A 70,934-nucleotide genomic window follows, 5' to 3' on the forward strand; every position below is an offset into this window, starting at 1 on the left:
TCGTGGCCTGCCATGATCTCAGGACCCACTGCCCCCTGCCACCACTTGGGGACCTGCGGCGTGGTCTCATGGCCCGCTGCCCACTGCCACTACTCAGGGGACCTGCAGCATTTTACTTAAACCATTACAGCTATTGTTTTTAGTGTTCGTGTGTTTCACGGGAACTGCAGTTCTCTGCGCTGCCCTGAGCTGGCAAGCACAAATCAGATGATGGTAGGGAGGAAAAGAAACAAAGCTTAACAGACAGAAGAGAGGGCAAAAGAAGCATCTTAGAGGAATCAGCATGTAAAGTGCCTGCTCGTCCCTGTGGTCAGGATAGTGGCCTAGCATTTGTACTGTTGGTCTTTGTGACAAGCCTGCGTCTGTTTCATCCTCAACACACCTGGCCTGGCATCTGGCATCTTCTCGGAGATGCCTCCCACTCTAGCCTTCAGTCCGTTCTGAAGGTCACTCTGCCGGGTCCCACCCGTCCGACGTAGTCGTCAGTGCTTATGGGGAAGAGCGTGGATCAAGAATGAAACCTGTCCCACGTATTCATCTGTGCTTACGGGGAAGAGCGTGGATCAAGAATGAAACCCGTCCCACGTATTCATCTGTGCTTACGGGGAAGAGCGTGGATCAAGAATGAAAAAGACAAGAGACAACAGATAGAGTCGGACGGCGTCTGGTAAATACTGCGATTCACCTTGCAGTTATTTCTAGCAGCCCTTATATACTCCACTCCAAAAAGGAGGGGGAAAGCAAAAGACTTCTTTACCTTGGTACAAGGAACAAACAAACCAACCTTCTTAATACCCAAACCACAGCCTAGGTCAAACACACACACACACACCCTACGTCAAAACAATCTGTTAGTAGCCACACCTTAAGTCAAACCTCGCAGAAGCAAGAATAGGTCTGAACTCTCTGACCTTTAGTTAAGGTGGACAGGAAGGCACAGTCCTTAGCAAGGCTCCTCCACGCGTAGCCTGGGTTTTTTGTTGTTGTTTGTTTGTTTGCATTTGGCCTTGTTTTGTATTCTGTGACTCCCTACTTGCTCCAAGTGAAGAATAGAACCAGACCTCAGTAGAATTTAAGAACAAAGCCGAACACCCTCCTCCCCCCCCCCACAAGCAACTGGCAAGATTGAAATCTCTGACCTTCCAGTTGCCAGTGAGGTCATTTGAGGTCACCCAGGCCAATCTCTACAAAGAAATGGAGGTCTGACTAGAGGCCCCACATCACCTCTCACCTTAGTGACAACCCTAAGCCCAGAACCCGCAGCCCTGGTCTCCCGACAGGCTGGGGTAATAGCTGGCATTTGAAACTTCTTTGGAATGTGTTTCCGTTTATCTCCCCACCCCTCTTTTCAGGTCCCAGAGAAAGGGACCGGCCTTCCTGTGGTTGTTGACAGTTGGTGTCTGAGCTGTAAACAGAAACCTAGGCCCTAAGTTTCCCAGAGCCTCCTTCTAACAGTAAACAGAACACTTACTATACTTTGCACAATGTCAGCACTCATTAAGGAAGTTGGTGCTTTGCCAGGTGTTGGTGGTGTTACACACAGCGGAGCTTGAAGTGAAGACCGGCCTCTGAGATCACTAAGAGCCAACAACCTTTACTGCAACAGAATGATCCAACCTAATAGTTCTCAAGATACGCATTGGCTCACCTGCTTTCGGGACTGGTGCACATACCTGTAATCCCAGTTGAAGCTGAGGCAGGAGGGCTGTAAACTGGAGGCTAGCCTGTACTACAGAGCAAGTTCAGGGCCATTATGAACCACACATAGAGACTATAAACATAAAAGACACATAAAAACAAAAGAAAAGATACTAAAAGCAAAACATGTCATCCCTCAATGGCTAATGCAAAGGGGTTAAAGAAAACATGAAAAATCACCAAGACAGGCTTCATAGAGACCAACTGGAAAGTAGGCCCAAGTCTTAGTAGTTTTCCCTAAGGTTCCAAGAAAGACCACAAACTGAACCCACCCAGGCACCACCCAGGATCAGCCCATCCAAAGGAAATTCCTAAGGTTCCAAAAGGATCACCTGACGTCCCTTAGCCCAGCAAACCCACACCCCTTCACCAAGACACTCCTAGATAGATGTCAGCCAATCAGGGGTTCTGAACCTTAGAAATCCCTCACCCCAATCTCTATTATATATATATAAAAAAAATAACCTCACCCCAACTGAGCTCAAAGCTCTCTGATCGTGCCAATGCCTTGGACACATGGAGAGTCCAAGTTTGAACATGAACAAAAATAAAAACTCTCCCTTTTACGTATAGGCCTCGGTCTCCTGGCTGGGTCTTGGAAGACTCCACGGTCTGGGTATTAGATGAGCCTGATAGCATCTGATTCTGTTTTTAATTTATGGAGAACTTTGGTCCAGTGTAATACAAGGTACTTAATGACCTTTTATTCCCCCAACCATCTCCCTTTGGATGAGAAATCTCCAATACAGGAATCCGTAGTTAGGGAGAATGTACACAGAGACCACTCAGACCCAAATAATCACACAGAAACTATATTAATTACAACCCTGTTCAGCCAACAACTCAGGCATATTTCTAGCTAGCTCTTATATCTTAAATTAACAAGGCTCATGGTTTGCTACCTCTTACTTCTTAGGCAGCTACATGGCATCTTTTTACTCCGCCTACTCTCTCTATATATCTGTATTAAGATTTCTTTTCTTTTTTTTTTTTGGTTTTTCGAGACAGGGTTTCTCTGTAGATATGGAGCCTATCCTGGAACTAGCTCTTGTAGACCAGGCAGGCCTCGAACTCACAAAGATCTGCCTGTCTCTGCCTCCCGAGTGCTGGGATTAAAGGCGTGCGCCACCACCGCCCGGCTGTATTAAGATTTCTTGCCTGGCTTTACTCTACTAAGCCATTGGCCAAAATAGCTTCTTTAATAACCAATGGTAATAAATCATATTCATAGCACACAGAGAGGAATCCGACATCAGGAGAATATATGGAGAACTCAGTGAGGAATATGGAATATCTTCAGGCCTTCTCACCTTGAGCTTGGAAATGACTAAATGAGTCCATTACCACATTAGAGAGTGAGGTGTACAGGGCTAGAGGTAGAGCTCCAGGAGGGTAAGAGGGAGGGGCGACCTGCCTCATTGAGTTTATGGGTGGCTGCCCAGTACAAAGATAGTGGGAGGTATCAGGGTACCCAGTTATTGTACACTGCTGTCTTGACTATCAAAGAAACTGCAGGATGCGTAAGGGAAGATAAGGGTGAGGAGAAAGAGTCCTAGAGGGAACTCAGCAGAGGCACTAGTAACCTGGCTCCTGACCATCCCTGCGCCCTGGTCACTTCCCAGGAGTCTCGCCTGCCCCGAGGTGCTGTCCTGGTCTCTGTGCTTCCCCATTTCGCCTGCCCCTGAGGTGCTGTCCCGGTCTCTGTGCTTCCCTGAGAAGCTATACTTTCCATGTAGGTCATTCCATAACAAGGCTGAGACACTTATTTGTGGGAGGATGTGGTACAGGTCCTTGGAGAGAGAAGCCAGCTCGACCTCAGACAGAAATATGTCCTCTGAAATTTGAGTTGCCTTCTGCTAATTCCCCTGGAGACTGGTGTCAGCTAACTGAGGACAAGATCATAAACACAGTCCCTTCTGTCCCATTCAGTGTCTGACTGATCTCTTTCCTGGGGTTTAGATGTTTGTATAGAAACCTTGATAGGAAGGAATATTTCCATTGGGTAGTCTCCATAGCAACTCCTCCTCCCTGGGTAACCTTGGTGCTTCAATGAACAACTACACAATCACAGAGGAGACTGATCAACAGAATGGGTGTGGGGGGTTGGGGGGTCACAGAACACAGACGGGGAAACCTGCACCAACAGAGGCCCTTACTGATCCAGGAGTTCTGCCCACAAGACCAGAGTGGCCTGAGTTGACTCATCCTTATCGCAGCTAGGGAAGATGTAAAAACAGGATAAGTCCTAAACAACTATTGGGTACTCCAGGTAACGTGACTGTAGTAGCTGCTCCAAGCGAATCAGGAGCCCATCCTCTATATCCATCTCCCCACACATGTAGCGCCCTAAGGGTAGCAGGAAGGTCTGTAATATGGAAAGAGAGATGTTCTCTATCCCTGCAGCCTGGAAGCTTTAAATTAGACACCCACAGGCATTATAAAAAATGCAAACGAGGGGGCTGGAGAGATGGCTCAGAGGTTAAGAGCATTGCCTGCTCTTCAAAGGTCCTGAGTTTAATTCCCAGCAACCACATGATGGCTCACAACCATCTGTGATGGGGTCTGGTGCCCTCTTCTGGCCTGCAGACATACACACAGACAGAATATTGTATACATAATAAATAAATATTTTTAAAAAATGCAAACGGATTGTGTCAAAAAGTTGAGGAAAGCCCTTTGTGGGGACAGTCCACAGAATCCTCCAGTCCTGAGGTTGGAGACCTCAAAGGGAAAGGGCAGTCCAAAAGGTCAGGCATGGATATGAGGCCCTCAGTAGCTCTAGACAGTCACAGAGGGAGACTTACCACACACACACACACACACACACACACACACACACTTATTCCTGAAGACTGGGAATGGAGTGGCAAAATGGTTACCTAACGTGTGTTTGTGTCTGTGTGTCTTTCTGTGTATGGGGCGGGGAATACTAGAGACTGAACCCCAAGCTTTTTGCAAGCCAGGCATTCTGCCACAAAGCTACATCCCCAACCCCTAATACCATACAAAATAAAAATTTAAGAAATAACTGTAAGCTGAAGGCTTTTCTGTATGCTTTGCTTTTTTTACTCTCCACGCTGGGGTGCACAACAGGTGTGCCAGGCTCTGGTCTGCAGCAGGATCCAGTAGCTGATCTGGACAGCTAGAGCAGCCTATCCCTTCACACCGATATCAATGCCCTTCACACCCTTCACATCCGATATCAATGCCATTACTTCTTCCATCCAGGAGCCTGTAGGGTGAGAACAGGAGACAGAGATTGGGCAGGGAGTTTATGGCACGCGCCTCCACAATAGTGGTGTGACTTTTGTCCTTAGCCAGAGGAATGCCAAATGTCACAAGAATTGGAGTCGAGGAGGTGGGGGGGGGGGCACTCCAGTTTCTAGTTTGGTTTTTTGTTATCTTTCTTCTTTTACACAGCTCCCTGGAAGCTGTTCATGAAGCTGTGACCAGAACTCCAGCCCAGGCACCACCATCCCTTTGATCAACAGCTTTGGGATGGATCTTGGGGCTTTCATGGTGCGAGTGGGTTATATCTATTATAATCTCAGTAAGGATATCATTGGTTTGGGGGCTTGTGTAGTCAACTGCTGTCTTAATTTGTCTCCTCTCATTACAGACATCTATACTCAGATGGTCACCTATGATCTAATGACTTACTACTGGTTCCCCTTTGTAGAGGCCCAAAAATGTGAGCCTGTTTCCACCTTGTCTGAAAGGTCAGAGACTTGAAACTCACCTCTATTCCTTCAAGGTTACTATCTGTTTCTACCTCAAACAAAGGTCCCACCTAGATTTAGATCAGAGAGTTCCGCTCTCTCAAAGTTATTGTCAACAAGTGTGGCTAATATCCAGACCTTGTATTTCAGAAACAGAGACGTAGATATGTTTCTACCTCAAACAAAAGTCTAAGGATCCTAAGTTCCTACTCCCCAAAGGAGACAACAATGGACTCCCCCCTAGGGGATGGTTTGCCTACAGAATGATTTGGTCTAGGGTGGAAGTGTGACTTGTTTTGTTCTAGCAACAGAATGTTTAACTAAGAATGTAGCCCACAACCTTCAATTGGTATGTTCATTTCCTTGTATCATGTTAATGCAGTTTTTTTATCTTACTCCTACTCTTTGGGGTTGGGGTATTTTAAGCAAATAGAAATGAAATGCAGGCAATTTCAGTATTCTCTGGAACTCCCTCCCAGTACTAGCCTATGTTTTCTGTTTTATTATTTTCACTCACATCTTCTTCGCCTTCTTTATTCATTTTCTAATTCCCATGCCCTATCCTGGTAAATGGTATTTTTGTTGAAGCTGATCTCCAACACCCTTTATTGCTCCAAAGCCTAAAAGCCAAAAAGGATGGAGACTATAAACCCCAATTTCAGTCGACCTCCTAAATGATTTAGAATCTCAGCTCTTGATTAGGGTAGTGGGTTTTACAATTATAGATTGGGATTAGTAAGAGTCTTGGAGGCCATTGTGAGCAGACCTCTACTTCATGGTCGCCTTTGGACCCCACCAACCATTCCCATAGCAACCCTGGAAAGGGAACTATCTCAGCTGTCCCTCTTCAAGGTTTAAAATATCACACGAAACCAGGCAATGGTGGCACACACCTTTAATCCCAGCAGCCAGGACTGTTACACAGAGATACCCTGTCTCAACAAAACAAAACAAAAATAAAAATAAAATATATGAAGCCAGGCAGTGGTGGTGCATGCCTTTAATCCCAGCACTCAGGAGGTAACACAGAGAAACCTTGTCTCAAAAAACAAATCAAAATAAAATATCACATGAAAAGGGGGGGGGGCATATCAGGGTTTTGCTAAAGAAAGCTGCTTCCTCCTGGACAAAAGAATGGAATTTGAGTTCAGTCTCTGGCCTTGGGTAAAGACACTGCATTCTAGTCTGCTCCCGAAAGACCCCCGTGTGGGGAGACTCTTACTCAAGTTTCGGGATAACACAACCCTCCCAGTAATTCAAGAGAGACCATCCTTGCTGCAATCACAGGAGGTTAATTGACAGGTACCAGTGCTGGGGCCGAGACTCACAACCCACACAGGGGAGGAATTCGACCTCGAGTAGCTGGGAGAAGGGGTTTTTAAGGGAAGAAACCACAATCCGGTAATCCAAAGGGGGTAGGGAGGGCATCATTAGAAAATTCCGAAAATACCAGTGATAATCACAAGGGGGTAGCTCCCTGTTTCTCAAGATTATTCTCAAGATTACAATCTAACTTTATCTTCAGCTAGTTCCTGAAACAGAGTCACTGAACCAGCTAATCCTAGATTTCTGATTCTTCTCTCCCCGCTTAGATTTTTGGCTCTATTTTTTCTGCTGGGGGGGGGAGGGAGATTCTGGATTTATCCAGGTCTTTCACTCCAAAGATTAGAGCAGTCCCTAATTAATGAAACTCAGCCTGTCAGTCACCTGACCCAAGAGATCAGCCCTTCCTAATTCATAAGAGGTCAAGCTGAGAAGATGGGAGAGTTAACTATCCTCCCTCCATGATACAGTGTACTTAGCTCTCCCAGAAGCCTTCCTCTGAAGCTACTGCTTAGAGAACTAGTACCTTGGGGTACTGGTAAGCCTGCCTACATTTCTGACTTCTGACTCAAAAGGAGTAACTTCCCTTTTTTCTCATCTCTGCTCAAGCAAGCTTTCCCTGATACATTGTATCTGTTGTGCCCAGAGTCCGGACTTCCAAAGACGACCAAGCGACCAGATTCAATACAAAAGCAAAGGGTCTTTTTAATTATGAGTTCGAAGAGGTTCTCTCGTCCATGTGACAGAGCAGTGGAACAGGAGAGACCCTGAGCCACACTGGGGCAGAGCACGTGGGGTAGAGCAAAGGGGGATCTGGAGGACTTCAAGTTGCATAGCAAGAGTCTCAGGTTTGATGTACCTCCAGACCAGGGGAAGCAGTCCTAAGTTGATTGGTCAATTACAGCAGGGATGGGGGGGGGGGAATCACTGCTTCTGGTGGTGCTTGCTGTGGTTTCTGCAGTCCATCCTTATCCAGAGCCTGCTAACCTGACCTGCTCCTTACCATTTGGAGGGTATCTGGCAGTTTCTTCCCAGTAATTAGGACAAGGTCAAGCAAGGTTGGGGGCACAGAACATCCTGCTGAGTCAGGGGCTTTCAATGTGGGAGGTCCTTCTGTACATGTGCTGTTTTTACTGGTTAATGAATAAAGAAGCTGCTTTGGCCTGTGATAGTGCTAGGCGGGGAAATTAAACTGAATGCTGGGAGAAAAAAAGGCAGAGTAAGAAGAAGTCATGTAGCTGCTGCAGGAGACAGATGCCACCCGACCGAACCTTACCAGTAAGCTACAACCACATGGCAATACACAGATTAATAAAAATGGGTTAATTTAAGATATAAGAGCTAGCCAATAAGAAGCATGAGCTAATAGGTAAAGCAGTGTTGTATGATTTTTTTTTTTCCAGTCTAAGCGGCCAGAAGTAAACAAACAGCCTCCAACAACAGGCTTACATCTTGCTGAGTCTTTTCTGAAGCCTGTCATAGCTGCCAAATTGCCAAGGGGGAGGGGAGCTACTGGGTAAGGGCCTGGGCACTCTGGGTGAGGGTCTGGGCCCTTCAGTATCCACATTTATGTAAGTCTCAGAAACAAATGTCCCAAGCTTCATAGCAGATATCTCTTGATACTAGGGACAGAGAGTAACAACAGAAAAAGGAAAAGGTTCATAATTTTCCCCATTCAGAGTTAGGTTGTTTAAGATTTAAGCAATGGACCAAGCAGTAATGGTGCATGCCTTTAATCCCAGCATTCAGAAGGCAGATCTGTGAGTTTGCAACCAGTCTGGTCTACAGAACAAGTTCCAGGATAGCCAAGGATACACAAATAAATCCTGTCTTGCAAAAGCAAAAAACAAAACAAACAAAAAAAGATTTAAGCAATGGGGCAGGAGCGATGGCCCAGCAGTAAAGAAGCATTCGCTGCTTTCCTAGAGATTCCAAATCCAGTCACCAGCATCCATGTCAGGTGGATCACAACCACCACCTATAACTCCAGCTCCAGAGGATCCAGGGCCCTCTTCTGGCCTCCACAGGCATCAACACACATGACATACTCAGAGAGAGACAGAGACAGAGACAGGTCTATCCCTCATATTAAATACCAGGATAAGTACAGAAGAATCAAAGATCTTAATGTAAAAATGAAAACATACAAACAAAAGGGACGGAAAAGGGAGATGGCTCTCAGGCTAAGAGCCCTGGTGTTCTTCCAGAGGAACAAGGTTTGATTCCCAATACCCAGGAGGGCTCACAACTCTCTGTAACTCCAGCCCCAGGGATCCAATGCCCTCTTCTGGCTCCCTTGGGCAACAGGCATGTACATGGTGCACAGACATACATGCAGGCAAAACATCCATCTACATAAAGTAAAGTAAGCTAAAAATAATTCTCTCAAAATTATTTTTTAGAAATAAAGAAAAAATCCTTAAAATGCTTTATAACACAAGAGAAACAAACTCACTCTAAATTATACCTCATAAAACTCATAACTAATAAAAGTAATAAAACATTAACGGAGATGCCTCTATAGCAATATAAAGCCTCCTAAGCTAAATAAATGGCAGATGAAAAGCTGGATGGAGTCACCTCAAACTGCATCAAATACAAAGAAGCTGTGCTACAGGAATTTCTGGGGGGAGGGGGGAACCCAATCACCTCAGAAGGGGGAAAAAAGCAATACATAAAAAAAAAAAGAAAAGCAAATGAAAATACATCCACCATTGCTCATAAGGGAATCGTAAATTTAAAGTCTGCTGAGAAACCATCTATGTTTCTGAAAGGCAGAAATCCAAACGTTTAATAATAGACCCTAGAACTGAGGCTGGGGAGTGGAGCTGCTCTTAAAATGGGATGAGAATTCACAATGGTCTAGTCTCGGTGCACGGCGACGTTTGCAATGCCTAGGAAACGCACGTGTGATTTTCCCTTGGACCCCACAGCCACGGCTGAAAGCATTTAGTCCCAAATATAGCCACCGGAATTGCGAACTCACACGTGCCCACGTTATCCTCGGTAGCCCTGTTTGTGATGACAAAGACCAGAAGCCAGCCAAATGTCCTCCGGTGAGGCTGAAGAAACTATGGAGGAACGCATGATGGATTGCTCTGAAGCTGATCAAAGGAGTAAGCATGGGGGTTGGAAAGGTGGCTCAACAATTAAGAGAACTGGGGCTGGAGAGATGGCTCAGAGGTTAAGAGCATTGCCTGTTCTTCCAAAGGTCCTGAGTTCAATTCCCAGCAACCACATGGTGGCTCACAACCATCAGTAATGGGGTCTGGTGCCCTCTTCTGGCCTGCAGGCATACACACCGACAGAATATTGTATGCATAATAAATAAATAAATGTTTAAAAAAAAAACCAATTAAGAGAACTGACTGCTCTTCCAGAGGACTCAGGTTCCATTCCAGAACCCACATGGCAGCTCACAACTGTTCAAGAGGATCTGATTCCCTCTTCTGGCCTTCCTGGGCACCAAGCACCCAAGTGGTACACAGACATACATGCAAGCAAATCACCCATATACATTAGTAGTAGTAGTAGTAGTAATAACAACAACAACATAGTTCCCAGGGTACCCTGGTAAATGAGAACTAGATCAGAAGAATAACTATAGCTGCGGCCTGTCTCTGTCAGGAGGGAGAGTTGTAGTTTATGTTCACAAACAATAAACAAAGGATAGGAAACAATGGACTAAAAACCATTATCTCTAAGATGAGGAGGAGGCCTGGCGGGAGCTGAATGGGGAGAGAGAGAGAGAGAGAGAGAGAGAGAGAGAGAGAGAGAGAGAGAGGAAGCTAGCCCTCTTTCTTATGCTAACACTTTCTTAGCATTTTTGCTTTCAATCATTAGAGCTTTGAAAGGCAAACTTGTGTTTGGCAAAGGGAGACACACCTCCTCCATCAAAATCCAACTGAGACAAATGGAGCTAAGGATACATCAAGTCGATTTCACAACCACATAGGGAAGAATTTTGTCACATGACTCTAGCCATGTTAAGCATCCTTAGGGGTCGAGCCTAGGGACAAAGAGAATGCCAAAAGAATCTGAAGCTAATTACCCTGCAGGACAAATGACCCAGTTTCTTCAGCAAATAAGAAATACAGAAAGGAAAAGGAAGACATTGTCTTGTGGCTTAAAAAAGATTTATGCACCAGGAGTGGTGGCACACATCTTTAATCCCAGCACTCCAGAGGCCGAGACAAGCAGATTCCTGAGTTTGAAGTCAACCTGGTCTGTCTAAAGAGTGAGTTCCAGGACAGCCAGGGCTACACAGAGAAACTAAAACAAAAATGTAATGGCATTTCATTTTTATCTTAATAAATAAACCTTGTTTGAGGATCAGAAAGTAAAAAAGCCCCATTGGTCAGCCTTACCAAACAACAGTGGTAATACACACCTTTTATCCCAGTAGCCACACTAGTTGCTATGGAAACCAGGCGGTGCCTGCCTTTAATCCTAGTAATGCATGGCTTTAATCCCAGTCCTAGAGAGGGTTATAAAACAGGAGAAGACAGCTATCAGTCACAGTCTTATTCTGAGATTCTTGGAGGCAGGATCGTCATTTCAGACTGAGGTTGAGGTAAGAATCAGTGGTTGATTGTTTTGCTTTTCCAGGTTAAACCCCAATTTCTCTCTCTGGAGTTTTTATTAATCATGCTTCACAAAAAGAAATGAAAGGGGGATAGAGAAAGAGAGAGAGAGGGAGAGGGAGAGAGAAAGAAAGAGAAATAAAGAAAGAAAGAAAGAAAGAAAGAAAGAAAGAAAGAAAGAAAGAAAGAGAAAGAGAGGAAGGAAGTGAGGGAGAGGAAGGAAGTGAGGGAGAGGAAGGAAGTAAGGGAGGAAGAAAGAGAGGGAGGGAGGGAGGGGGGAGGGAGGACATACATGTAGACAAAACACCCTACTGATAAAATTATATGATCATCTTCAGTACATAGTCCTTGCTTCCTTTCATAACCATTACTGAGAATCTTTCTCCCCAAAACCCTTGATATTGGTTAAAAAGATAAATCTCATCATAGGCACACTCACAATCAATTGGAAAGGCAACCTATGGAATGAGAGAAGATATTCTAACTCATATACCCATTAAAAGTTCAATATTGGAGTTTGAGAGGTGGCTCAGAAGTTAGCAGCACAGGCTGCTCTTCCAGAGGTCTTGAGTTCGATTCCCAGCAACCACATGGTGGCTCCCAACCATCTATAATGAGATCTGGGGCCCTCTTCTGGCATGCAGGCATACATGCAGGAAGAATCCTGCATACATAATTAAGAAAAAAATTTAAAAAGGTTTAATATTTATAACACATATAAAGAATTTTGACAATTGAACAACAAAGGAAAAACAGCTCCAGAACTTGAACAGACAGTTTGCTAATGAGGACATACACGTGGCCTAGGGGCTGTGAAAAGGTGCTAACCATTACTAAGAATTGGGGAAAAGCACAGTGAGAGACTACCTCTCCCCATCAGGGTAACCACTACCAAATAAAACCCAGAAGATAGTTAGTGCTGGTAACGATGTAGAGAAATAAGAACCTTTGATGGGAATGTAAAATGGTACAGCTGGGAATTTTTCTTTCCTTTTTTTTTTTTTAGGGGCCATGCTAATCTTCTCTGTATTGTTCCAATTTTAGTATATGTGCTGCCTAAGCAAGCACAAAAGGGAAATTGGGCTTGGGGGGGGGGGGTTGGGGGTTGAGACAGAGTTTCTCAGTAACTATGGAGCCTGTCCTGGAACTAGCTCTTGTAGACCAGGCTGGCCTCAAACTCAGAGATCCATCTGCCTCTGCCTCCCAAGTGCTGGGATTAAAGGTGTGCACCACCACTGAACTGCCCGGCTGAAAGCAGGATTTTAAAGAGATATTCGCACACATGTTGTTAGCAGGGTTATGCACTATATCCGAGAGATGGAACCCAACCAACGCTCTGTCAACAGGTGAATAATTTTCATATATTTTGTATTCCCATAAGGGAATTATTCTGCCTTAAAGAAGAAAAAATTATTTATTTTTATTTAGTATACAGTGTTCTGCTTGCATATATGCCTATACACCAGAAGAGGGCACCAGATCTCATTATAGATGGTTGTGAGCCACCGTGTGGTTGCTAGAAATTGAATTGAACTCAGGACCTCTGGAAGAGCAGCCAGTGCTCTTAACCTCTGAGCCATCTCTCCAGCCCCAAGAAGAAAATTCTGATGAATACTGTGACACAGACGAAACTTGAGGACATTTTACTAAAAGTCAAATGCCAGCCCCCAAAGGACATTGATTCCACTTATCCAAAGTCCTATTATAGGGCTGGAGAGATGGCTCAGCGGTTAGGAGCATTGCCTGCTCTTCCAAAGGTCCTGAGTTCAATTCCCAGCAACCACATGGTGGCTCACAACCATCTGTAATGAGGTCTGGTGCCCTCTTCTGGCCTGCAGGCATACACACACAGACGGAATATTGTATACATAATAAATAAATAAATATTTTTTTAAAAAGTCCTATTATAGAATTAGGAAGTAGGTGCTGCCCCTGAGGACTGCGAGAAAGGGGAAATGAAAGATCCATCATCCCTAAACTCGGGAGCCAAGACCTCCAGGCAGCGGTGCCAACCTCCTTTCCCCGGGCCGGACACTCCCTTCCTCCTTTTTAAAAATTTTTTATTTACATGTATGTAGAAATACATATATGTGTGTGCATATATATTGTGTGCGTGTGTGTGTGTATATATATATATATAATGTCTGTGTGTGTGTTTTGTTTACATGTATATCTGCAGACCAAAAAGGGGCATTGGATCCCTTGGGACTCCAGTTATCCGGAACAGCTGTTGGTGCTCTTAACCACTAAACCACCTCTCCAGCCCTCTTCTCTCTTCCTTTTAAGCCTACTCTGTATCCCAGAGCAGATCAGCAGCTCCAGGGACCAAGCGAACAATCACTGGGGAGCACGGTGTCCCTTCTTGCAACACCTCTGATTTTTTTTCTCCTGAAAACCAGTCATTTGTCCATCTTCATATTCTGGTTGGGAGATTCCGAGATTCCTGAACTGGTGGTCACGGGTCCAATTCTGGTTCCTTCCATAAAGGAAAGAGGGTTTGACCGACTCCAGCTTCCAGATCTTGGAGGAGCAGGCAACATTTGATCTGACCCGCCAAGGATAGGTCGGATTTGGTAAAAGTAAAGATTAGCGCTCAGGTGAAAGGGACAGGGACACGGAGGTCAGACGGGAAGTTGCTGGAGCTGTAAGGGTGCCATTTAGCTACGTCAGACAAGCGTGAAGGAGCTCCGCATAGACCAGTAAACGCCCAGGGTTCTGCTTCCAGTTGCAGAAACATAACTGGCTCGGTCTGCGCTCAGTCCCCTCCATGCTGCCTTGAGTAAGACGAAAACAGCTGAACAGCCGTTCTCGGGGGCTGGTGTTTGGGTTGGCTCAGGCAGGCTGGTGCCAGTGAGGGGTTGTTTAGGAGAGCTGCCAGTCCAGAAAGAGGCATTCCTCCGTGGCTTGTGTTACAAAATTAGAATCAACATCCTCTTCTGCCCTCTAAGGGCGGGCACACACACACACAACACACACACACACACACACACACACACGGGGAAGGGGTATTTGTTTTGTTTTGTTTTTGTTTTTTCAAGACAGGGTTTCTCTGTGTATCTTTGGCTGTCCTGGAACTCACTCTGTAACCTGCATTACAAAATTAGGGGAAAAAAAATCAGACCCTGTACTTCCCACGGGCTGCATGCAGATGTGCCAGCTAAACTTGGGGCACCCGGATCACTTTACAAAGCCCATTCCTACCTGAGGTACAATGCCTCCAATGCACTGGGTGTTTGTGGAGCCACCTGTATTGGAATTCCTGCCTCTGACTGAAGAGTGCTGGGATTAAAGGTGTGGACCACCGCTGCCTGGCTGCATTTTATTTATTTTTTTATTTTTGCTGTATATAGCCCAAGCTGTCCCGGGACTTAAGCTCTTCTGGTCTTAGCCCTTTTTATCCCCCCCCCCCCCCGCCACCTCAAGATAGGATTTCTCTGTGTAACGTCCTGGAACTTGCTCTGTAGGCCAGACGAGTTTCCAACTCACAGAGATCCACCTGCCTCTGCCTGGGATTAAAGGTGTGAACCACCACATCCAGCTGCATTCTCTCTTTCATTGGTTTTTCTTTTGGCTTCTAGGACCCAGCCAGGACAAGCTCTGTAGAGGCCTGAGTCTCTCACTAGTTTCCCCTAAGACAATACCTGGTGCTAAGACAGCCCACAAACTGAGACTATCCAGGTATCATCCAGGAATAGCCCACGCAAAGGAATCTTAACATTCCAACTATTGTAGATAGGATCACCTGATGTCCCTTAGCCCAGCACACCCACCCCCCTTTACCAAGACGCTCCTAGACAGATGTTAGCCAATCAGGGGTTCTAAACCTTAGAAATCCCTCACCCCAACCTCTGCTATTATAAAAACCTCACCCAACTGATTTGGAAGCTCTCTGATCCTGCCAATGCATTGGACACATGGAGAGTCCCAGTTCAAACTTGAATAAGGATAAAGGCTCTTTGCTTTTATATATGGGACTTGGTCTCCTTATTGGTTTTGGAGGGAATCTGCCTGTGATCTGGGCACAACGAGCTCACATTGAAACTATGGATTACAATAAAAAACTTTTCTACAAAAAACTAAAGTTTACAATCATGTGACGTGTCAATCCCATGATGCGATCATCTTGACTGACTGGGACTTAGACAAACAAGGGGCATTTCTGTGACAGTGTTTCCAGAGAGGTTTGTCTGAGTGGGAGGAGCCAGAGTAGAGCATCAGCATTCATTGCTCTCCACTTCCTGACTGAGCACAAAGTGACCAGCTGCATCTACCACAGCTCCAAACAACCCTTGCCTTCCTCTAAGTTGATCTTGGGTATTTTCTCACAGCAACGAGGAAAGTAACTAACACATATCAGAAGAAGTCCAGAAGGGAAGGGATTTGTTGTACCCCCAGTGTGATCCCTAGCCTTTGGGTCCTGCCAGCTCAGTCCCTTCCCCCAGACCCCAGAGGCTACAGCAATTATACCGCTGTTGCCCTATGCTTAGCCTGTCCATGCTTAGATGACAAAAATATCACAGCTTGGGTGACTAACCCCTCACTCTAAGGCTGCACAAATATTCCTTATTACGGTTTAAGTAAAATGCTGCAGGTCCCCGAAGTGGCGGCAGGTCCCTGAAGGCAGCAGGTCCCCGGAGTGGCAGCAGGGAGCTGGCAGCAGGTCCCCAGAACAGCCAGTCCCAGGCAGGGATGGTGCAGTTTCCCAGTAGCTGCAGTGGGTCACAGGTCCCAGGCAGAGAGCCACATGGTAGATGAGAGACCTCAATGGGGCAGCGAGTCCCACGAAGAGAGACTGGTCCCTGCAGGGGGCCATGTGGTGGGCAAGAGATGAGACATGGATAGGCCCGCCATGCAGAGTGAGGTCGGATGTTTATTTAGTGGGTTATGGAGGGGGAAAGGGAGAAGAGCAGAGAGAGAAAGAGAGAGAAACAGAGGGGAGAAGGGAGAGACAGAGCTGCCTCTTCGAGAGAGAGAGACAGAGAGAGAAAGACGGAGAGACAGAGAGACAGAGACAGAGAGAGAGACAGAGACAGAGAGAGACAAGAAAGGACTCGGGCTGGAAGCTGAAGACGGACAGGGGAGGGAGTGGGCATGGCTTGTTACATTCCTGCTCAGACACATATTTGCCAAATCTCTTCAATTGGACTGGCACTGTGGTTTTTCCCCTCAGACAGAACCTGGATTCTACACAGGACACACAGTTCGTTCACAAAGTAAACCCATCTAGCCCTTGGGCATAGAGGCCTCCAGGGACTTTTACCTGTTTTTCTCCAGACAGATCTCCGTGAGGGATCTTGTCTTGCCCTGGATGGGGCTGCCCTTCCTCTAGGGCATCCAGAACCTGCCTCATGTGGCAGAAGGCACTGCGGAGCCTGTGACCTCTGACCTGCCCACTGAAGAATTTCCCAGCAAAGCTCTTCCTTCAGAATTGGCTTAGCCCTAAGGCCAACTACATACTGCAGAGTGGCCTTCTCTCCAGGTAGCCATTGAAGTTCTGTGGATTCTCCTTGCACAGCAGAGAGGTCTCCTGACCTTGCTCATCTTCTTGGTGTGTTGTAGAAAGGGAGTGGATACCTATCCTCTGGTGGGGCTGCCTCTCCCAGAGCACCTGCACGCAGCATCCCTGCCACTGCCCCAAGTCTTCCATCTCTACATTTGGGCCGTCTCCCTCCAGCATCAGGGAGTAGGACTTATCTGCCTGCTTTAGGCTGGTGACAAAGTGCAAAAGACCCTGAGTGAAAAATGTCCAGCTAATTTGGCTGGACTAGGATCTGGGGCTATTAACCTGTCACGTGCTGCTGTAAAAGGGGAGGGGTGTATAAAGTGATTCCAACTTTCAAAGCCTTTCTGGTAAGAAACAAGGTTACAAAGGAATACACAGAGGCCCATTACATTATCACATTGATTTCAAGTACTTGGAGACTTTAAGGAGCCCAGGAGGCAAAAGGCAAGCACGACCTTCCCAACTGAGCTTGCCCTGGCCAGTGTAGACGACTTGGTTCAGGGGCAGCCTCCAGCTGCTCCCTGCACCGCCCTATGCCCTGCAGCCCTGCCTGGCGTCCTTGTAACAGAGAGGCCTCTGAGAGTTTCGTCCCCAAAGGACCTCAGACGGATGACCTGAGTGTCTTAGGGACGTGCAGGAGTGCCCGGGATCCTTAAGCCTTCCTGAACAGTAAGTCACTGACGACTGCTCACGCTCCGGCTCTGCGCTCCCTGCCACCAGGTGGCGCCACGTGACCTCCAGCATAGCATCTAGACAAGTTCTCCTGAGTCCATCCTCCACGCTGGCTTCAGGAGGCTCACCGGCCTGGTAAGGCAAATGCAGAAGGCAGTTGTTTTAAAAAAGAATAAAGAAAGAACAAGAAAAAGGGAAAGAAAGGAATCCCATTCGGCAGTCTCAGATCAATTAAAAGATTAAAAAGAGCCGGGTGGTGGTGATGCACGCCGTTAATCCCACCACTCGGGAGGCAGAGGCAGGCAGATCTCTGAGTTTGAGGCCAGCCTGGTCTGCAGAGCTAGTTACAAGACTGGCTCCAAAGTTACACAGAGAAACCCTGTCTCGAAAAACAAAACAACAATTTAAAAATATAAAAAATTAAAAAGAGGGAGCTTGAGAGATGGCTCACAGGTTAAGAGAACTTGCTGCTCTTGCAGAGAACTCAGGTTCAATTCCCAGCACACACAAATGACGGCTCACAACCATCCGTAATTCCTGTCCCGGAAGATACCCCTTTCTGATGTCCATGGGCACCAGGCACACACCATGTGCGTGGACACGCATGCAGGAAAAACATTCAGATATATAAAATGATTTTTTTTTTTTTGGTTTTTCGAGACAGGGTTTCTCCTTGGCTTTGGAGCCTGTCCTGGAACTAGTTCTTGTAGACCAGGCTGGCCTTGAACTCACAAAGATCTACCTGCCTCTGCCTCCCAAGTGCTGGGATTAAAGGCATGCACCACCACAGCCTGGCAATATATTTTCTTATCTCTCATTTTAATAAAAATTTAAAACGAACTGGCAGAAAAGTTGTTGGAGACAATGGCATTGAGCATACAGGTAGCAACAGCAATTGCTGTTTAAGAAGACAGGATTGAAGTCCCGACATGTTGTGCCTGTAGCTGTAATCCAGACTGAGGTTTAGGCAGAACACCCATGCTCCAAATTCCAGACCAGCAGCAGCCTGGGATACATAGGAGACCCTGTCTCAAACAGTGCAGAGATGCCCATGGCCCTAGACCTCAGTTGGCCCAGAGATCTTAGCACAACTGACTCCATCATGGAAGGCTGTGCAACTCAGCACATAGACAGCACCACCTACCAAAACTGAAACAATGACCTAGTCCATCAAAGTCCACAGTTCAGTGGCACACGCCTTTAATCCCAGCACTCGGAGGCAGAGGCAGGCAGATCTATGAGTTATAGGACAGAGTCAGTTCCAGGACAGCCTCTACATAGAGAAACTCTGTACACCAAAATAAACAGACAAATAAAGTCCGTAGTTCTGGGAAAGTCTCTAAATGTCCTAACCTTGCTTTTTTGGCTTTTATACTTTCACTCTGGCAAACTGTTCTTGTTAACTGAAGCATGTCAACCCAGGATATGGTTTTTGTACTTAAAAGCTCACCCTAAGAAAGGTTCAGGGCTACACTGGGATCCCAAACACCCAGGGTAGTCGCCAGCCGACTAATAAAGACTTTCTATTGGCTCATGTCTGAGCAGTCTTCTCTGGTGGATACCCACAACAGAGAGGGGAGAAGGAAGTGTGTGTGTGTGTGTGTGTGTGTGTTAAACACACATTTAATATATGTATATCTTACATGTATATGTTATGCACATGTTATACTATACTAAATTTAAGTATAAAACTAAATAAATGTCCTAGTACATAGTAAGTAACAATTAGATAGATCGTAGAAGATAGATGATGGATGGCTTTTTTGAAGAAGGATCTTATGTAGCTCAGGCTGGCCCCAAATCACTATGTTGGGGTTATTGTTGCTATGATGAAACACCACGACCAAAAGCAAGTTGGTGAGGGAAAGGTTAATTCAGTTTACACTTCCACATCACAGTCCATCACTGAAGGAAGTCAGGGCAGGAACCTGGAGGCCAGTAAGCCAGGAAGCAGCACTCCTCCATGACCTCTGTTCCTGCCTCCACCTCCCAGTGCTGAGGGCTTATGTGTGTGGTATATATTTTATATTTAATTATGCAATTTCTGTGACTTCTTACATCTTCTTTTTTAGATTTATGTATTTTATGTGTATATTTTGCCCGCGTGTATGCATGTGCACCGCCACGGGTGTGCGAAATACCCTGAGAAATCAGAAGAGGCTGTCAGATTCCCTGGAAGTGGAGTTCCAACCAATGCTTGCACCATCACCTGGGCCCTAGGAACCGAACTCAGCAGCTCAATGACAAGAACAACAAATGCTCTTAATTGCTAAGCCGTCTCTCCAGATCCAACTATGCATTATGGGACTGGAGAAACTGCTCAGTGGTCAAGAGTGCTTACATCTCTTACAGAGGGCATAGCCCCCTCGCCAGGCAACTCCAGCTCTAGGGTATCTTACATCCTCTTCTGGCTTCCCTGAGTACCTGGACAAGAGGCGTAGGGGGTGCCAGGGGGTAAGAACATATTATAGCAAGTCTTGGTGGAGCACACCTTTAATCCCAGCACTTGGGAGGCAGAGGCAGGCAGATCTCTAATTTCAAGGGCAGTCTGGTCTAGAGAGCAAATTCCAGGACAACCAGGAGTACATATAGAAACCCTGGAGAGAGAGAGAGAGAGAGAGAGAGAGAGAGAGAGAGAGAGAGAGAGAGAGAGAGAGAGAGAGAGAGAGAGATTTGGAGGGTTAATTTTTATGTGGAAATTTTAGACATTTACAAAAGTTGAGGAAATAATATATTGAGTCCCCCTAGTCAGATTTACTAAGTATCAACACCTGGCCAACTCCATTCCAGCTGTATCCCAGGCTCCCCTCCACCAGCCAGCTGAATTACTTTAAAGCAAATCCCTGAGCTTGCATAGTTTCACCCATGAATACTTTCCTCTTTTACGGTATTTTTAAGCTCAGTATTTATTGCATAGAGTCTATGTTGCAATCTGTCCTACACATCATTCTGGAGATTTCCCACGACACCGAAAACCCTACCCACAGCAGCATTTGACTCAGAGACTGGAACTAAACACTGAATCGGTTATGGGAACTTGGAGTAACGACTTCTTTAGCTGGAAAAGTATTTCTATTTCTTTTTTTTTAATATTTATTTATTATGTATACAATGTTCCGTCTGTGTGTATGCCTGAAGGCCAGAAGAGGGCACCAGACCTCATTACAGAGAGTTGTGAGCCACCAATGTGGTGTGGTCCCTGGGAACCGAACTCAGAACCTTTAGAAGAGCAGGCAATGCTCTTAACCTCTGAGCCATCTCTCCAGCCCCCAGTATTTCTATTTCTTGAGGCCTGTGTTCTAAAGGACAGGATGTGATGCTTGGTGGCTTGCTAAGTCATTTTGTTTTCTTTCTTTCTCTTTTTTTCTTTTGATTTTTTTAAATTTGTTTTCAAGACAGGGTTTCTTGTGTAGCTTTGGAGCCTGTCCTGGCACTCGCTCTGATGACCAGGCTGGCCTTGAATTCAGAGATCCACCTGCCTCTGCCTCACAAGTGCTAGGATTAAAGGTGTGTGCCACCACTGCCCAGTGTTGCTTCATTTTCTACACACCTGCTTGTTTGGCTAATGGCTGGAATCTCTTTGGGTGGCTAGCTCAAGTCTCCTTCAACTCCTTTTTTTTCTCTGTATTCAGTTTGGCTTTCCTGCTTAGTCTGCCTTACTATATAGGTCAAAGCAGTTTTTATTATCAACCAATGAGAGCAATATTCACATCATCCAGAAGCGTTATCCCACAGAAACACCTGTACTTGGAAAGGAAGTGACAGTCTCCATTACCACGGTAGGGATGTTCTGGTAGTCATTGGTGTAGTTGAGACAATATTTTTAGCTTGGATTATGCTTCTATATATTTAGAGAGAGAGTGTAGTCTTTTGTTTTTTCTTACCCCATAAGATTCCAAAGTAGCTTTGTTTAACATATCATACATTTTGTGAAATTATCTTTAACAAAAGAATCTCACAGGGGCTGGAGAGATGGCTCAGCAGTTCAAAGAATGGCTGTTCTCTTAGGGGACTGGAATTTAATTCCCAGCACCCACATGGCAGCTCACAACTGTTCGTAACTCCAAGATCTGACACCCTCACAGAGACATACATGCACACTAATGCATAAAAAAAGTAATTTAAAAAAATACAAAAGAATCTCACAAAACAGGACCATATTCTTGACATTATTGCTTATTTTCACTCAACAGTGTCTTCCTTTCCAAGTTCATGTGTATAAATGTCACTTGTTCTATTTGATGAACGCAAAGTATTCCATAGAACTAAAAGGCTGCTGGGCGGTGGTGGCGCACGCCTTTAATCCCAGCACTCGGGAGGCAGAGGCAGGCGGATCTCTGAGTTTGAGACCAGCCTGGTCTACAAGAGCTAGTTCCAGCACAGGCTCCAAAGCCACAGAGAAACCCTGTCTCGAAAAACAAACAAACAAAAGGAACCAAAAGGCTTTATTGTATCCACCCCGCCGTCATTTGTAAGCGGAGACTGCTCGTTTGTTCCCTGGTCACCCATACCCAAATAATTACACAGAAACTATAATAATTACAACATTGTTTGGCCAATGTCTCAAGCATATTTTTAGCTAGCTCTAAAATGTTAACCCATTTCTATTTATCTATGTATCATCATGAGGCTGTGACCTACTGGTAAGATTCTGGCTTCTGTCTCCTTCAGCAGCTACATGGCATCTCTTTGACTCTGCCTACACTCTTATCTTCCAACGAGACTACATTGCCATACGCCAAAACAGCTTTATTCATTAACCAATAATAGCAATACATACACAAAAGGACATCCCATATCATCCACTAATTAGGAGCTATGCTGATATCATAGGAGTTGTGTTTTGCTAATTATTTCTTCATGATTTGTGTTTTACTAATCTCCTAAATAACAAGGACCATAATTTGTCTTTTTTTTGGTGGGGTAGTTGCGGTTTTGTTTTTTGCTTTTTTTTTTTTTCCGAGACAAGGTTTCTTTTTTCTTTTTCTTTCTTTCTTTTTTTTTTTTTTTTTGGTTTTTCGAGACAGGGTTTCTCTGTGGCTTTGGAGCCTGTGCTGGAACTAGCTCTTGCAGACCAGGCTGGCCTTGAACTCACAGAGATCCGCCTGCCTCTGCCTCCCGAGTGCTGGGATTAAAGGCGTGCGCCACCACCGCCCGGCCTTGAGACAAGGTTTCTGTGTCTCACTAGCTGCTTGGAACTCACTCTGTAGACCAGAATGGCCTCGAACTCAAAGATCCTCCTGCCTCTGCCTCCTGAGTGCTGGGATTAAAGCCATCGCTGCCTGACTTTAATAATTTGTCTTTAATACAAATTTTCTTTGTAGAGCCCAGCACATTGCTGCTTACTTATACCACATATACCACATATTTATCACATGAGTATTTTGTTTTAACTTTGGGAGTATTTATACTGTTTTCTCATTTGCTAAAAAGAATATAGTTCTTTTTTTTAATATTTTATTTATTTATTTATTATGTATACAGTGTTCTCTCTGTGCGTGTGCCTACAGGCCAGAAGAGGGCACCAGACCTCATTACAGGTGGTTGTGAGCCAAAATGTGGTTGCTGGGAATTGAACTCAGGACCTTTGGAAGAGCAGGCAATGCTCTTAACCACTGAGCCATATCTCCAGCCGCCAAGAATATAGTTCTTGAGATGAAAGGCTTGTCACATTCACTGAGCAAAAGAAGATAAATTTCTTAAATTTCCTTAATCCCATATGGCCCAGTTTTTCTTCATAAGTCAATCTCCCTCCCAAAAATGGATCTTATTTTCCCACCGATATCCTGTAGGAAGATAAGGCCTAGGAGGTAACACCTACCCTGAGGGAGCTGTTAGGACCCAGCAACAACCACCTAAATAATTTAAATTCTACCTCTGTGCCATATAATTAAGTTTCAAAGCAAGACTGACTAACCCAATATTCTTGGTGAAAAATTTTAATTACATTTATTTATTACTGTGTCTGCAGGAGCAGAGCTTGTGTAAGTGGGAACATATAGTCGATACTCTCCTCCACCATGTGGATCCTGGGGTCAAACTCAAGGTGATCAGGCTTGGCAACAGCACTTCAGCCTCCTGAGCCATCTCACCACCTCCAACCATTTCATTTTAAAGATGATCGAAGTGAGGTTTGGAAGAATAAATAATGTGGCCAAAGTGTACAGTATGTAGCAGAGTTGCTGGAGCTGGAACCACAGCAGGGTGCTCTCCTCTGTATGACACACCTCCTGGGGCAAGGTGTGCCATACAGTGTGTGAGCAATGGCATTTTTCTTTGACGAGGATTAAGCCTTCTCAAAGACACCGAAATGAGTAACCAGCTACTTGCTTCTCAGCACTCTGAGAGAACTTTCTGTTGGGCCGGGTTATGGGTTATGCCTCCTTTTCCTCGGAGCTCTGTTCTTGCCCCAGCTTGCAGTGTGCTCTCCATCCAGCCGTTGTAAAGAGCTCCTCTTTCCCTGTGTTCCTACACAGCTCTTGGCACTCCAGTTTGCCCTGGCATGGAATCCAGGCTGCTGACTAACGGTTATATAAGGTGAAGAAATCCATCAGGCATGGCCTTGTCAGAAGTGGATCTGGGTTTACAGACCTAAAGACCATAAATACTTTGAGACACAAAACAGAAAAGCCTGTTTCTGCCATTTATGTGACACTATCCAAACACACTGCCCTGCCCTTTGCCTTGTGTCTGACCAGTGAGAAGCACTGAAATCTTAATTTCCTCCCACTTCAGAAATAAATTACAAGAAGCCATTCATACTGAACAGAGCTGTTTGGACCTCTCTGTGTGTCTGTGAAGTTCCGAAATTTTCAGGACAGTCCTTCTTTGGATCATGTATGAAATGATATACCTTGACACTTCAAAACATGTCAAAGACTGAAAGTAAAAAGAAGGGAAAGACAGAGGAATAGTAAACCAACCTGGGGTTAGAGAAATGGCACTGTTCTTACAGAGGTTCTCAGTACCCTCATAAGACAGTTCGTGACTGCCGATGCCTCCAGGGCATCCCAAACCCACTTCTATCCTCTGCACACAGACACACACTTTAAAAACAACTCTGGAAGGCATGTAACTAGGGATTGAACTACCAGTTGTTTTGCTCTCTCAGAATGAGAAGAGTCGTGGCATCCAGCAGGTGCACAGCACTGAGAAAAGCAGAAGGCTCTTTAGAAGGAAAATATTTTCTTTACTGGGTAGCAATCATGCTGCCAGGCAATTCTCACCACCCAAGACTTAACAATGGAAAAGAAAATTTAATTGGCAATTCTTCAGATTTTAAAATGTGAATTTTTTGGCACTTCAGCTCAAGGACTAGCAGGAGCCTATAACAGACGTCTGGAGGAGTGGCTAAGAAAAAGAAGTAAAGGGCTGGAGAGATGGCTCAGGGGTTAAGAGCATTGCCTGCTCTTCCAAAGGTCCTGAGTTCAATTCCCAGCAACCACATGGTGGCTCACAACCATCTGTAATGAGGCCTGGTGCCCTCTTTTGGCCAGCAGGCATACACACAGACAGAATATTGTATACATAATAAATATTTGAAAATAAATAAATAAGAAATTAACACTTGTTTGCCCTCCCAGCACTATCCTATGTCTCTGTATTTCTTTTGTCTCTCTATTCTGCCTAATGCCCCTACCCTGGAATATATGAACCCACTGAGGCTGGACCCCAAAAGATGGTTTCCCAATGCAGGACACGACAGATGTCACTCCAACATGTGGCTATGAAGCTGAGATGGAAAAGAATGGCTTCAAGGCTAAGAAGGGGAAACAGCCACAAAACCATTCAAACAGCGGGGCAAGGATGCTCAAGCAACATTAGTGACAAGAACACATGACTTTATACAACCGAGCATCTGTCAGAGATCCTAGCTCACTCATGAAGACTCTATTGTCATGTTTGTGGGAAGGAACCTACTAAGGACGAGATGAGTCAATTCCACTTCATGACACTCTAAATTTTGCCTTTAGCTATGTTTATTTCCTGAAACCTTAGGTGCGCGCACACAAACACACAAAATCCAATACTAAAAGCACACATTAGTTTTCAAAGGAAAAAAATAAGATCACCACATAGGTTTACAAATTACTTTTTTGTTGTTGTTTTTACTTTTCGAGACAGAGCTTCTCTGTAGTTTAGAAGCCTGTCCTGGAACTAGCTCTTGTAGACCAGGCTAGCTATAAACTCACTGAGATCTGCCTGCCTCTGCCTCCCAAGTGCTAGGATTAAAGGCGTGCGCCACCACCGCCTGGCTTGTAGCCAAAGGTTAAAATTTTCTGTTATGGTCAGGCAGTAGTGGCACACGCCTTTAAACCCAGAACCCAGTACTTGGGAGGCAGAGGCAGGAGGATCGCTGTGAACTGAGGCCAGTAAGAACTAGAGCTCTAGGACAGAGCTGCTACCCAGAGAAAACCTCTCAAGATAAATAAATTTGTTTGTGGTGCCATAGGGTATAGTTAGGTATTCTTTTTTTCTTTTCTTCTTTCGTCTATTTTTTTTTTTTTTTGGTTTTTCGAGACAGGGTTTCTCTGTAACTAGCTCTTGTAGACCAGGCTGGTCCCGAACTCAGAAATCCACAGGACTCTGCCTCCTGAGTGCTGGGATTAAATGTGTGTGCCACCACCGCCCAGCTTATAGTTAGGTATTCAACTGACAATGAATGAATGAATGAATATATAACCTAGTACCCTACACTTCCTAGCTCCTACATTGGGTGGCCCACGGCTACCTATAACTCCAATCTCAGGAGATCAACGCCTTCATCTGGCCTGCTGGTATTGTGCACACATACATACACTCTGCTACACACATACACTATAAATTAAAAACAAAGCCCACAGATTTGTAAGTCTTTGATTCAATTCTGAAAGAACTAAGAAATAACAAATGTGGTAGGACATGCCATTAATCCCAGGAATCGGGAGGTAGTGGCAGGCGGATCTCTGAGTTTGATGCCAACCTGGTACAGATCAAGTTCTAAGAAAAGTTCCAGGACAGCCAGAGCTATAAAAAAGATGACTTTCAAAACAAAGTCTTTTGCTGGGTGGTGGTGGTGCACGCCTTTAATACCAGCACCTGGGAGGCAGGCACATCTCTGTGAGTTTGAGGTCAGCTTTGGTCTACAGAGCGAGTTCCAGGACAGGGAGGAAGGAAGGGAGGGAGGGGGAAGAATCTTTTTTTTTAAATATTTATTTATTTATTTATTTGTTATGTATACAATATTCTGTCTGTGTATATGTCTGCAGGCCAGAAGAGGGCACCAGACCTCATTACATAGAGATGGTCGTGAGCCACCATGTGGTTGCCGGGAATTGAGCTCAGGACCTCTGGAAGAGCAGGCAATGCTCTTAACCACTGAGCCATTTCTCCAGCCCCGGGAAGAATCTTTTATAAGACTTAAATGAAACTTGAAATTTTTCTTCACTAATCTAAAGGTTACAAAACTGTTTCTGCTAACTATGGACTACCTGGATGAAAAGTAGTCTTTTAAAATGAAAACCAAAAGGCTATATCCATTTTCTAATTATTAAAAAGGTGCAAACTTTTTAACAGCCTTAGTATAAGATTACTTAAAAAGAGAAAGAAACCAATCTAGAGGGAGAATGTTTAATAAATGGTGTTGAGACAAATAGCTGTTTTGATCAAAAATAAAATTCTTAAATCTTACGCCATATAGAAAAATACATTTTATGATGGATCAAAGATTAAGAAATAAAAATGCAAATATCCCAAAGTCTACACACAATTTTGGGAAGGCTGACAAGTTCTCTGAAACCCATCTATGGAACCCAGATAATATAGGAGAATTATTAATTTTAACTTCTATAGTTTTAAAATATCAATGTCAAATACTATATGTACCTTAAGATTAGGTCACATGCAAAATAATGAAGATGAACACATTAACTTATTATTATAACTTTATAAAATCTCCAAAATGGAACTAGGAACAAAAACATGTCAATACAAACAGATGATGACTTCTGAAAAGAAACACACCAATCTGATTTGAGTGCACACCATACTAGTGTGTTCATGTATATTAAGCCTTTTAGAAATTGAAATTGGCTAAATCTGTAGGTTCTTGAAATCAACAAATGCAATGTTATTGTCAAATTTGATTAAAATAATAAATACAAATTATGCTTAATGAGTAACTATAACATTCAATCAGCTATTGTAGGAATTCTGTAATAAAATGCAATATTTTCACCTGCATTAATCTCAAATACAATGGAAAAACATTTACAGATAATTAGCACTAAGAATGAAAATATATTTTACCATGGAACAAAACTTGTAATAATGTTAGAAATCATACGTTGTATAAATCCACAATGAAGCTGTAGACAGTCTACATTATGGTATTCTATCTTAAGGTGAAAACAATATTTAAGCTAACAACAAATTTACTTGAGGCAAAATATGTTTATTACAGAACAGGATCTTATAGTAAGCAAGGCAACATTAGATCAACCATTTTAGATTATTTTTTATGAAGTATAGCTTTAAAACTGTAATAAAGATAAACATAAATTCTAACATGCTCTTCTCTTCTTATAAATGGGATGATGTAGAAAAGCAAAGCTTCAGTGTATAGGGGTTGGAACCATCTGTAAAAATTGAAAACAGTGAAGTTAACATTCCATCAAAATTTTGAGATCAGCTTGAATTAGTAAATTATTCTACCATTTTATAGTACTGCAAACAGGAATACAAAGAAGGAAATTCTTTTTTTTTTTTTTTTTTTTTTTTGGTTTTTCGAGAGAGGGTTTCTCTGTGGTTTTGGAGCCTGTCCTGGAACTAGCTCTTGTAGACCAGGCTGGTCTCGAACTCACAGAGATCCGCCTGCCTCTGCCTCCCGAGTGCTGGCATTAAAGGCGTGCGCCACCACTGCTGGGCAAAGAAGGAAATTCTTAAATATTTGTTTACATGTATGAGTGCTTTATCTGTGTGTGTATGTGTGTGTGCACGCGCGCATATACATATATTTATACACACACACACCATGTGCATCTCTGGTGCCGATCTCCTACACTAGAGTTAGTGAGCTACCGTGTGGGTGCCAGATAAGCCACCTCTCAAAGATTAACCAGCCTGACCTAATAGACATTAAGCTCCATTAAACAGTTACTACACTCCTACTGTTCCAAGCTTAAGGACAGTCAATTTTTCAAGTAAATTAATTCATCATTAAAGATCAATAATATCAGGGTTAAACAGTTGTCCCAGCAGAGTTTGCATTCATAAAGCATATTGCCAATGGTACAGTTTATCAATATTAACTTTAAAAGTTTAAAACTTTCCATTAAACTAAACCACTTTATGTTTACTCCTGTATAATTTATTTCAAGTAGGTATTTCTCTTTGTTTTTTAGATAATTTTCAAAATCAAAATACAGATTCATGAATTCCACTCATTTACTTCTATACTTTTTCCATATCTGGCAGTATAATTTTTTGCCTGGCCCTTCACAAACATTTTGGGTGTTATAAAAATATTTAAAACATGTTTCCACACACGAATACAAGTAACTTAAAAAATTTTACCCCTTCCTTTTTAATGGAATGAGGTCATGCAGTTTACCCTTGGCACTCAACAGCTCAAATGACATTTCCACCTTAGCTCAGTCTCCTGAGCATCTTGATCTACAGGCAAGTATCACCACCCCTGCAGGGTGTTATCTTGTTTCCTTTTTTCCCTATCACCATTCTAAATAATATTAATTTTCCCCATACTTTTTTTTGTTTGTTTTTTTTTGAGACTTCTCTGTGGAAGTCTTGGTTGTCCTGGAATTCACTCTGTAGACTAGGCCAGAGATAAACTCACAGAGATCCACCTGTCTCTGTGTCCCCAGTACTGACATTAAAGGCATGCGCCACCATCACCTGTCCCATACAATTTTTATTATTTATTTTTTGAAACAGGGTTTCATAAAGTCTAGGCTAGCCTCAAATTCTTTTTTTTTTTATTTATTATGTATACAGTATTCTCGGTACTCTGCCTGCAGGCCAGAAGAGGGCACTAGATCTCATTACAGATGGTTGTGAGCCACCATGTGGTTGCTGGGAATTGAACTCAGGACCTTTGGAAGAGCAGGCAGTGCTCTTAACCACTGAGCCATCTCTCCAGCCCCCATAGCCTCAAATTCTTGATCATGGAAAATGCTAAAATACAAGTGTGCCACCTAGTACTTTTTTTTTTTTCAAGATAGGGTTTCTCTGTAGCTTTGGAGCCTGTCCTGGAACTAGCTCTTATAGACCAGGCTGGCCTCAAACTCACCGAGATTCACCTGCCTCTTCCTCCCAAGTGCTGGGATTAAAGGCATGCACCACTACCAGCATGCTAGTACTTTTTTAAAAGATGAAATTTTATGGGGCTGGAAAGATAGCTCAGTGGCACTGGCTGCTCTTCCAGAGGTCCTGAGTTCAATTTCCAGCAACCACATGGTGGCTCACAACCATCTGTAATGAGATCTGGCGCCCTCTTCTGGCGTGCGGGCATACATAGAGGCAGAATGTTGTGTACATAATAAGTAAAAAAATAAAATTAAAAAAAAAGATGAAATTTTATACCCTTGAGATCCAGGATTAAAGCAAATTATACAACATAAAGTTTCAAAACTTAAAAGTTTTTCATAGCATATTGAAAAAAAACAAAAAACCAAACAACGACAAAAAAAAAAAAAAAAACAAGGCCATTTTTACCTTTCTGGAGGCAAATCAAAACAACAGAATACTATTTTTCAGCTATCATACTGGTAAAGACTGAAGGTGTGATTCAATATTCTAATGCTGGGCAATGGGCATTTTAATAGATCACAGGTAAGCACAACCTTCCTAAAGGACAATCATTTTGCCAAAATACACACCTTAATGTCCTGTGCTACGGAAACTGACCTATAAATACAAAGTACAGGTTGAGAAGGACTCTATTTTTAATGTGCTGGCTACTGGGAGTTTGACCATGCTCCGATTAGTCTACGGGCAACAAAAATTAAATTAGACTTGAGGGTTCATTAATGAGGAGATTGGCCTCAAACTCCTCAGTGCTGGAATTAAGGCATGCAATTCCATGCCTTGTTAATATATATGTGTGTGTGTGTGTGTGTGTGTGTGTGTGTGTGTGTGTGTGTGTGTGTGTTTGTTTTTCAAGACAGGGTTTCTCTAGCTTTTAGACCAAGCTGGCCTCAAACTCAGAGATCTGCCTGTCTCTGTCTCCCAAATGCTAGGATTAAAGGCATGTGCCACTACAGCCTGGCCTAAATTTTTTTTTATGTTTATTTTCTTAAGGTAGCTGGGAGAATTTCAGAACTCACCACCCTATGACTTTATATAGGTTCCTGAACAATCCTTTAGAGATAAATTGCTTCAAACCCCACCAAAATTCCATGTGACTAGGGTCAAGCCACTGTAGCGTGGAATCTCTGAAGCCCGTTCCTGCCTTCCTGAGCACCTCCTCCACTCCACCTGTCACACACTCAGCACTAAAAACCATCTGTTTCACAGATGTGTGGCCAGTATTTCTGAAGGCAATGCCCACTGCATCACTCACTTGGGACTCGTATCTGGTAGTGATTGAGTGCAGTAAGAGCTTCCACAGCATCAGTTTTACATTTCCACTCCAACAGCCCAGAAAGTGTTTTAGCAGAAGCTAAAAAAAAAAAAACAAATGCAAATCCAGTTGTTACTTTATCTGTCAGCAACCTTCTTGTAAAACTTGAAGACTTTTCAAGGGACTTTCACTTACCTTTCGCATCGAACACTTTATATTTGATGAATGGAAGAACTTCATGGTCATTACACAACTGCCAAGGAAAGGCAAAACATCAGAAATACAGCTAAATAAAATTTAAATAAAAAAATAAAATTTAAATAAAATAAAAAACCCTTGTTATAGTAGCATTTAAACCTATAGTATAACATAAATTAATGTATGTTCAGGTTATTATCAAGTTCTAAGAGAAACAAACTGGAAAAAAACAGTGAAATTCTAAACTATGAAAATAATTTCACATATAATAAAACAGATTCCTTTTAGGTCATAATACATTTTCTTAGATTTTATAAAGAGCTAAGTAAACACCAAAGAAAGGAAGTACAACTCCAAAAAAGTGCACTGTTCCTGAACTGCTCCTACAGTTATACAAGTTACAGGGGGAAGGAATACAAAATTTTATTATTAGTGAGATTTAAAGTAAAACAACTTTACTGTTGCTTTTTACTTTATTTTTTGGGCCAGGCTCCTGCTATGTAACCCAAGACAGCCTTAAACTCGGCAATTCTCCTGCCTCTTAGCCTTCCAAGTGCTAGGACTATACACCACACTTAGCAGAGAAGATCCTAAAAGCATCTGGTTAACCAGTCTGGCCAAGGGGCAAACTTTAGGTTCAGTAAGAGACCCTGTCTTTAAAAAAGGGGTGTGAGTGTCATTTTGGCAATGCATATACTAAGGTTGGAAACAAAGAATATGAACATGGCGGACCTTTCCAAAGATGCCAAATTCAGAAATTGTCTATGAATTTAAAAAACAAGTTTAGTTGGGTGGTGGTAGTGCATGCCTTTAATCCCAGCAGTCAGGAGGCAGAGGCAGGCGGATCTTTGAGTTCGAGGCCAGCCTGGTCTACTACAAGAGCTAGTTCCAGGACAGCTAGGACTGTTACACAGAGAAACTCTGTCTTGAAGAGAAAAAATACAAACAACAACAGCAACAACAACAAACAACAACAAAAAAAAACAAAAAAGTTTAATTTTCAAAGCAAATTTCAATAATAGAAATATTACAGGGGCTGGAGAGATGGCTCAGTGGTTAAGAACATTGCCTGCTCTTCCAAAGGTCCTGAATTCAATTCCCAGCAACCACATGGTGGCTCACAACCATCCGTAATGGGGTCTGGTGCCCTCTTCTGGCCTGCAGGCATACACACAGATAGAACACTGTATACATAATAAATAAATAAATAAATAAATAAATAAATAAATAAATAAAAAAAATATTTTTTAGAAAAAGAAATATTACATAAACTCCAAACACAAAGAGCAACATTCTATATACTTTTCTTTAGTGCCTACCTTTATGAAGGTCTCTTCTGTGACACACAGTGGAACATTGTAATAATGCAGCACACATGAGGGTGGCTGGATTATATTCTTAGATGCTTGGCCAGCACTTGTGAAGCGATTATTTTTACTCATTGCAAAATCTTTGTAGCTACTTGTACCATCCTCCAGCTCAAATATTTGACTTGGAACAACTGAATGTTGTTTAGATACACTGAGGATTAGAAAATAAAAACACAATTTATCCTGTTAGATAAGCAGCAGCAGTCACAAAACACTTTTATGAGTAAACAAAAGAAAGTATATATAAGTACAGAACAAAAGTATCCATTGGTATACAAGGGAATATAAAATTGGTATCCAGGAACCACCGACCTCCATCCCCCAAGGAGGGGGGGAACATGCTTTTTTATACTTTCATAGTATTTACATGTAACCCATGCATAACCTGATCTATTTACTCTTTTGTTTTCTGTCTTTCTCTTTTTCTTGAGACAGGATTTCTCTGTGTAACAGTCCTAGCTGTCCTGGAACTAGCTCTTGTAGACCAGGCTGGCCTTGAACTCAAGATTCCTCTACCTCTGTCTTCCTAGTGCTGGGATTAATTAAAGGCGTGCACCACCACTGCCCAGGTCATTCTTATATTTTAGATATTAGAAAGAAAATGAATCAAATCCCACGTTAGAAAAAAATTTAAGAACTTATCTGTTTTAACATTGTTTTATGATAATAAAACTAAAAACTAGGAGGTCTGGATTAAGAGATGGCTCGGTGGTTTAGAGTTCTTACTGCTATTGCAGAGGACCCCTTCCCAGCACCAAGGCTGGTTGGCTGACAACCACCAGCTCCAGGGGATATAATGTCCTCTTCTAGATTCTTTGGACACTTGCGAACTCACGTATACATACGTAATTTCAGAAAAGTAGAACAATTATATAACTCCTACCACTTGTCAACAGTAATAATACTAATGTTTCTACCTTCAGATTTATGCTCAGTTACTACAAAATATTCTGAAATTAACAAGGATTTCAAAACATTGTTAACATTTATAACTTAAGTAATTACCAAACATTAAGTCTTTTCCCAAAGAGTTTGACATTATTAAGGTGCGTGACAGCTCTTTCCACAGCATACTCATCGCCCATTTCTACCAGTGCTGTGCCAGGAATGGTCTTCATAAATTTCACCTGAAATTACAAAAATCCCAACATCATTTCTTAGAATCTTAACCTTATTCTGTCTTACAGGACAGCCTTAACTTTTACCAAAACTGACTGAAATTAAAGGGGAAGACTGTAATTGTACTCTACAGCACATGGAGGGCAGGTTTATCCCAAGGCTATTATCTGTGTGATCTAGAGCTAATCTACTTAATTCCTCTATACCAAACTGTTGTTATAAAATGAAGATAATGATTACATCCCTAGGTACTCAGGCTAGACTCAGCAATATTCATCAAACAAATATCTGAGTATCTAGTATGTTTTGATAAGCACTGTGCTAGGTACTAGAGATTGAATGGTAAACATAACCGTCTTCATCTTTATATGGTAGTAAGCAATTCAGAAATGTCAAGGTGATAAATAATACAAGATAGCCTAGAGGTAGCATGGTAGCAGGAAGGACAATGTTGGACACTTAGAACTACTAAACCACACCGTAAGTGTGACAACTTGAACACTTTTCTTCTTATCTGTTCACCTCAAGGAAACAGAGAATGTGTAAATCGCTAAGTTCAATCATTATCTCCACCGCTGCCAATTTTAAAAGGATACCCTAGCACTCTTTACCATACCTGTACAAATTAGTAATACCAGAAATTTTCAGCTTTACTTGAAATCAGCTGATTTAGTCCAGCGATATTCTAAAAACCTAGTAAGTTTATATACATAGTATGTTTATATAAGTTGCCCTTTTCTGACCTCCATAGTCAACAGGCACACACATCATACATACACACACACACACAGGCAAAACATTCATACACATTTATAAATCCTTAAAAAATCATATCATTGGAAAAGTTTAAATAAGTATCTTTAAATTTAAAGGACTATAACGGCTTGAGTTTTATGCACCACAATCCATCATTTATTTATTTAACACTATTAAAAACTTGGGGGCTGAAGAGCTAGATGGCTCAGTAGTTAAGAGCACTCACTCCCTAGCTGCTCTTCCAGAGGATACAGGCTTAATTCCCAGCACCCACATGGTGGCTTACAACTTTCTTTAACTCTAGCTCCAGATCTAAAGCTCTCTTCTGGCCTTAGAGATCAGACATGTAAGTGGTGCATAAACACACAAACACACGAAATGTAACAGTAGAATTAGCTAAACAATATACCAAAAACTGAATTATGAGAAAATTCGTAAACACAAAGGACATAGATTAAACTTACTGAGTTTAGCTGTCTACCTACCCTCAGACAAAATACAAATTTTTTTCTTTCTTCCTCTTCTTAATACAATGAAATAATGGAAATATATTAGTTTTTTAGAATTAATGAACCAAGAACTAGGAATATCAAGTTTTTAGGCCATTCTCCCACTCCCACACCAATGACTCACATGTGTATCCTTTCTTATCACTATCTATAGAAAGAGTATTAAAATCACAAGAGGAAAATTAACATTATTACAGTATTGGAACATTCTGTCAAAGTGGGTCAATTTCAAATATTAACTGAGCTCAAATAAAAACACATTGTTTCTTGCAAGATGATTGAAGCTGGCTCAGCCATTAAGACTTTAGTTCTAGCACCCACATGGTGCTAACTCTCTCAGGGAATCTAAAATCCTCTTCTGACTTTCATGGGCCCAGGTACACATGCGGTGCACTGACATACATGCAGGCAAAACACTCATACACATAAAATAAATATAAACACACATAAAATAAAAAATGGAAAATAAGATATTCATACCATGGCACTTAAAAAGTATATAACAACCTTCCCAAAGCACGTCAAATAGCTCCATGAGTATAACTGCTCTTTGAAATTCTACAGTTTAAACTGGAAAATAGTCTACCCAACATCATAATTTGGTTGATAGTACACCGTAGAACATCAGTATCAGTTTCTTGTTCATGTGATCACATAAGAGACACACATAAGGAAGCCTGGCGTGTTGCTGCTTCTCAGGATTACAGAACAAATGGTATATATATTGCTAGTATGTCAAATCAGGAGTCAAACAACTGATAACACAGGCTTCACATCTTTAGTATACTAGTAGGTGACTAAGCCTTTTGGTTTCAGTCACCTTTGGAAATACTCATAATACTAGTAATTTAAAACATAATTTATTGTTTTAATACTAACAATCTATACTAATCATTTGCCAGTAAAAAATTAATCATTTCTGTAATACAAACATAACAGATTTTAAGCTTATGAGTTCAGTATTCAAAGAACTTCAGATGTTTCTGACAGAAATGTGTAGCATTTTCTGAATTAACTACTATATATTCAATCAAATAAACTAACAAAATGAAATTCACCTTTTCGATATTTCCATACAAGCAGAATAGGTTGAAGACTCTTGAACAATTCATTTTGAGCTGATGTAATCCACTAACCATTACAACGGAACCAGAGGGACTTCCTCCATGCATGTAAGAGGAAGAAGCTTGTGGTAATGGATAAGCAACAAGTTCAGGTGTATCTCTAGAGCCCATTCTATAACGACTTGGTAAAGGCAATAATGGACCATGTGATCCTGCAAAAATAACCAAAATAATAAGTAAGTAACACTTATATGCATTTCCATTTACAAAAATTAGTAGATGCACTTTACCATATAAAAATCCAGCACGCACCCTGCCAAAGTTATAACCTCATTCTCCCAAATTAAACTCTCAAAATTTGTTTTATGTACATCAAAAAACCAAAAATATGAATAATTAAATATAAATACAGAAATCAAAATCAGCATTTATATGTACCACACCCAATGGACAGCTATATCTACATATACAAAATTTCTATTTTCAAAAGGTTTAAGACTAGGCTAGACTAGAACTGAAGGAGCCAGTGTAAAACTCTGGGATATGGATGTATGCACGTATGACGCTATAATTCAGCTAGGCATGGTGATACACACTTATAACTACCCATGTCATTTAGAGGAATGACACAATACAATGTAAGAAACTACCTTTATAATAAATATAAGAAAAAATATTTTCCTAGTTCCAGGACAGGAACCAAAAGCTACAGAGAAACCCTGTCTCGAAAAATCAAAAAAAAAAAAAAAAAAAAAAAAAAAGAAAAAATATTTTCAAGCCAGTATAATGGTCCATGCTTTTAATCCCAGCACTAGGGCCAAGTGGATCTCTGTTAAGGTTGAAGCCAGCAAAGATACAAAGTGACACCTTGTTTCATACAACTCCCCCACAAAAGAAAAACCATTTTCAGTTCTACAAAACGTTGTCTCCTTGAATATATTATACTATAATGTACTTTTCAGGAAAATGAATACTAGATTCATTAGTTAGCACCTCATCAATATGTAGTTCTTCTATCGTCCTCCATTGATTATTTCATGTGTGTGTGATGCATGTGTCATGGTAGAAGGACAGCTTGCAGGAGTCTGTTCTCTCCTTCTACCATTGTGTGTTCCAAGAATCAAACTCAGGCAGTCAGGCTTAGCAGTAAATGCCTTTACCCACCAAGCTATCTCACAGGTCTGCAACCCTCCCCTACCCACAATAAATAAAAGCAAAACAAAACAAGAACCCATCAGAAAATATCTAAAATTCTATGAAAACTGTCTGCTCATTACACCTATAAACCAAAAAAATCTTAATGTCAGAATCAACTTACTAAATTTAAAAGTTGTAAACCTTACCCCCACCCCCAGACAGGGTTTCACTGTGTAACAGCCCTAGCTGTCCTGGAACTAGCTCTGTAGACTAGTTGAGCCTGGAACTCAGGAGATCCATCTGCCTCTGGTCCTGAGTGCTCAGGATTAAAGACATGCACCCACCATTGCCTGGCAACCTAGTGGTTTTTTGTATCTACAACTTCACTTTCAAGCTTTTTTTGAGTGTGTAACAGAACAGAACAACAGTAAAGAAACAGGTACAAAAATAGGTAGAGAGCTGGGCAGTGGCCGCACACGCCTTTAATCCCAACACCCAGGAGGCAAAGGCAGGCCAGGCAGATCCCTAAATTTGAGGTCAGTCCAGTCTACAGAGTGAGTTCCAGGATAGCCAGGGCTATACAGAGAAATCCTGTCTCAAAAAACCAAAGGAGACAGGGAGTATGTTAACAGCAATTAAGGACCCAGAGGCAGCAACTAAGATGGAGACCTATAATTCAAAAACATAAACCCAGGGGGCTAAAGAGCTTACTGCTCTTCCAGGAGGCCTGGTTTTGGTTCCCAGGACCCATGTGAGGCAACTGCCTACAACCTCCGTTACAGGGGATGATAACTTCTAGCCTCCTCAGGAATCTGCACAGTGATGTACATAAATGCACACAAGCACACTTGTTAAACATAACATAAATGTTAATATACATAAAAATTCCACCGGGCGGTGGTGGCACATGCCTTGAATCCCAGCACTCAGGAGGCAGAGGCAGGCAGATCTCTGTGAGTTCGAGGCCAGCCTGGTCTACAAGATCTAGTTCCAGGACAGGCTCCAAAGCTACAGAAAAACCCCTGTCTCGGGGTGGGGGTGAGGGAACAGAAGCATAATCTACTCCGTATGTACAATAAACACCAAAATCTCAAGCTATTTTTCCCCATTTTAAGAAGAAACTGTAGCATCAACTTTTTTGTAGGACACAAAGACTCTGATCACCACACTGCAACGTCATTTTTCATATTACACTGCCTTCCTGCCACTACCACTTGCTTATGCAACAATACTTAACTAAAGTCACTATTCCTTTCCCCATGGGAAGTGAAAAGACCTGAAGCAGATAGGCAATACAAGCTTCCACTGAGCTCAAGTGGGACAAACTTCCTTACTGTTGAGATACAGGTTAAGTAACAGCCAAAGCCAGTACAAGAGGATAAAAATGCTGTGATGTTTTTAACTACGACCATAAGTCAACAGAATTAAATTATCTAAATGATTTAGACTCTACTGTATAGCCATCAGTCCTAAATAGCAGATTCAAGTCTTGATGCTTTTTAGAAAACTAATGCTTCACATTTTTTTTAAAAAAATCCATTTATATGGGAAAATGTTAAATAAATGGCATCATTAACATTTTGAAGTCATATACTGTCTTTCAAAATTTAAAATCTTTGATCCAGGAAATCCAAAAATGCTAATCATCAACTTGTGATTTCTTAAAGCTCACAGTTTAAGTATGATGAATTCAAAACCAGCCTACTTGACACCTCGAGTTCCAGATCAGCAGGGAATACATAGCAAGACCACATCTTTTAAACAAAAAAAAACTTTAAAAGCCTAAAATTTATCCTATGATAACAATGAATAAATTTAATCTAATTGAAAATATGCACTTGACTCATATTTTTCTTGATTTCCTCTTTATTTCCGATCATTACGTAGGAACACCTATGATGTAACACAAAAGGCAAATAAAGCTGTTCTGTTTAACTGCTGCTCTGAAGATACAGTTGTGATCTGCACATTTGTAAACTATCTCAGCACCCTAGGACACACGCCTATCTTCTTCCCACTTCATCTCACTTCACTTTTTTATTTACAGTATGTCCTTTTAAAGTCCATCTGCTTAACCTCTCTCTATCTCTTAAAGGTTTGTTTCTGCCTGCACTTATTACAGCAGGCCAGAAGAGGGCACCAGATCTCATTATAAATGGTTGTGAGCCACCACGTAGTTGCTGGGAATTGAACTTAGGACCTCCGGAAAAGCAGCCAGCAGCAAGCACTTAACTTCTCTCTTAGGAAGCAGAACAAATTAATCTACAAGTTCAATATCTTAAATGATGTAGCTGAGAATAGATGTACCCACACATCCCTGAGACAACTATCCCCTGAAAGCAAGACTTCACCATCTCAATGATCCCTATTTAGCACCTATCACTCAAAATTACGTACCCCCCCCTCTCTTTTTAGTTCTTTGAGACAGGGTTTCTCTGTCCTGGAACTCACTCTATAGACCAGGCTCACCTCGAACTCACTGAGATCCGTCTGCCTCTGCCTCCCAAGTGCTGGGATTAAAGGTGTGCACCACCACTGCCCGACTGCCATTGACACATTTAACTCCACAAATAACACAACACTTTCTGTGATACATAGCACAATAGGCTTCTACTCAGCATTTCTTTACTGCACAAACAAAACTACACATACACTCTTGTGTTACAGAAACAAAGAAAAATGATCAAGGATAATACAAATTAATAACCATGCCAGGCCAGCAAGATGGTTTTTCAAGTAAAAGGTACCTGCCTCCAAGCCTAATAACCTGAATTCAATTCCTGGGTCCACATGGAAGAGAACTAAGTCCTCTGACCTCCACTGGCACACACACACAAAATGAAAACGTAATTAAAAAAAAAATGTAAAAACAAAACAAAAAAACCCAGCTGAATGATGAAGGCACATGCCTTTAATCCCAGCCTTGGGAGGTAGAAGCAGCTGAACTCTGGGTGTTTAAAGCTGCATGGTCTACAAAGCAAATTCCAGGACAGTCAGGCTACACAGAGAAACCCTGTCTCATTAAAAAAACAAACAAACAAAAACACAAAACAACAGCAAAAAACAAACAAAACAACAAAAAGACACCCCCCCGTGTACAACATTTACTGGTTTAACAAAAAACTCTGCAATATAGGTTACTAGAAAACTTGAAACCAATTTTATCACAGACATAAGAAATAAATTTTTCAAGTTTAAAAATAGACATTAGAGAGGTGACTAAGATGGTTAAGAACACTGATTGCTCTTCCAGAGGACCTGAGTTCAATTCCTAGCAACTACATGAAGACTCAAAACAGTCTAACTCCAGCTCCAGAAGATCCAATGCATTTTTATGGTTTCCAAGCACATACACTGTGCATAGATATGCATGCAGGCTAAATACACACAACACAGAAAGTTAAGTAATTTTTAATTTAAAAAAAGATACTAATCAGTAAGCCAAAACTCCATGAATAGACTTAATGATAAATCTAAACACTACATAAAACATATTAAGTTCAACTTTGAAGCAAAAACTAGGTAGAAGTCAACAACTACCCTCTAAAAGTTTAAAAAAATATTTTAAAACTATGTAGTCAGTCAGTTAACACACTAGTCTAATAATAATTGTCAACTTCTATTTTCAAGAATCTAAAGCCTAGCCTTTTCAAAAAAATTATTATTCTGAGTTTCCTAATATCAAATTTTCTACCTAGCAAAGATTAAGAGGCAAGAGGCTTTAAAAATAGAATACAAATGTAACCAAAGCCAAAATACCAACTGTAAAATTAGGCATCTATAAATAAAACCGTGTTTCTTTCTTGACAAATACTCATTTTTTTTGCTTTGTTACTAAAAATTTCTCTTTGCTCTTAGTTAAGTGAAAATAAACTTTTGAAGCAGTAATACCCCTTTCTGGTTCTCTTATAAATACGCCAGAGTCAAACTACAGGAACAGAGAACCAAACTATAGGAATAGAGAAAAAAAAGTGCTCAATTCTCCAACCAATCAATAGCTCTCAATTTATTTCAAGGATTATTTTAATTTATCAACATCCTAACAGGGGAAGGTCTTGAATACTGCTGTAATGGGCTGAACTTAAATAAAATACATCAGGTGATTAGGAGTTTGGGAAATACAGACAAATAATCGGATATTCTTTATCAGATATGCAAATATTCTTAGTTAGTTGATCTTCCTCCTGCCTCGACAAACTTACCATAGCCATCATGTCTAAACGAAGAAGGATGATCTCCCAGAATGGCTTGTCTCTGGCGACCTTTTCCTCTATCTGACACAAAAGTAGAAACAGGATTTTAACAGTTTGATCCAAGTACTTAACAGAGTTTTCACACGGGAAACACCCATTCAAAACATCCAAATACTTCATAAAAGAAATATTACTCCTGGTTAATTTTAAACATCCATCCATATCCAGTTTAAATACAAACACCAAATTTTAGGAAAACAATTCTATCTAACAAATTCCACTGGAAAGTATGTTTTTGATAAATGCCAAATACAATCACACTTTCAAATTTAAAAGATTAGATGCTTTGCAGGAGATGAATGTACACAATGCTAGAGTTTGACACTGTACACAGGTTTTACCAATACATGTTTTTAAAACAAGCTTTTAAGTGCAGTACTTTTGAAAGACAGTACCTGAATCATACTATTAGCTTCAACAGCAACACATTTTCAAAGTGGGCTTCTTTCAAGAAGTTTCAGCATAAGCCAACAACAACCTGTATTACATGGTTTCACAATCAGTAAACACAGAGTATTTTATATGTACATACACATATTTACAAACACCTACTGACTTGAGAGCTGAAAATTTGCACATCACTGGTTTATGATGTATCAAAGATAGGTCATTTTCTATTGACCATAACATCAAGCAGAAGCATGAGCAACCTCCAGAGTTAAATATGCCAAGATGAACCTAACCAAGGGGGCTACATTATTGGATGAGACTACAATACTCTAAATTTTTATTATAGTTATATATATATTTTTTTTTTTTTTAAAAAAGGCATGCCAATTTCCTCAAATCTTACTTGAAAGAGAATTTTTTTTTTTTTTTTAAGAATTACTTCCAGGGTTCCAAAATAGGACTTCTACTGCCGGTTAGCAAATTTCAAAATCATAATACTTTTAGAAGTTTGCTGATCCAATCATAGAGCCCAAAACATCCTTAGTCACCTAAACAAACAAGGTTTATGGAAGATGAGAAATACTTTCACTTTAGTCTAGAAGTCTATTTTTAATTACCTATTCTAACCATGCTATCATACTACTGAAAGGGATTGAAGAGTCATCTAGTTAAACTTTTATTCAATATTAAAAAGCAACCAAACAATAAAAAAGGAAAATAAAACCTCTTACTCATCCCTTTCTGGCCACTGCTTAACCAATACCAGCAATAAGGTGTTCACTATCTTTCTTTACATTTATAGATAACCTAGATTTCAAGAAAATTACTCGAAAGGAGGAACAGAAACTGATCCTCCACCCAAATTCTAATGTATTTAAAACCTTACACTTAGTACTTATACACTGACCTCAACTCCTCACTGCTTCTACAGGCTAAAGAATTCCTTTTTCTTACACAGTTTCTAGCATTTCCCAGTACTAGCGTCTATTCTCTTACATTAATCCAGTCTGCTGATCCCGCAGGTACTGTCCCCTTAAGTAGATACCAAAAGACTCAATTCCTTATCTCTTCTCAGAACCATGTTTTCATGGCTTAAGTTTTACTGATAATTGACAATGTGTACAAGCAAAGACTCCAAACCACTTATTTGCTGTATAATTATAGAAACCCACAATCTTCATAAAGAGTAGAAGATGGGTGTGGTGGCACATGCCTTTATTTCCAGCATTCAGGATACAGAGGTGGGTAGTGAAACCCTCCAAAAAGAAAAAAAGAAAAATCAAAAAAAAGAAAGAAAAAATATTTCAGTCATATATTTTTCACTACTATATTTTGAAGCATTCACTGCCAAAGATAAAACTATATAAAACAAAAGGAACAGTGAAGTCAAACATTGAGCTAATAGCCTATAGTGTTTTGTTAAACTCTGTATATTCAAGCAAAATCTGATAAATGCTATACACTTTCTTCTCAAAAAGGTACACACATATATACAATATATAAGTTTTGTGTAACATTTATGGAAGGGTTCCCTCAAGTTCAGGCTAAGAATTCTCTGTAATAAAATATAATCAGGGTTTTTTGTTGTTGTTTTGTTTTCCTGAGACAGGGTCTCTCTGTGTAGCCCTGGCTGTCCTGGAACTCCCTCTGGAGACCAGGCTGGCCTTGAACTGAGAGATCCACCTGCCTCTGCCTCCCAAGTGCTGGGCTTAAAGGCGTGCGCCACCACTGCCCAGCTTGTAATCAGGTTTTGTAAAATGGATTTTTCAAAAAAAAAAAAAAGTTATTTTAATAATTATTTCTTTAATAAAATTTCTTTAGTAAAGATATATGAAGATCCTATTGTCTTTTTATTTATTGTTTTGTTTTTGAGACAGGGTCTCATATAGGTCAGGCTGACTTTAAACTTCTTACTCTTTGCCTCTACGTCCTAAGTGCTAGGATTATAAAAGCACACACCACCATGTCTGGCTCTCCGTGAAGGTCTTTGGGCAAAGGAAATAAATTATTTTATTTATTTATTTATTTATTTATTTTGGTTTTTCGAGACAGGGTTTCTTAGTGTAGCCTAAATAAATAATTTTAATAATCTGTCAACTTGAGTCAAGTTTAGATCGCCACAAAAACTATGTTTATAATCTGCAAGTCTAGCCATAAAGTTACCTGTCAATAAACTGAAAAACAAGAGTATTTTTTCATTAAAAGCATAAATATAAGTTTTTACTTCCATTAATTATATTTTATTAAATATCTACCTTACACATTTTAAAATAGATTAACTAGAACTGCATGAAAAAAAACTAAGCGGGCTTTTTTTTTTTTTTTTTTGGTTTTTCGTGACAGGGTTTCTCTGTGGCTTTGGAGTCTGTCCTGGCACTAGCTCTGTAGACCAGGCTGGTCTCGAACTCACAGAGATCCGCCTGCCTCTGCCTCCCGAGTGCTGGGATTAAAGGCGTGCGTCACCATCGCCCGGCCTAAGCGGGCTTTGTGTAAAGGTCAAATCTTTTAAAAGAATACACATAAACAATGTTTAAAATGTATAAATGTTTCACTGGGCATGATGGCACACAGCTTTAATACCAGCAGTAGGAAGGCAGTTCTCTAAAGTTCAAGGCTACCCTGGTCTACTGAGCTAGTCCTGAGACAGGCAGGACTACACTGAGAAACCCTCTCTTGAAAACAAAAAATGAAAAAGGAAAAAAAAAATCTATAACTATTTCAATATATGGTAACATAAATGCAACCCAAACTATTTCAAATCAGTAAATAAAACCTCAAGTGTTCAATAGTATCAGTGGACAGCAATGAGAGATTTCTCATCAACCATTTTTCCTGTTTGAGTTCTTAAGGATTTGTTTTCCAGTATTGGATTCAACTGCACCAATCATACGCCAAGCAAATTTCCTTAAGCATCAAAACTGGGGATTTTAACAAAGCTACATTTTACAAAGCAAACCTATTTACAATTTCATGCATAAGATAAAACAATTCCTGGAAATTGAGAGCTAAAGAAGCCAATCACAGAGAAGTATCTGAACATGCAAATAACCACATTGTGTTTTACTCTTTCTTTCCTTTGAAGTACATGCACTATTGAGTACTCAGTGCTCAAGATATTTTGGTTGACAAAGTTTTTCAAACTGACTTGTACAGACATATTCATCTTGAGCTTTCCTAACATGTGGTTCAAACATTAATATTGTAGTTGAGATGTAGCCAATACTGAAGCCCCCTTGTTTTTACAACATCGACATTTTAATTTGTATATTCCAGAATTACCACAGTTAGTTGAACAATTTGTAAGTGAAATCTATGCTCATGAAATTTAGCATGTATAGGCTATTGGTGAAAATGCATTTCAAATGAAATGCTATTGATTTTCAGATTTATCAAGTTTAAATATATCCTACCTTGAAAATTACATGTTACTTTCAACTATATTTGAAATGTTAAATTTTCTGGTTACACAAATTAACATAAGTGAAAAACCTTAAATTGTTACAAAATATGGCAACCTATAAACAAGTCACTTTACAAAAATCAAACCACACAGAAAAACATCTTTTACATATAATGCATCATTTCATTTGTTAGAATATCTGTTCAATGTTCATAATTAGGAAAAAACAAAAAACGAAAGTCAACTTAAATGCAACAAATGTGCATTTTTTTATGCTGAGGATCAAACACATGGGCTTACACATGCTAAACACATGCTCTTCCACTGACCTGTTTATCCCCAGCCAAATGCACACCTTTCTAATTCACATTAAATCTTTAACGTTTGTGTGGATTGGTTGAGCATATCAATTCCCAAGACCTGTAGATAAACTGACCCCTTGTTAAAAGCCAATTAACAATTTAAATTTAAGCTGAAAACAGTTACATCAATGGTCAATGAACTTTACAACATTGCAAAATGTCTAGTTTTCATAAATCTTAAATTCTACAACTGAAACCTTAAGGGAAATCAGATCAGTATACATACAACTTGAATAAATGGGCACAGTCTATCATGGTGTTCATCCCATGCAAGTCTGAAGTACTGTTAAATGTCGTCCTTTAAAAACTTGGGGTGATGGTGCATGTAGTATGCAGTCAAGGTGAATTGCAAGTCTGAGTTTTTCAGAGGGCTTTTTGTTGATGCCGATGTTGTGCATGATGAGGTGTAGAGTCAGCCTGCCGGAGTCCTCTATCCTTCTTAATGCCTCGTCCAGCTTGGGGGAAAAGTCCTTTCCATAGAGAAGCAGTGTGCAAGTTTGCAGTTTGCAAGGAATATTCTGAATCAGTTTCCTCTCCTCCAAAGAGAGAGAGCTGCTTGGAGAAATGCAAGTCCTTGAACTGCGCGTGCCTGTATGTGAGGGCTCCTTGTTGAACTAAATATAAATAAGCTCAGCACATACCAGTAGGGGGCACTAATGTCCAAGGTTAATTTCCATCATTACACAACTTTTCCAACAAAAGCATTCAGAAACAAGATTTTCATTATAATTAACTAGCTCATCTCAGAAAAAGAAAGTAACTGCTTGTAAAAATTTCTCAGCAGATCCAAGTACATTCTAAAATTCGTAAAATACCTACCTCGTCTTCCCAAATAAGGTTTAGTGTAGTCCCAACTGTCATTGTCATTCCTAATAACATTTAGACGAGTTGGCTGTTGAAAGCGAAGAAGGTAAGTTAGTTTAAATTGAATACTGAAAGCATAAATATTTCTTTGGTGGGGTGTTGAAATACTTACCCTTGCATATTCAATTTTTAGTGTGCAACATCCGGCATATATATCCGCTCCATTGAGTGCTGCTTTAGCTTTCTGGGCACAAAGGACTGACTCAAACATAAAGCTCTATTAAGGAAACATGGCTTCCTAAATTTAGTTGTTCTTTATTCCCAGGGAACTAAAAAGATAACCCAAACTAACTCTGTTTCTGGAAACGTTTTCCCAACTAAAACTTACAAATAAATCCTTACTGATAAAAATTTATTTTAAAGACTGAGAACAAAGAAAATAGAACACCATCAACATTATCTACATTAATCCTTCCAAATTATTAGAAGTACTATATAGTAGAACATGGAGTAGGTTTTATCCTCTTAGTGAAGGGCAATCTACAACCTGGAAACAAAATTACTTTGTTCTCAAATAGATCTAAGGAAGTAACAGTGTTAGAATACTTGGCCTCAAATGCAGAGCCTCTAGGTTCAATCCCCAGACCTTAATGGACTATTCTGTGGTACAAAGTTATTTTTACCAAGAGTAAAATTCCCTAGAGTACTGCAGTTCTTTCATGTTTTAAATGTAACTAAGTAGGGTATGGCAGTATACACCTTTAATCTCAACAGTCACAAAGTAGGCAGATGACAAGCCAGGGTTATACAATAGTCAAGAAGATTGCTCTAAGAGGAAAAAGCACCACTTGCCTAGAAATGCCAAGCAGGAAAAAAAAAAATGAATTACAAACACTTCTATATATCAGTAACACATTTACAAATAAAGGATATTCAACCATTGCTTGTATCCCATTTCTCTTGAATATAACAATCCGTTGTACTTTTCCAACAGGGTTGCATACTGTATACAGAACATCCTAGAAAGAGAAAAAAAGAATATTTCTTCATTTTTTACATTTAGAAAAACATTAAAACTATATTCTATTTTATTTAAAAAGCAAAAATTTACAGATATCATTCCTCTTAATTACTAAACTTGTTTTAGAGGATCTAACTGTGGAGTCCTAACTGGTCACACAGACCAGCAGAGCCTCAAAATAAAAAAATCTACCCACTTTTGCTTCCTGAGTGCTGGGATCAGAGGTTATCTCCCACAATATCCAGCTATTAACCACACTGAAAGGGTAAGGAGTGGGGCTATCCCAGTGGTGCTCGGCCTTTCTAAGGCTACAATCCTTTAATATAGTTCCTCATGTTGTGGTGACCCCAATAATAAAATTATTTTCATTGCTACTTCATAACTGTAATTTTGCTACTGTTATGCATCAGAATGTAAATATCTGATATGCAAACTATCTGGTATGTGACCCTGGTAAAAGGCAGTGATGGCGCATGCCTTTAATCCCAGCACTCTAGAGGCAGAGAGGCAGGAGATCTCTGTCAGTTCAAGGCCAGTCTGGTCTACAGAGCAAGTTCCAGTACAGGCTCCAAAGCTACACAGAAAAACCCTTTCTTGAAAAACCAAAAACAGGGATCATGACCTGCCAGTTGAGAATCACTGATGGCTCAGACCCTAGGCTAGGTTTCCAGCAACACAGCAGCTAACAACTATCTGTAACTCCAGTTCCAAGGGATGCTCTCTTCTGGCCTCCAAGGGCACTGCACACATGTGAACAGACATGCAGGCAAAAAGTCTGTATACATATAATAAAAATAAAAATAAACAAATAAAATTGAAAGAAAGAAAGCTAAGCATGTTGCACATTTTAAATCCCAGCACTTGGGAGGTAGAGGCAGGTGATCTCTCGAGTTCCAGGCCAAGCTGGTCTAGGCCTGGTATAGCAAGATCCAGGCCAGCCAGGGCTACACAGTGAAAACCATGTTTCAAAACAAACAAAAACAAGTCGTTGGCAGATAAAAAAAAAAACTACAGGGGTTAATTATAGAGGTAGTTTGTTCTACTAAAATACATACCACTGTAATTGGATAAAGAGGGTTCTGAATAGAGAGCAGGAGAACTTTGTTGCCACCTGATGGATCATCAGTATTTCCCGGCCGAGTGATTCTTTTACTTGTAGAATAGTTGAAGAAAGCCTGCTGGCCAGCAATATACACAGGCTCATCTGCAGCAAATGTCACACACTCTTTGGCACTATCTATATTTTCAAACTCCACGAGAGCCTGTCGTTTAAATGGCATCATCATCACATAGCTAAAAAGGAAGAAATATCAAAATACATTATTTACTCTCAGTCAAGTAAAAGCAGACTTTAATCTCCCCATGACTGAAAGCTTATTCATCTCATGCCCTACTCAAGCCCAATTCCATCAATCACTTACACCCCTCTCCCATGCAATAATTAGAAAACATCAAGATACAGAAACTAAAAACCCCACAGAAGATCAGCAAGCAAAACCTGAAGATAAACAGTAGAAACTATCTGGACATGGTGGCAAAAGTTATAATCTCAACACTTGGGATATGTATGAAGGCAGAAGAGGGCTGCAAGTTCAAAGTCAGCTCATCTCAAAAAAGAAAATACCCACATAACAATAACTAAGAATTAACTACTTCTATTTTATCTTATTAAAAACAGACAAATAGAGGTGACCATAGATTGACCAAAATTCATCCAAGTAATTTACGCCAAAATACTTTAAAGAGTTCACAAAAAGACAAACACTACAAGAATACAATAATCTTGGTTAACTATGAGCAAGAGGATGAGGTATTTATTTTTGAAAATATATTCCTCTGGAGGAAATATATTTTAATACACAAAATGAATAATAAATGGGGTGATCCCAGCACTCAAAAGTAAGAACTTTCAACTGTCTTGAGATACAAGCAACATGGTCTAATCATATCAACAAACAAAACAAACAAAACAAAAATCATCAGGGCATGATGGCACTTGCCTTTAATCCCTATGACTCTCTAGTTCAAAGCCAGCCTGATCTACAGAGTAAATTCCAGCACAGCTAAGGCTGTTAAGGAGAAACCCTGTCTTAAAAATTAAAACAGAACAAAAAACATCAAGTCAGGTACTCAAAACGCTCTGCAAAACAAGCACCCAGGGCCCACAGTTTAAAAACAGAAACTGACAATAGCACAGTGTTAGTAAAAACAAATTAAATGAAAAACACACATTTTTTTTTAAAGGAGGCAGGGTTTCTCTGTGTAACAGCCCTTGGTGGTCCTGGAACTAACTCTTGTTGACCAAACTGGTCTTGAACTCACAGAGATCCACCTGCCTCTGCCTCCCGATGCTGGGATTAAAGACATGCACCACCAACACCGGGTCCCTCACATCATTTTATATTGAGTAATTTTCCACTTATAAAACTGGAGACTTATGGTCAAGATTAGAGTTACTGCATACAAATTGCCTAGCAAACAGTCTGGCATATTCTAGGATCTCTTACTCTGTTTTCCTCACACAACTTTATATCCTCAGAAGACGGAAACAGAGCCCAGCACACAGCAGATAATAAGTTGACCTAAGAGGCTGGTTAGATATCTCTACCTATATCACTAAAAGGTCAACAGAGACACAGTAAGGTCTTTGATTTAAAGCTATATCAGCTATAAGTACAAAATATAAATCCCAGGAAAGAAACTATTTCTTCTAGATGAAACCCTGGCATCAGGTTTACTATTTAAACTATTTAAAAAAGAGGGGAGGGGGGTGCTGGCGAGATGGCTCAGAGGATAAGGGCACTGACTGCTCTTCCAGAGGTCCTGAGTTCAATTCCCAGCAACCACATGGTGGCTCATAACCATCTGTAATGAGATCTGGTGCCCTCTTCTGGCCCACAGGGATACATGAAGGGAGAATATTGTATGTATAATAAATAAGTAAATCTTTAAAAGATAAAAAAAAATAAAAAATAAAAAGGGGGGATAAGATGTTCAGCAATTAAGAGTACTTATTACTCTTACAGAGGATCAGGGCTCAGTTCCCAGCACCCACATGGTGATTCACAACTCTAACTTGTTCCTAGGGATCCAACATCCTCTTTTAAGATCTCTGTAGGAATCATACATATATGAAGACAAAACACGCATACATGTAAACAAATCTTTAAAAGTAAATAATTTAAGAATGTCTTTCACACAAACTAAAAATTTTTTTAACATTTTTTTTTATTATTTCTTATGTATACAACATTCTGCCTCCATGTATGCTCGCACGCCAGAAGAGGGAGCCAGATCTCATTACAGATGGTTGTGAGCTACCATGTGGTTGCTGGGAATTGAACTCAAGACCTCTGGAAGAGCAGCCAGTGCTCTTAACCACTGAGCCATCTCTCCAGCCTCCCAAACTAAAAATTTTTTGTTGCCAAGTTAAAAATGGCCCCTAGAAACAGAAAAATTAAAAACAAAGTTAACTGGCCTATTATAGATTTGGTCATAAGAAAATTGCTTTCTTTTTTTTTTTTTTTTTTTTTTTTTTGGTTTTTCGAGACAGGGTTTCTCTGTGGTTTTGGAGCCTGTCCTAGAACTAGCTCTTGTAGACCAGGCTGGCCTCGAACTCACAGAGATCCGCCTGCCTCTGCCTCCTAAGTGCTGGGATTAAAGGAGTGCGCCACCACTGCCTGGCAAGAAAATTGCTTTCTAGCTGGGTGAAGTTATCAAAGCACACCTTTGATTCTACCCCTCAAGAGGCAGATGAATCTCTGTGAGTTCCAGGACAGCAGGGGCTATGTAGAGACCCCGTCTCTTAAAAAAAAAAAAAACAACCACATACACACACACACACACACACACACACACACACACACACACACACAAATAAAACATTAACTAGAAGCAAACCCAAAAGTTTAAAAAGAATATGAGAAAGGCCAAACAGCAAAAAGAGAAATGAAAGAGCCAACAAACATGAGGAGTCAATATTTTCAACTCAATACCAAAACCTTTTTTACCTATAAACTCATTGAGTGGCAGGTGATGAGCAATCTAAGCATCTACTAAAAAGCTTAAGGCTTAGTAGCAAAATGTTGTCTGCCTAGCTTGTATAGTGCAAACAAAGACCTGAACAGAACACAAAACAAACTAATTTGAGCAACTAACTTTAGACCCTGGACACACATGATGGAGAGTTGACTCCCTCAAGCTATCCTCTGACCTCCATATACTATAAACAAGTAAATTTAAAAAATTAAAACAACCAGATGGTAGTGGCACACACTTTTGATCCCAACACAACAAGGGAGGCCGAAGCAGGTGGAGTTTTTTAAGTTTGAGCCTTGGCTATGTAATCAAGTTCCAAGACAGCTAGGACTACACAGAGAAACACTGTCTCGAACCCCTCCTCCTCCTCAAACGAAGAACAAGGACTGGCGCAGTGGCACATGCCTTTAATCCCAGCACACAGGGAGGCAGAGGCAGACAGTTTCTGAGTTTGAGGCCAGTCTGGTCTATAGAGTAAGTTCCAGGACAGGCTCCAAAGCTACAGAGAGAAACCCTGTCTCAAAAAAACAAAAACAAACAACAACAACAAAAAGATTCCAAAGATGGCAGACACCTATAATCCTAGCACTCAACAGTCTGAAACAGGAAAAACACAAGTTCCAGGCCAGCCTGCCGCACCTCAAAATATGGGGGAGAAGTTTTTTCCCCGTAGAAAAGCATACATACATACATACATACAGCAATGCTACATACAACTCAAGCAATCAAGCAGGTGATTGTCCTACCATGTTATTTTCAATATTTATTTAAGTCCCTGCTGTCCTTACCATATTGTCCCAAATTTTTCCAGCGCCTCCACAAGGTCTGCTTCCACCACAGATTCACAGAGTCCTCGAACATGAACAACAGGGGAAACAGAAACTTTATGATGACTTCCACCTCCCTCCTAGAGAAGAGAAAAGAATGTCAAGTTAACTTCGAAGTCTAAACTGCATCTTTCAATAAATTCAACTCTACATTATAAAGGGTACATACACACGCATACATCAAACATACATGACAAACTAAATTACAATCCACAAGTTAGCAAAAGACCCGAGAAATAAGATAAATTGAATGCTTGCTTTGAAATTTTTATTTCTAGTAAGTTTCCAAACCCCTCTCTCTGGCTTTGGGCTATTAAAACAGGATTTCTTTATGTAGACCAGACTGGCCAAAAACTCAGGCCCGTTTCTGAAACTTTTATTTCTAAAGAAGAGTGATCTTGAGAACAGAAGTCAGCTCAGTGGGTAAAGCCACAGGCACTTGCCACCAAACCTGACACCAAGTCCAATCCCCAGAACCCATACAGTGGACATAGGGAACTGTTGTATACACAAAATTCCTTTCTTTCTTCTTCTTTTTTTCTTTTCCGGAGACAGGGTTTCTCTGTGGCTTTGGAGCCTGTCCTAGAACTAGCTCTTGTAGAGTGCAGGGATTAAATGTGTGTGGCCACCACTGCCTGGCCAAAATAAATTCCTTTAAAAAGTGTTCCAGCCAGAAAGGAAAATGTGATAGGCAATGTCTGATGTACTGAAGTAGGTGGTGGGCTCATGAGTGTTTTTTAAATATTTTTCTGCTTGTCTTACATATTATATAATAATTATTTTACAGCTTTTTATTTCATAAAACACTCAGTATTGTTTGTGTCCCCCACCCTTTGGGGGGCTTTTACCCTTGCATTTTACATCCAGAGAGTTAGACACTTTTCTCTTTAAACTACAAGAAACAGGGTTGTAGGCCTCATGATACTTCATCACTAAATAGCTCAACATCCTAACAATGATGATGTTCTTTTACATGACCTTTACCATTTTCCTAAGACAAAAATAATTCGATTAGGCAAATCTAACAGTCTGTTTTCATATTTCTCCAACTGTCCATCATCTGCCTTCTAACTGCACTTTTTAGTCTATTATAAAATTCACCTTCTGCACTCAAAAGATTCTATTTATGCTAATCCAATTAAATCTTTCATATAACAAAATTTACCTTCTGAATTGTTTTGTTTTTCTAGAGGCTCTCTCTTCCTGTATTTTGGCAGTAACTTTTGAAGAGGCCTTTTACCTTTGCCAGTTTTTCTCTAAGAATTGCCCATCATGAATAATGACCATGATGAATACAGTGCAAAAAATGGCTAGTTTTCAAATTGGTCTTTCCCATAAAAAATGGATTACAGACCAATTTTTTAAAATCCCTCAAAAGAATTCACAATCTACACTGACATCATTTCCAAAAGCTGCAGGACATGAAAATATTACTGCTCCGATTTGATCCATGTATTACATACAAATTATGAGTTTGTACTCCATAAAGATTATTATTTGTTGTCAAGGAAAGATTTTAAAAAGAACTTATAGAGAAAAGCTGGAAGATGTTAGCTATAATATAGTATTTGGGTGAAAGGAGATTGTTCTCAGTCTGAAGGCAAAGAAACCGCCTCATAATCCTTGTACTTTTCCTTATTCCCAATCATTTACCATTCTTAAATTATCTATCTTGGCAATTCTCTAATTTTAATTATATTCCCATACATACTTTTGTTTGAGATAGGGTCTCACTATGTAGCCCTGGCTAATCCAGAACCCAATTTCCAACCCTTTAATACAAAAACTTCTCTATCGCTCATTTTTGAAAAACTAAAATTCTAGTCATTCCCAATTGAAAGACAATTTTCTTTTCAAACCATATGTCTACCACTCCCTTCCTCGAGGTATAGTTTTCTATCCTCCCTTCTACCCTAAATTTGTATTTGTGTGTGTGTGTGTGTAGACAGGGTTTCTCTGTAGTTTTGGAGCCTATCCTGGAACTTGCTCTTTAAATTATCCTGGCCTCGAACTCACAGAGATACACCTGCCTTTGCCTCCCAAGAGTGCTGGGACTACTATTAACTTAAAACAAAACAAAACAAAAAAACAAGTTCTCATACATTCAAGACCAGCTTCAAGCTTGCTGTGTAGCAGAAAATAACCTTGAACTTCCGATCATCCCGCTAAGATTTTAGATATGCACTAGAATACACTGTTTATGCATCACAGGAAATCAAACCCATGATCTCATGCACACAGACAAGCACAAATTTAGCTATATCCCAATCATTAGCATTCTTCTTAAATCACTGTTTTTTCAATTTGAGATATACCTGTGACAAGAAATCTGAAATCCTCTGCAGCAGAGGCCTTTACCTACCCTAAAATCAGGTATATATCATGTATGTAGCTGTGGTATCAAGGAATACACTTCTCTCATGCTAGGCAACTATTCTACCACTGAGTCTTACAACATTATCCTATTACCAGATTTCTAAACTAGTGGGTAAATCAGTATTGATATTTATTTATTTTTTTATTTTTTGGTTTTTCGAGACAGGGTTTCTCTGTGGCTTTGGAGCCTGTCCTGGAACTAGCTCTGTAGACCAGGCTGATCTCGAACTCACAGAGATCCGCCTGCCTCTGCCTCCCGAGTGCTGGCATTAAAGGCGTGCGCCACCGTCGCCCGGCTAAATCAGTATTGATAATCCCTACCTATATACAAACTAAAGTAGATTGTAGCGAGCTGCGTGGTGTCACACCTGATGGAGATGTATACTTAACTCCTGAGATGGCTAAGGCCTGACCTATGCTATGATCACTCAATGATTGTCAGCTGCCTGCATATGTGTGAACCTATAGGCAGTGCCCACCTGGCAGTTCGGGTTTGGCAGCCCATGCCTACTTAAGGGCTGGGAGAGGTTTGCCCGGGGAGAGAGGAGAGAGAGAGAAGGAGATAGATTGCTGTGAATAAAGTCCTGAATAAAACTGCAGTGAGAAGAGCTCCGGGTGTCGCGTCATCCTTGCGGGTTGAGGGTGGTCGTGACAGTAGATGTGATGGCAAAAGCCCACAATCCTCTCACTCACATCACCATCATTCATAGTCAAGGCCAGACTATATACCTACTAATCTTGGAACCCAAGCTAGCCTCAAACTCACTATGTAGCTAAGTCTTTACTGATTATCGTGCCTCCCAACTGCTACCCATTCCTGACCTTTCTTGGCTGAAACAAGAGTCTGAAGCCCAGGCTAACATCCAACTCATCATCTTTCTGCTTCTGTCCACTTAGGAGTATTAGAACTGCTGGGATTGCAGACATGTACCATTGTACCTGGGTTTGTTTTTATGACACCATACTGCCCACCTTGGACTTGATGGCCTAGGCTCCAGTAGTCCTCCAGACTTTTTTTTAACCTCCTGAGTAGCTAGGACTACAAGCTGCTGGTTATCATTCAACCCTTGATTTGCCTGTCTACTCATGAATGGAATACAACACTTGAAAAACTTCATCTTCAAGATAAATTGAAACTCCATCTCTGTAAATAAATTGGTTTTGGTAAGTGAAGCCCCAATATGTAAAGGACTGGTTTTTTTCTTAAAAATTAAAAAGATATAAAAACTAATGAACTTGAAGATTATGCCTGCTAAATTTAAGAATGCTACTTATGGAGAAATGGCTTAGCACTTGTTGCTTTTTGAAGACCCAGGTTCAGTTTCCAGTACCACACAATGGCTCACAACCATCTTTCACTCTAGTTCCAGAGGCCTCTTCTGACCTCCATGGGCACTAGGCACACACAGTGACATGCAGACACACAATAAAAAATAAGTTGGTTAGAAATAGTGAAACACACAACTTTAATCTCAGCACACAGGAGGCAGAAGGAAAGTGGGTCTCTATTGAGTTCCAGGCCAGTCAAGGGTATACAGTGAGACCCTGCCTCAAAAATAAATTTTAAAAATAATAAGCTATTTTCTCCAAAAGAATAAAGTAATTATAACACATACATAGCATGAACCTCCCATAGTTAAGCTTTGTTCAAGAATGAAATCCAGTGAATCAAAAGCCCTGGGAATTTTTGCTCTGTGACACCAAGGGGTATCTTATTTGTCCAATCCAAACCATTCAAAGCAATCCATCTCAATCCCACCCCGTCTCGTTCTCCTCTCCCTCCCTCTCACTAGATAGGTCAAGTAGCACACCAGTTCTCCCCACATCTACTTCTTGGGTACTGGAATTACAAGCATGCACCACACCCAGCCTTCCTATTTCTCTACCTTCAAACACTGAGACCATTGCTAAGGACCCATTCCCATTTTAACTGTTCTTATTCACATTCTTCTTTAAACTTAGTTATTAAATCATGAAAAGTCAAACAGCAGGCATCCTTTAAAACCTTACTTCTCCCTTCACAAATTTCCAATTAGAGTTAAGAAGATAGTTCATCACTGTACCGAATCTGCATTTACTCTAACAGTTTGACACAGATGTATTTCTTTTATAGGCTAAGGATCACAGAAATTAGGCCAAAGTCTTCAGTTAAATAAAAAAATATTTCAACAGGATGGAGCGCTAGACTCTACCTTGATAAAAGTAATTTTATTATGCACATGTTTCATAATTACAATGACTTCAAAATAGTACTGGAAATTATAAGGAAAAATTTTGAAAATGAAAAACTGAGTCTTCATTAAACTTAACATTACCCCATCAGTTCCACTGTTAAATTTATAAATAAATTTATTGGAGAGGAGCGCTGGTAGAGCCAAAAACAGCTGCACATGCTAGTCAAGTGTACCACTGAGGCCATCAAGCTCCAGCCCCAGCTCCAGCTACGCAGTTAAAAGAAAGCACCTTGCCCTAAGCACTAAAAGATGAACAGCAACTTGAATTTTAACTACATACATCAATTCCTGCCTTGGTCATTTGAAAGTTGTATTAACTAGTTTACTACAGCATCAAGTAAGGAAAGTACATACAGTTCAAGTTTCACATCTTACAGACTAAGAAAACTAAAAAGTAGACTTTCTCAAGGTCACAAAAATTGAAAGACTAAACTCCTGATCTACCGCAAGCCCTTGCCCAATGCCATTTGCACTCTTTTGACTTATGTTAATTACATATTTCTCCCTAGCATTCAAAAATAGCCTATTTTAAAACAAAAAATTTATCGCTGTGTGTGTGTGCACCAAGGCATGCATATACAAGGCAGAGGACAACATCCACCATGTGGGCTCTAGCAACTGAACTCTGGTTTTCAGGCATTTGCAAGTACTCTTGCCCACTGAGCTACCCATCTTTCCTGCCAAGTGTTTTAAGTATCTTTCCAAAACATTTAAAAGTACTTCACAAACAACTAGGGCTTTTGGCAAAAGAACCACAACACCACTTATTATAACCCTATTTCCACCTCTTCCAACAGTTGCTTGTGATCTTAAGAGTCTCTAAGAAGCCGGGCGACGGTGGCGCACACCTTTAATCCCAGCACTTGGGAGGCAGAGGCAGGCGGATCTCTGTGAGTTCGAGACCAGCCTGGTCTACAGAGCTAGTTCCAGGACAGGCTCCAAAACCACAGAGAAACCCTGTCTCGAAAAATTAAAAAAAAAAAAAAAAAGAGTCTCTAAGAAGACCATAATCTCCTTTATTCACACCCAAGTCACATCTGGAGTATCTCAAAAAACTTGACAGAAAAGTCCCCAAATAACAAATGCATGGAAGCTATGCCTGATCTTGGCCAAAAGGCCTTCGAGAATCAGTTATGAGCACAGTTACAGCAAGAAAAAACAATTCCCTAAAAAACAAAGGTCAAATTTACCCATCACATTGTCGTATTTAAAAACACTCTTATCAAAATTTCCCCTAATAACTCAAGCTGGGTCAGTGAGCTGGCTCAGGTGGTGAAGGTGATGCCAGTGACCGAAATTCAATCCCCAGGTTTCACATGAAACTGTCCCCTGACCTCCTCACACGCAGGCTTCAATGCACACACAAAAATGAATTTAATTTAGTTCAAACGGACGGAAAGAAGGGCTCATCCGAAAAGCACACAGTCCTCTTGGGGGCAATGGACCACAGTTTGATTCCCAGCACCCAAGTCAGGCTACTCACAACTTAACTACTTTTATCTCCATTTCCAGGCGATCCAACTTCTGAGGCTGCCATGGATGGGAGCTTAAGTATCCACACATGTAACTCTTTTTTTAATTTAAGCTAGACAAAATTTAAACAAACTTTTCAAAGACAAGTTGCTTTTGATTAAAAGGGTTGAAACACCTTTAATGGCGGAAGACTTCTATAACTTCATAAAATGCACAGAAGATTTGCTCTCAAATGTATTATATGTTTATAGAATATCTTAGTCACCAAGAGAGTTTAGGGGCTCCAACGAGGGGCAAAACCGTTGGAATGCTTTGTTTCCTTAAACTCTCCATGGAACTGAAGCTGTGGGTTAAGCTGTCCACATTCCTTCGGTCTCCAGCAAACATTTCTGATAAGGAGGCTTCGAGGAACGTGTATAACACAGCTCTGAATTCATTTCCTTCTTCAGTGGGGACAAACTTTTGAAGTAGAACTCAAGTCATTCGGGAACGTTTGCAAACCCTTTACTTGAAAGCACGGCCACACTCTTGCCCACACATTTTTTTTTATTAACATTTTTTTATGTGAAAACTGTCTTGAGTCACCGCCCAAAAAGCGGGTAGCCCAGCATGGGCTCCATGCCCGCAAACACTTTTTAAAAGCAAAATAACGCGAGCGCACGCACGCACTCACACACACACGCACACGCACACACACACACACACAACCCAAGACAAAACAAACTAGCAAGGGAGCTAGAGTTTAGGGCACGGGGGCGTCATTTGTCTTTTGGCCTCGGCTTTTTTGGAGACGAGGCCAGGGGAGCCTTCCTGGGCTGGTGCCCGCAGGGAGGATGCTGCGGCCGGGAGGGCTGCACGCAGCCGGGTCCCAGCACAGCCCAGGCAGAGTTGTTCAACTAACAAAGAGCTGAGCCCGCCGCGGGCGCGCGGCACCGACTCCCGGAGCGGAAGCGCCACCCGCCCCCGCCACCCCCGCCCCGCGACCCTCCCCAAGTTCAGGGCCCCGACTGTCGACTCGGCGAGGCCCCGCCACCCGAAGCCCGAGCCGGCGTGGCACCGGCATGACCCGGGAAATCTAAGCAAACCATAAATACTAAGCCCGAGGGAGGTCCCCAGCGACACGCTCGGCATCCACGCAGCAAGAAAGCAGGCCGGGGCCCGCCGCCCGCCCGCCCGGGCCCGGTGACACGGGACGCGGCCGCGCTTTTGTTACCATGGACTGGGGCATGCTCCGAGGGCCGCCGCCGCTGCCGCCTTCGTCGCCGCCGCTGCCTCCTTCATCGCCGTCGTCGCCGTCCCCTTCGTCTCCCCCGTCGCCTTCTTCGCCGTCGCCTTCTTCGCCTTCGTCGCCGCCGCCTCCGCCGCCGTCGCCGCTGCCTCCCTCGCCGGCATCGCCTTCGCCGCCGCCGTCGCTCTCGCTCCCCGCCTGAGGCGTCGTCGCTTCCTGGCGATTGTCGCTCTCCTCCGCCGAGTAGACGATCTCTCCCTCCTCGGTCTTGAGGCGCTTGGCCTGGCTCTCGAACTCGCGGTCCTCCTCGTACGTCTCCTCCTTCGGGGAGGAGGAGGTGGAGGACATGGCGGCGGTCGAGGTGGCGTGGGAGACGCTCGGCCTCAGATGTCGCCGATCGGTCCCCGCCGCGGGCTGCGCCTCCTCAGCGCGGCTCGGAGCGGCCCCGGCGTCCTCCGCGGCGCGCTCCAGGAGCCCGTGGCTGAGGAGGGAGCGCGGGCTGAGGGGACGCTTCCCTTTCTCTCCCAGCCGGCCCCCGGCTTCTCCCTCCGCCAGCTTCGCAGCTCCCAGCCCCCGGGGGGAAACGCGAAAGTAAGGATGGGGCCGGGGCCCCGGCTTCCGGTCTTCCCTCCTCCCTAATCCGCTCCCCGCCGCTCAGGCGGAGCCTCGACTGCCGCCGGGCGGGATCGGATCCCTCAGCCAAGAGCTCCCGCCCCCTCGCCGAGATTCCGCTTCCTATTGGCGAGGGAAAAGTCGATCTGCTGTCCCATTGGATGGAGGGGCCGTTCGTCAGAATCCCGCCTGGATTCCTCGCCCGGCTTCAAGTCCGGACGGCGCAACGCCCGCTGCGCGCGACTCTGCAGCGGTTGCGGCCCCGCGGCGGTTGGCGCTGTTAGGCCCTCGCTTCAGGCGACGTGCCCGGTGCCTCTGGGCGAGCGGCGGTGCGTTCGGCAGAGTCGGGGCTGCGGGTGTTAACCGCCTTCCCGCTAATTTGAATGCTTGGCTTTTTCTTTTGAAAAGATGGGGGGAGGGGGGGGCCTCGAGGATCTTCGCACCCTACCCCACATGGCCCTAAAAGTGCGTGCGCAAAATTCAGCAGATGTTTAAATATCTGAGAGCAGCTGTTAGCGATTAGTGAATGTGGCGATCCACACAGACCCGCGTGGGTTGCATAGGTTCTTGGCAAACCGGACCCTTGACTGGCAGACACATCCAAGACCCCGCTGCAGTCAGATGTTCGCAGCCTTCATCTAAAACCCGACTCTTCCTGTTCTGAATGATCCATTCCACTACCATTCATTTTCCAAAATAGGAACCGGCATCACAGCTCTGGTTTCCAGCCCACAACTCACTTCCTCCTCTGTGAAGCCTACGGACCGCTGTAAGGGTTCAGTTGCTTCTCTCTGCAAAAGACCTTTTAACACCTATCTCAAGGTGTTTTTATAAACTAGGTGTGCTTAAGGGTAGGAACTGTGTTGTCTCTGCAATCCAGGTTCATACCCCACCCCACCACGCCGCACGATTTCAGAGGCTTATTGAACGGCTGGCCCTTGGTGAATAACGGTCCATTTCTTTCCGGAGAGAAGCCTGATGTGCCCTAAGTGCCCCATTACTTTCAACCTTGGAGAATTGCCTGAGATCAGTTGTCTGTGCCCTTCAGTCCTAAATGCACCTCTTCCTTTCCCAGCTGTGGGTCGTTTCCTCCTCTAGCCGCCCCCCCCCCCCAGTCATTTCTTCCCCAGGAAAGACAAAATGTGCTTCCCACTGATGGTGCTTTTAACATACGCTATTTTCTCCTTTAGACTTTGCATCGCTTGTCATTTTAGAATCCCAGTTCCAAGTGTTCCTGCACATGGTACAGCAACTGTGTGTGAGGCCACTGGCATACACCGACAAAACTGAAAGCTAGAAATTGAGTTTGAAAATTAAGATAAAAATCGAAGGGTACCGAAGATGTATCAAAGGAGTTGCGGAGCTGGGGGCAGAAAAGGAAATGTCATCAGCGAAAACTAGGGCCTTGAGGAAAGAAGCCGCAGTAAGAGACACGGTGCACCAGTTCTGCTTGAAGTCTTTCTGTGGGATTCAGATGCCCCCCTTCGAGCAAATAAAATATGCAAAAAAAAAATTGTCCTGCAATCAAATTTAGGTACGGGGTTTAAAACCTGAAGTCTAAAAAGCCTAGATTTGGGCCTGGAGAGATGACTCAGCAGTTAAGAGTACTGGCTGCTCTTCCAGAGGAACCAGGTTGGATTCCCAGCAGCCACGCAGTGGTTCACAACCATCCTTTACTCCATACCCGGGGATCTGATGCCCTATTCTGGCTCCTTTGTAGGCATCACAACCCCATGTGGTACACGGACATACATTCAGGCAAAACACACATAAAATCAAATTACTACATCCAAAAAAAAAGCGTACGTTTAAAACCCAGGTTATCTTTAACATTCTTTGTCCCTGTTTAAGTATGTATATAAATCTGTAAGTATGAATTTCATTTTGGAGACTGGATGTGATGGTCTGAATGAAAATGGCCCACATAGGCTTAGAGGGAGTGGTATTCTTTGAAGGATTAGGACGTGTGGCCTTGTTGGAGGAAGTGTGTCACTGGGGTGAGTGAGCTTTTGAAGTTTCAGGATGTCAAAAGCCAGGACCAGTGGCTCCCTCTCCCTGCTGCCTCCAGATGGACATGTAAGACTCGGAGTTACTTCTCCAACACCACGTCTGCCTGAATGCTGTCATGCTTCCTGCCGTGATGATAATGGATTAAGCCTGTGAACTTGTGAGCCAATCCCAATTAAATGTTTTTGTTTGTAAGAGTTGCCATGACCATGGTGTCTCTTCACAGTAATAGAACACTAAGACACCAGGTCTCACTATGGAGCCCTAGGTGGCCTGGAACTTCCTATGTAGTCCAGGCCAGCCTCAAACTCACAGAGATCTGCCTCCCTAATCCCAGGGTTAAAAGCAATCACCACTACTCCTGGCTCCTTTATAGTAGTTTTAGCATCAAAGACCAGGAAAGAAGGACAAATTAATTGTAGCTTGTTTGTCAGAGAAAATTTCTTCAGTGAAATGGAGTAGTTCCCAACATACTTCTATTTTACACAAAATATAGCTCATTGGAAGTGTTTCAGGCCATTAGGTTGAATGCCCAGCACCAGGATAATTTTTATAAATTTTTTAAGATGCTCTATAGAATTCTAGGACAGCCAGGGCTATAGAGAGAGACTCTGTCTCAAACAAACAAACAAATAAAAGAGAGTATTTTGTTTGTTTCAGAGAGAGTCTAGCCACACTGACCTTAAACTCATGTTCTTTACTTTGCCTATACTGCCATGCCTGACTGTTTAATCTATATTTCACATAAAACATGAATTTAAAAAATTATATTCATGGGGCTTGAGAAATGGCTCAGTGGTTAAGAGCACTGACTGCTCTTCCAAAAGACCTGGTGGCTCACAATTGTCTGTAGCTCCAGTTCTCGGGGACCTGAAAACCTCACACAGACATACATGTAGGCAAAACACCAATGCACATAAAATAAAAATAAATAAATTTTTAAAAATTATATTCATATCCAACTAAAGGCTTATTGAAACTTATACAGACTTTCCAAATACTTATTAAAACATTTTCAATTTTCAAAGCCCAAAATTTCAAACTAAATTAAAATGCAGTTCTTAAACTAAATAGAAGTCACCTTTAAGAGTTATACTAATCAGAGTATTCTAGTTGCAATTATTGTGGAGAAGAATAAACTTTCCTTACACAAACTAAAATGCTATATCTGTAATCTACTCACCACTTCCCAGATTTACACTGTTGCTAGAAATTAGAGAATGAATCACTATCGTGATAAGTGGCTATAAAGTAAGTCTACATGTCCACTGTAGTAACAAACAGAATCATTAAATCATTTTCATTCAGGAATTGCTCTGGCTCTATTATCAGGGTTAGATTCCAGACCTAAAAAGAGAGCCAGGTTTTTGTTTATTTGCTTGCTTGCTTGCTTGTTTGTTTTTCAAGATAGAGTTTCTCTACGTAGCCTTGGCAGTCCTGGAACTCACTCTGTGGATCAGGCTGGCTTTGAACTCAAAGATTCTCTTGCCTCTGCCTCTGTCAAGAGCCAGATTCTTAACTGCATCTCTAGAGCAGTGTTTTGTTTTATTTTAAGCTTTCCTGAAACTGATTAATGTAGAATAGACAGTGTATAAATATATAATGTCTCTGGTAGAGACCTTGTGTCAGGATTTATCAACATGACCCTTCCAATGGTTAGCACATGCAATGGCACATAAGTAATGGTCTTTATTACTGCATGTGAACTGTTATGTAAGTAATGATCTTTATTACTGCATGTGAACTATTATGTATGCATATATACATGTTTATATCTCTCAGGTATGTACTGTATCAACTTGATTGTAAGATGTGAAAAGCAGGTACCAAAATTCAGACACTGAGGTGCACTCCTATAATCCCCCATTTGGGAATCCAGGGTATGCAGATCTCATGTTTGAGGCCAACCCTTAGCTACATATACAGAAAGTCCCTGTCACAAAATGAAAACAAAATAAGGAAGAAGGCAAGGGCAAGCTCTTGTCACCTGAATGCCTTATTTTTACATGTCAGCGGTGAGTTTTAAAATTGTAAGCAACATTTGGGGCTCTGTTCTGAAGGACTTGGATTGTCAGTTTCCCCAGGCCTGCCAGGCTAGTATTGCCCTTATATCCCCAGTGGGTTGTGGCAGTGGAAATTCTTGCCTACCCTCCTCATAATCAGTTTAATTAGAGTCTTAGAACAGTGGCCTGAGGGCTGGAGAGATGGCCAAGAGGTTAAGAGCATTGCCTGCTCTTCCAGAGGTCCTGAGTTCAATTCCCAGCAACCACATGGTGGCTCACAACCATCTGTAATGGGATCTGGTGCCCTCTTCTGGCCTGCAGACATACACACAGACAGAATATTGTATACATAAGAAATAAATATTTAAAAAAAAAAAAAAAGAACAGTGGCCTGAAAGTCTAAGCTTGTAATGCACGAGAGGTTCCGACAGCCGTGGCCTTCAGGAAACAGTTACTCCTGACTTCCTTGGCAATTCTGGCTACCAAGCACTATGTAATTTCTTTATCTCATGTAGTTCAAATATGATTTATTATTATGATTTACTATCTTTTCTCGAATCTCCTCAGAATGTAATGATGAGCTGCCTAGCATTTTTCTTTCTTTTTAAAAACTTTTTTACACAGGCTCTCTCCACATAGCCCTAGCTGTCCTAGAACTCTCTGTGTAGATGAGGCTTGTCTTCCTTGCCTTGCTGTGCCTCCCAAGTGCTGGTATTAGAGGAGTGCTATATCACTATGCTTTCACCACTATGCTTTCATCAAAGGACCTACCGTTGCTGTCTAAATGACTTACCTACAAGTTGAAACATTGCTCATAGATCAAACAACTGATACCATATAACATTTTATTGAAAAGTATCACCATTTTCTGGTCCCCAATTCATCTCAAGTGGAGCTAAAAATTGTGGGATTTTCATACCCAAACTCAGTTTTCAACAGTGTTAGTTTTATTGAATATACAACATTTTTGTGCTATGTCTGAACCCCTCACGCACGCTTTACTCTGAGTTCCATTTCCAGAAGCTTGGATGGAGCTGGAGAGATGTTTTAGGTCAAGGCATATTTTTTTATATATATATAAAATCTCAGAAACAATCCCTTTATTTCTGCAAAATTTTGTTGAACCCAAAGCATTCTATTTCTGAACCCCTTCTGTTAGTCTGACAGTGTTGGACTCTAGCGTCCAAACACCGAGGAGGAGTCGCCCCCAGAGACCATCTCACACACCATAGCCAATGCAAAAGCGTGAGGATTTTATTGATTCTGTCATGACAGGGTCCCCCAGCATTCAGGAAGCCGAGAGACGTCGAATAGCTGGTACAGTCTACTTTTAAAGGGGCCACAGAAGCAAGGGGGGTTGTTCTTTGACTATTCTGATTGGCTTATTCGAAAGGGCTATTACCAATAATTGATTGGAGAGCGGTTGCCAGATCAGATGAGATAAGAGGTCATTTTGACCTCCTTTCCCAGGGGACCGAACCAAAACATACATATATGGGTAATTGTTCAGGAACTGAGTACGTGCGAGTGTAGCTGTTAGGTCCTTGGTTCCCAGGGGAGGAGGGGAAGCACTATGGCACAGAGGCTGAGAAGATTCAGAATTGTCAAAAATGGCTTCAGGATTGTCTTAAAGTCTTAAAACAGCAATCTCCTAGAACAAGTATTGCCACTTGTCCCTTTACTCAACTAGGCTTTGGTTGGTAATGGTGGAAAGTCACTGTTCAGGAAGAATGTGCCATACAGGAAGTGCCTGAGGCAATATTAACTCCAAGAGCAGCCAAGTGTAACCACAGTGGTATATGCTTTCGAGAGTTGTGCACATCTGTTTGGGGGCTCCAGCTTTCTCAGTATTTGAACTCTTATTTATTTATTTATTTATTTTTTAAGAAACCTGTGGCTGGACATGATGGTATATACCTTTAATCCCAGGAGTTGGGAAGCAAAGGTGGAGGGATCTCTGAGTTCAAAGCCTGGTTTGTCTACATTGTGAGCTTAAGCCATCCAGAGCTACATAGTGAAACCCCCTTCAAAAAAAAAAAAAAGAAAGGAAAAGAAATCTGATCTTGCTGGAGATGTAACTCAGTGATAGAGTGTTTGCCTAGACTGTGGGACCTTGAATATGATCCCAAGCACCAGAAAAAAATAAAAAATAAAAAGCTGGTTCATGGTGGTGGGTGCCTATAAGGCCAGCACTCAGAAGTCTAAACAGAAGGATTCAGAGTTTAGGGTCAGCCTCTACTAATATTGAAACTGACTCTCCAGGGGGGAAGGTTTGTGGCAAATCTGCAAGAAATGAAATTGACCTTAGAACTCACATGCCAGATGACAGAATTCAAGTTCTAGGTGTACATTATAGACACTTCCCCTTAACTTTAGATATAGCATTTAAATTATCTTGGTTGGGCAATGGTGGCACATGCCTGTAATCCCATCACTGGGGAGGCAGAGGCAGGTGGATCTCTGAGTTTGAGGCCAGCCTGGTCTACAGCACAAGTTCTAGGACAGCCAAGGATATACAGAAGATTTCTGTTTATCCTTGAAACTAACTAAATAAATAAAATAAGTAAAGTTACCTTTACTTTTCTCTCTGACATGCCAATGGGGAGTATTTTAAAAGTTAAAAAGATAATTTTATAGCCAGTAATGGTGGCAGATGTCTTGAATCCAAGCACTTGGGAAGTAAGACAGAGGCAGGGGGATCAAGAACTCAAGGCCATCCTAGGGAACAGAGTAAGACCCCATCTCAAAAAAAAAAATGATAGGATTATTTTTGGTTTTCCTGGCTCAGCAATGTTTTTATATTCTGAATAAGAAACACTTTAATCAGGGGCTGGAGAGATGGCTCAGAGGTTAAGGACGCTGACTGTTCTTCCAGAGGACCTGAGTTCAATTCCCAGCAACCACATGGTGGCTTACAACCATCTACAATGAGATCTGGTGCCCTCTTCTGGCATGCAGTCATACATGGAGGCAGCACACTGTATTGTATTCATAATAAATAAAATCTTAAAAAAATAAATAAAATAAAAAAAACCCACTTTAATCAGACAGGACAGATTTATATATCATATTCATTGATTGGTGTTTTGACTTTATGTATGTCTGTGTGAATGTGTCAGAATCCCTAGAACTGGAGTTACAGATGTGAGTTGTCATGTGGGTGCTGGAAGTTGAACCCAGGTCCTTTGGAAGAGTAGCTAGTGCTCTTAATCACTGAACCATCTCTCCAACCCCAACAGGACAGATTTTAATCAGAATTAAGTAATTTGTGTTAAGTATTTTATTTAGGACAAACCTCTACATAATTCCAATAGACCAAATTAAAAGACATCCGTGTTTAATAGATGGCCTTATTCCAGTGTAGCCCCCGGGGAAACATGGAGAGGGGAAGACCGTGGGTAACCCAGGGGAACACGTGTTCATTCTCTGGGGGGCAGTTTAAATAGCCTGTGTGAGTGGTCTTGACCTTCCCTGGAGAGGGGTTACTATTTGGCAGACTTTCTTGACCTTCCCTGGAGAGGGGTTACTGTTTGGCAGACTTTCTTGACTCTCCCTGGGGAGGAGTCACCATTTCTTAGGCTTTCTTGGAGGTGGAGTTTGGACTAAGGCAACTCCCAGGAAAGGGAGCTTATGCCAGGAGCTGGGGTGAAGGCCCCAGGCAAACAATCCAGACTTTTTGGATAAAGGGGTGCCAGCGAGCTAAGGTGAAGCCCCTCAATGAAACATTTTAGACTGCTTGGATAAAGGGGCGCTGGCTCAAGTCTGGTTGCTTCCTGCGGACATGGGGGTAATGTGGGAGAGGGGAGAGCTGCGAGTTGGTGAGCTCACGCTCAGAGAGAGGTGTGACTGGAGTAGCATCCAGTTTACTGTCATCCTGGAGACCTCAGGCAGCTGTTTCTTAAGAGAGATGAGAAAGCAGGTGACTAGGAGAAAAATATATTGTTATTATTGGCCCTATAAATGGGACTAGCCATGGGAAGTCATTAACTGCCAGAAAGAATGGGACAGAGAAGTGCCCTGGTTGTGCAGGTGAGGCTCGGGTGAATAATTGGGACACAATAGCAGATAAAACCAGATTTTAGCACTTGGGAGGCAGAGGCAGGCGGATCTCCGCGAGTTCGAGACCAGCCTGGTCTACAAGAGCTAGTTCCAGGACAGGCTCCAAAACCACAGAGAAACCCTGTCTCGAAAAACCAAAAAAAAAAAAAAAAAAAAAAAAAAAAAAAAAACACCAGATTTTAGTTGGTAGGTGTCCTTGAGCCAGGAGAGTTGGGACCAATGGTGAAGTCCCAGGACCTGGTGCAGGTGTTTGGCATTGTCTGGAGGGCCCTTTGTAAGTTGGTCTTGGCCCAGACAGCAGGACTGACCTGTAAACTATGCTAGAAAATGGGTGTGGCTAGCCGGGCGATGGTGGTGCACTCCTTTAATCCCAGCACTCGGGAGGCAGAGGCGGGTGGATCTCTGTGAGTTCAAGACCAGCCTGGCTAGTTCCAGGACAGGCTCCAAAGCCACAGAGAAACCCTGTCTCGAAAAACCAAAAAAAAAAAAACAAAACAAAAAACAAAAAAAAACCAAGCATACTGTGGCAACATTAGTCTAACAGACAGACAAAACCCTTTTTATGAACCCATGTCAGCTGACCAACTTAAAAATCCTGCCATAGGTAGGTGGCCGAAGTCAGAGGAGCAACAGATGGTCCCATTAAGGACCGGATTGGCAGAAGCTAAAAGAGGGGACAAGAATGAAGGACTGAGGAACTATATGGTTTTAGAGTGGAAGGACGGGGGAAACAGCCGTAGTAGAGAACACACAGTGAGAGACGAGCATCTAGAGAAGCAGGGAGAGGAGTGGGGAATGGGAGTGAGGGCCTGAGCACTGTATCCAGAAACCATGGGCTTTTGGAGCCTTGTTTGTTTTTACGTTAGATGTTAACCCTAATTTAAAAAAATTTTTTGTAAAAGACAGCCCAAGGGCATTTGAGAATCCAGCTTCGAATCACAAGAGCCTATTTAGAAGTCTATGCCAAATCTTGGGACACAAGCCTGTCGCAGTGCGTCCACCAGGACAGGGCTCTTGAGTGAAAAACAGGGGCAGACTGTTGGGAGAGGGCCCCTGTTTGTTCTTTCCAGCTACCCGGCTAGCTTAACCCCTGAAATAATCACACAGAAACTGTATTCATTTAAACACTGCCTGGCCCATTATCTCCAGCCTCTTATTGGGTAACTCTTACGTCTTGATTTAACCCATTTCTGTTAATCTGTATATATCACCACAAGGTCATGGCTTACCGGGAAAGATTTAGCATGTCTGACCTGGCGTCTCCATGGCGGTTCTCTGTCTTTGCTTTCTTCCTCCCAGAATTCAGTTCTGTCTTCTCCGCCTACCTAAATTCTGCCCTATCAGGCCAAGCAGTTTCTTTATTGATTAATCAATGAAGGCAACACATAGACAAAAGAGCCTCCTATACCAGCAGACTTCTCTGTCTGTCAGTCCCACCTCTGTGAGGCCTGGCTCTTTACTTGAATTGGGCATCCAGCACAATCAGGACTCCTACAGGAAAGCCCCAAAATCAACAAAAATGAACGCAAATGGGTCCCTGAACTCTAGAGGCATATGTACTCAGAAAGGGAACTCACTGAGATGAAGCCAATCTTAGAGTGGCAGAGAGCATGCCTGAGAAGGGCAGTTTCCAGCACGTGACCCTGGGCCTGTGGGAAAAACAGTCCCCCCACCTGGAACCTCCAAATATTAAGTATTTTCTCTTAGATGAGCCTCTCCGCTGACACAAATAATCCCAACCAGACCAAATTAAAGATGCCCATGTTTAATGAAGTGCTCCTGAGTGGCTCCAGGAAATCATGGAGAGGGAAAAGGGGAGACTACCAGGGAACCTGAGACCACTGGGGAACCGGAGACCACATGTTCATTCTCTAGGGGGCAGTTTAAATAGCCTGTGGGAGTGGTCTCGATCTTCCCTGGGAGGGGTCACCATTTGGCAGGCTTTATTGGAGGTGGAGTTTGTACTGAGGCAATTCCCAGGGAAGGGAGCTTAAGCCAGGAGCTGGGGAGAAGCCCCAGGCAAACAATCCAGACTTTTTGTATAAAGAGGTGTTAGGGAACTGAGGTGATACTTCTGACCAAACAATTTGTAGTGATATTTCATTTGTACTTTAATAAATAAAGCTTGTCTGTAGATCAGAGCATAAAACAGCCACACTGGTCAGCCTTATAGACCAGGCAGTAGTGACACACACCTTTAATCCCAGTAGCCACACTAGTTAGCCATAAAAACTGAGCAGTAGTGGTGCATGCCTTTAATCCCAGCACTAGGGAAGAATATCAAACAGGAAGAAACATGTCTCAGGCTCAGTCTCATTCTGAGGATTTGTGGAGGCAGGACTGTCATTTGGATCTGAGGCAGAGTAAGAGCCAGTGGCTTTTCTGACCTTCAGGTTCAACTACAATATCTGTCTCTGGGTTTTTATTATTTATGCTACAGTAATTGTTTCTTTTATTGCAAATTTTCCCCCAGCTGCTGCAATACTTTTCCTCATCCTCATCCACAAACCAGAAGATTAAGAGGCCATCTTTACTTTAAAACAGAAAAGCTTCCGTAACACCAGTAAGCTGTTGGGCTTGGCCTCTGATGGTCTTGACCTGTGCTGTCCAGGATCACAACTTGTCATATTTGCTGTTT

At 41.8% G+C, this 70,934-nt stretch overlaps 1 protein-coding gene and 1 pseudogene across 1 annotated transcript; both read right to left on the minus strand.

Annotated features, from left to right (window-relative positions):
- Positions 1-12,291: 12,291 nt before the first annotated feature.
- On the minus strand, positions 12,292-12,391 carry LOC142839618 (U6 spliceosomal RNA; annotated as a pseudogene).
- A 15,017-nt stretch (positions 12,392-27,408) lies between these two features.
- On the minus strand, positions 27,409-60,304 carry Hnrnpll (heterogeneous nuclear ribonucleoprotein L like). Its single transcript, XM_075954973.1, has 13 exons — positions 59,601-60,304; positions 52,266-52,384; positions 48,495-48,732; positions 47,352-47,437; positions 46,591-46,687; positions 46,434-46,506; positions 41,412-41,483; positions 36,067-36,284; positions 33,630-33,751; positions 32,574-32,775; positions 31,252-31,309; positions 31,057-31,155; positions 27,409-28,114 (listed from the first exon to the last, which is right to left on the minus strand). The coding sequence occupies exons 1-13, from the start codon at positions 59,961-59,963 to the stop codon at positions 28,059-28,061; spliced, it is 1,803 nt and encodes a 600-aa protein (XP_075811088.1). The 5' UTR covers positions 59,964-60,304; the 3' UTR covers positions 27,409-28,058.
- Positions 60,305-70,934: the final 10,630 nt, after the last annotated feature.

The sequence above is a fragment of the Microtus pennsylvanicus genome, chromosome 21 (assembly GCF_037038515.1).
Source record: "Microtus pennsylvanicus isolate mMicPen1 chromosome 21, mMicPen1.hap1, whole genome shotgun sequence".
Classification (NCBI taxonomy): Eukaryota; Metazoa; Chordata; class Mammalia; order Rodentia; family Cricetidae; genus Microtus; species Microtus pennsylvanicus.

Excerpts from the sequence above, each read along its gene's own strand:
- Hnrnpll (XM_075954973.1), bottom strand. The coding sequence starts at position 59,963 with ATGTCCTCCACCTCCTCCTCCCCGAAGGAGGAGACGTACGAGGAGGAC. Across the intron at positions 46,507-46,590 it reads TAAAAATTGAATATGCAAGG|CCAACTCGTCTAAATGTTAT; the intron begins GTAAGTATTTCA and ends CGCTTTCAACAG. Across the intron at positions 36,285-41,411 it reads GTTTAGACATGATGGCTATG|GATCACATGGTCCATTATTG; the intron begins GTAAGTTTGTCG and ends TTATTTTTGCAG.